Source organism: Salmo salar, chromosome 09, assembly GCF_965601325.2.
Source record: "Salmo salar chromosome 09, fSalSal1, whole genome shotgun sequence".
NCBI classification, from domain to species: Eukaryota; Metazoa; Chordata; class Actinopteri; order Salmoniformes; family Salmonidae; genus Salmo; species Salmo salar.
This window is the reverse complement of record NC_138299.1, coordinates 156483151-156554643: the sequence shown is the minus strand read 5'-3', so window position 1 is coordinate 156554643 and position 71493 is coordinate 156483151. Positions and strand designations below refer to the sequence as shown.

Below are 71493 nucleotides of genomic sequence, written 5' to 3'. Positions count from 1 at the left end.
CAATTATATGCATATCCTAGCTTCTGGGATAACAGGCAGTTTACTTTGGGCGCACTTTTCATCTGGACGTGAAAATCCTGCCCCCTATCCCTAAGAAGTTTTAAGTGGTACTTTAAAATATTTACACCATTGTCTGCAACCTGGTTCAGGTTATCAATCAACCTACCAGGGTAGTTACAAACAGAACAGGACTGAAATCATCAGCATGTATTAATCACAAATGTACTAATGCTGCATACATTTTCTTGAAAGCAGTATCCAAATTCATCGGATGTAGTGATCACATTATAGTAGCCATATCTAGGAAAACCAAAGTTCCAAAGGCTGGATCTAATATAGTGTATAAGAGGTCATACAACATGTTTTGTAGAGATTCCTACAGTATGTTGTTGATGAAAATCATATTTGTTGGTCTGTGGTGTGTAATGACAAGCAACCAGATGCTGCACTTGACACATTTATGAAATTGCTTATCCCAGTTACTAATAAGCATGCATTCATTATGAAAATAACTGTAAAAACTGTTAAATCCCTGTGGATTGTTGAGGAATGGAAATAGTGTATGGTTGAGATGGATGAGGCAAAAGAAATGTCTAATAAGTCTGGCTGAAAAACTGATTTGGCAAACATACTGCAATTTGAGAAATCATGTGACTAAACTGAATAAAAAGAAGACGGAACTACACTATGAAACAAAGAAACATGACTTAAAGAATGATAGTAAAAAGCTTTGGAGCACTTTAAATGACATTTTGGGCAAAAAGGCAGCTCCATCATTTATTGAATCAAATGGCTCGTTCGTCACAAAACCCACTGATATTGTGAAATACTTTAATGATTTTTCCATTGGCAAGATTAGCAAACTTAAGCAAGACATGCCAGCCATAACGGTAAAGTGAGTGCTGGAAGAGGTGAAAAAATGATTGTTGTCTATCAACAATGACAAGCTACCAGGGTCTGACGACAGATGGAAAATTACTGAGGATAATAGCGGATGATATTGCCACTCCTATTTGCCATATATTCAATTTAAGCCTACTAGAAAGTGTGTGTTCCCTCGGGGTTAGGGAAACAAAAGTCATTCTCCTAACTAAAAATAGTAAAGCCCCCTTAACTGGCTCAAATATCAACCAACCCTAAGTAAACATTTGGGAAAAATGTTGTTTGACCAGATACAATGCTATTTTACAGTTAACAAATTGACAACAGACTTTCAGCACGCTTATCAGGAAGGACGTTCAACAAGCACAGTACTTTTACAAAGGACTGAAGATTGGCTGAGAAAAATTGAAAATAAAAAGTTTGTGGGGACTGTTTTGTTAAACTTCAGTGAGGCTTTTGACATTATTGATCATAGTCTGCTGCTGGAAAAATGTATCTGTTATGGCTTTACACCCCCTGCTATATTGTTGATAAAGAGTTACCTGTCTAACAGAACACATAGGGTGTTCTTAATGGAAGCCAATCCAACATTTTTATTTCATTTATTTATTTAACCTTTATTTAACTAGTCAAGTCAGTTAAGAACAAATTCTTATTAACCTCTAGGGGCTAGGGGGCAGTATTTTCACGGCCGGATGAAAAACGTACCCAATTTAAACAGGTTACTACTCTGGCCCAGAAAATAGAATATGCATATTATTAGTAGATTTGGATAGAAAACACTCTAAAGTTTCTAAAACTGTTTGAATGGTGTCTCTAAGTATAACAGAACTCATATGGCAGGAAATGAAAATCTTGTGGCTGTACTATTTTCAAGTCATTGCCAATAAAACACACAGTGACAAAGGATTTATTTTGCACTTCCTATGGCTTCCACTAGATGTCAACAGTCTTTATAAAGTTGTTTGAATCGTCTATGATGAACAGAGATCGGATGAGAAGGAAGGGAAGTTGATGTCCCTGGGATGTCGTCACTTCAATTATTGCGCATTCATGCGCGTTCATGTGAGATGAGACCTTTTTCAAAACGTTTTTCAAGACACAGGAAAGGTCCGGTTGAAATATTACTGATGTTTCATGTTAAAAATGGCCCTAAAGATTGATGCTAAACAACGTTCATGTTTGAACGAACGTCAATAGATTTTTTTTTTTACTTCTCGTTGTGACTGAGTAGCCTACTGAACGCGCTAACAACACGGAACAACATGCAGGTATTTGGACATAAATTATGAACTTCATCGAAAAAAACAACATTTGTGTAGACCTGGAGTTCCTGGAAGTGCCTTCTGATGAAGATTATTAAAGGTAAGGGAATATTTCTAATGTTATTTATGATTTTAGATGATTCCAACATGGCGCTATCTGTATTGCATGGTGTATTTATCTGAGCAGAGTAGTCAGATTATTGCAAAGTGTCCTTTCCCAGTAAAGTTATTTTGAAATCTGTCAATGCGGTTGCATTCAGGAGATGTTAATCTATAATTCTTTGAATAACAGTTTAATACTTTAACCACGTTTTATAATGAGGATTTTTTGTAAATTCACTGGCAGTTTTGGGGGAGACACATTTTCTCAACGACACGCGCCGATGTAAAATGCTGTTTGTGGATATAAATATGAACTTGATAGAACAAAAAATGCATGTATTGTCTAACATAATGTCCTAGGAGTGTCATCTGATGAAGATTGTCAAAGGTTAGTGCATAATTTTAGCTGGTTTTGTGCTTTTGGAGACGCCTGTCCTTGAATTGAAAATGGATGTGTGTACTTTTTTGGCTATGTACTCTCCTAACATAATTTAACTGTCACAGTATCCACAGAAAATGGTGCCCCTCCTCGGCCGCGCGGCGCTCGGCGGTCGTCGTCGCCGGTCTACTAGCTGCCACCGATCTATGTTTCTGTGTTCGTTGTGTTTTGTCTGTCTAGGTCCGCACCTGTTTCCGTTTCTGTCATTAGTGGGGGGGGGGGGGGGTATTTAGTTTGTTCCTTTGGGGTTGTGTGTTGTGCGGGATTATTTGTTTGTCAGCGGGCAGTGGGGTTGTACGTTGTGTTTTTCTCCAGCGTTTTCATATTGGAGTATTGATTCTAGCCGGGCTGCGTATTTTTTCCTCTTCATTTGATTACCTGTTTCCCTTTTGGGGTTTTGTGTGATCCCTGTGCTTTTGATACACCTAGTGTGTTGGGTGTCAATAAACTTCGGCCTACCGGACAATCGTATCCTGCATTTGACTCTGCTCCTTCCTCCTGCCCTACATATCCGTGACACTAACTTTATGCTTTCGCCGTAAAGACTCTTTGAAATCGGACAATGTGGTTCGATTAAGGAGATTTTTTATCTTTCAAATGGTGTAAAATAGTTGATTGTTTGAGAAATTGAAATTATTCGATTTTTGCTGTTTTGAATTTCCTGCCATGCTAGCAATCCCGTCAGTGGGATTCTATCCCCAAGAGGTCCCTAACAGGTTTTAACAATGACGGCTTAGGAACAGTGGGTTAACTGCCTTGTTCAGGGGCAGAACGACAGCGTTATACCTTGTCAGCTCGGGGATTCAATCTAGCAGTCTAACAGTCTAGTCCTATTGGCATGCTGACTCTACACAGTATTTCCCCTACAGTCTAGTCCTCTTGGCACGTTGCCTCTCTTATTTTTTCTCTACAGTCTGGTCCTCTTGCCATGCTGGCTCTACAACAGTTTTACACTACATTGTAGTCTTCTTGGCATGCTGCCTCTCTTATATTTCCACTATGGTCTAGTCCTCTTGGCACGCTGCCTATGCAAATTATTTTGCCTACAGTAAAGTCCTCTTGGCGTACTGGCTCTACACAGTATACAAGTATATATAAGTATGAGTTTATAAGTTTTAGCACAGAGACAAGGCAAGAATGTCCTTCTATGGCATCAAATGGAACATACAATTTGACATACCAATTAGGACCTTTCTAAAAATACTTGAAGAAGTTATAGAACCTATTGCACTTTCTGGTTGTGAGGTCTGGGGTCCGCTCACCAATCAAGAATTCACAAAATAGGACAAAGACCAAATTGAGACTCTGCATGCAAAATTCTGCAAAATATCTTCAGTGTACAACATAAAACACCAAATAATGCATGAAGACAGAATTAGGCCGATACCCGCTAATTATCAAAGTCCAGAAAAGAGTTGTTAAATTCTACAACCACCTAAAAGGAAGCGATTCCCAAACCTTCCATAACAAAGCCATCACCTACAGGGAGTAGAACCTGGAGAAGAGTCCCCTAAGCAATCTGATCCTGGGGTTCTGTTCACAAACACAAACAGACCCCAGAGAGTCCCAGGAGAGCAACACAATTAGACCCAACTAAATCATGAGAAAAAAAATATTACTTGACACATTAGAAAGAATTAACAAAAAAAACTAAGCAAACTAGATTGCTATTTGGCACTAAACAGAGAGAACACAATGGCTGTCACGTCCTGGCCAGTATAAGGGTTAATTGGTATTGTAGTTTGGTCAGGACCTGGCAGAGGGTATTCGTTTTATGGTATTCGGGGTGGTGTGTTTGTTGTAGGGGATTTGATTTGTGTATTCCGGGGTTTTTGGGCAATGTTCCTTGTTATGTATGTCTATGATTGATCTAGCTGTTGTATATCTATGTGTGGTCAATTGGGGTTGGGACTCTCAATTGAAGGCAGGTGTTGTCCATTTGCCTTTGATTGAGAGTCCCATATATTAGGGTGTGTTTGTACGTGTCTTTTGTGGGAGATTGTTTTTTGCACTGCGTTTTTGGATAGCCTGCAAAACTGTTGCACTGTCGTTGTTTATCTTTTTTTTGTATAGTGTTCACGTTAGCGATTAATTAAATTCAAAGATGAACACGACATCCGCTGCATATTGGTCTACTTTGTCAGATGAGGACTTTTCTATTTCTTCTGAAGACGAAGACAACTGTGACAGAATCTTCCACCAAACCAAGACCAAGCAGCGGAGAGAGGAGCAGCACGCTCAGGATATGGACTATGGGGAAAGATGGACTTGGGAGGAGATTTTGGATGGGGCTGGACCTTGGCATCAGGCTGGGGAATACCGTCGCCCACGGGAAGAGATCGAGGAGGCGAAGGCTGAGAGGCGGCGGTTTGAAGCCATGGCGAGGAAGCCGGAGAGGCACCCCCAAGATTATTTTTTTGGGGGGGGCACACGGGCAGTTTGGCTAGGTCTAGCAGGAACCATAAGCCAGCTACCCGTGAGTACATGGTGGAGCGTAGGAGGTGGAGAACGCCGTGTTTCGCGGAGGTGCGCAATATCTCGCCTATACGCACGCACAGCCCAGTCCGCCCTGCACCAGCACCCCACTTGTGCAGGGCTACTAGTCTCATCCAGCCAGGACGGGCTGTGCAGGCGGTGCGATCACGGCCATCTGCGCGACTCCATGGCCCAGTCTTTCCGGTTCCTGCCTCTCGTGCGGACCCAGAGGTGCGTCAGCCCAGTAAGACTCGTCCTGTTCCCGCTCCCCGCACTAGCCTGGAGGTGCGTGTTCTCAGGCTGATAACCCCAGTACCAGCACCACGCACCAGGCTGACAGTGCGTTGGCCCGCCAATCAACAGTCACCAAAGCTGCCCGCCAGTCAACAGTCACCAGAGCTGCCCGCCAGTCAACAGTCACCAGAGCTGCCCGCCAGTCAACAGTCACCAGAGCTGCCCGCCAGTCAACAGTCACCAGAGCTGCCCGACTGCCTGGAACTGCCAGAGTGGCCCGACTGCCCGGAACTGCCAGAGTGGCCCGACTGCCCAGAACTGCCAGAGTGGCCCGACTGCCCGGAACTGCCAGAGTGGCCCGACTGCCCTCCGGGTCAGCCAGAGTGACCCGACTGCCCTCCGGGTCTGCCAGAGTGGCCCGACTGCCCTCCGGGTCTGCCAGAGTGGCCCGACTGCCCTCCGGGTCTGCCAGAGTGGCCCGACTGCCCTCCGGACCTGCCAGAGTGGCCCGACTGCCCTCCGGGTCTGCCAGAGTGGCCCGACTGCCCTCCGGGTCTGCCAGAGTGGCCCGACTGCCCTCCGGGTCTGCCAGAGTGGCCCGACTGTCCTCCGGGTCTGCCAGAGTGGCCCGACGGCCTGGAACGGCCAGAACTGGAGCCACCTCCAGATATAGGTGGGTTGGGGAGGGGGGGTGTAGCACAGTGCCGTCGTTGACGGCAGCCACCCTCCCTTCCCTCCCTTTAGTAGGGGGATTTTTTGTTGTTGTTGGGGTTGTTGTTTTTCTTAAGGTGCTTTCGGGGTTAGCACCTTTAGGGGGGGTACTGTCACGTCGTGGCCAGTATAAGGGTTAATTGGTATTGTAGTTTGGTCAGGACATGGCAGAGGGTATTTGTTTTATGTGGTTAGGGGTGGTGTGTTTGTTGTAGGGGATTTGATTTGTGTATTCCGGGGTTTTTGAGCACTGTTCCTTGTTATGTATGTCTATGATTGATCTAGCTGTTGTATATCTATGTGTGGTCAATTGGGGTTGGGACTCTCAATTGAAGGCAGGTGTTGTCCATTTGCCTTTGATTGAGAGTCCCATATATTAGGGTGTGTTTGTACGTGTCTTTTGTGGGAGATTGTTGTGTGCACTGCGTTTGTTTGAGCCTGCCACACTGTTGCTGTTGTGAGTATTGTTTATTGTTTTGTTTTTCTTCATGTGGATACCTTACCTGTTTTTATCAGGAATAAACATGAGTGTCCACAATCCCGCTGCATTTTGGTCCTCCTTTCCTCAACACAACGAAATACGTGACAATGGCAGAATGCCTGACCCCTGTGACTGACCCAAAATTAAGGAAAGCTTTGACTATCTACAGACTCAGTGAGCATAGCCTTGCTATTGAGAAAAGCCAGCAAAGGCAGACCTGGCACTCAAGAGAAGACAGGCTATGTGCACACTGTCCACAAAATGAGGTGGAAACTGAGCTGCACTTCCTAACCTCCTGCCAAATGTACGACCATATTAGAGACACATATTTCCCTCAGATTCCACAGACCCACAAAGAATACAAAAACAAGTCACATTTTGATATACAACAGTGTGCAATCATAGCAGCAATATTTGTGACCTGTGTACACAAGAAACGGGCAAGCAGTGAAGAACAAATACAATTGTAAATACAACCCATATTTATGTTAAGACATAATTTGACATTTGAAATGCCTCTACTATTTTGAAATTGTGAGTCTTATATTTACTGTTATTGTTTATTTCACTTTTGTTCATCCCTTTCACTTGCTTTGGCAAGTTTACATAATTTACATACACTTAGGTTGGAGTCATTAAAACTTGTTTTTCAACCACTCTACAAATGTCTTGTTAACAAACTATAGTTTTGGCAAGTCTGTTAGGACATCTACTTTGGGCATGACGCAAGTCATTTTTCCAACAATTGTTTACAGACAGACTATTTCACTGTATCACAATTCCAGTGGGTCAAAAGTGTACATACACTAAGTTGATGTAACGATCGTCTGAATGAACGCCAACAGTTCTGTTAGGTGCAAACCACACAACAGAAACAACTACCCATAAAAACCCAAAGGCAAACAGGCTGCCTAAGTATGGCTCCCAATCAGCGACAATGATGTACAGCTGTCCCTGATTGAGATCCACAACAGGCCAAAACAAAGAAATACAAAAACATAGAAAAAAGGACAAAGAAGGCCCACCCTAGTCACACCCTGGCCTAACCAAAATAGAGAATACAACCCTTTCTATGGCCAGGACGTGACAGTTGACTGTTCCTTCAATCAGCTTGGAAAATTCCAGGAAAATATGTTGTGGCTTTAGAAGCTTCTGATAGGCTAATTGACATCATTTGAGTCAATTGGAGGTGTACCTGTGGATGTATTTCAAGGCCTACCTAAGACCTCCACAAGTCTGGTTCATCCTTGGGAGCAATTTCCAAATGCCTGAAGGTACCACGTTCATCTGTACAAACAATAGTACGCAAGTATAAACACCATGGGACCACGCAGCCATCATACCGCTCAGGAAGGAGATGCGTTCTGTCTCCTAGAGATTAACGTACTTTGTTGCAAAAAGTGCAAATCAATCCCAGAACAACAGAAAAGGACCTTGTGAAGATGCTGGAGGAAACAGATATGAAAGTATCTATATCCACAGTAAAACGAGTCCTATATCGACATAACCTGAAAGGCCGCTCAGCAAGGAAGTAGCCACTGCTCCAAAACCACCATAAAAAAGCCAGACTACAGTTTGCAACTGCACATGGGGACAAAGATCGTTACCATCGTTATGTTTGAGGACAAAGGAGGAAGCTTGCAAGCCGAAGAACACCATCCCAACCATGAAGCATGGGGGTGGCAGCATCCTATTGTGGATCAACAGCAATGGACGTTGTGCAGATGCTGGAGAAAACTGGTACAAAAGTATCTATTCCGAAATAACCTGAAAGGCCGCTCAGCAAGGAAGAAGCCACTGCCCCAAAACCGCCATAAAAAAGCCAGACTACGATTTGCAACTGCACATGGGGACAAAGATCGTACTTTTTGGAGAAATGTCCTCTGGTCTGATGAAACAAAATAGAACAGTTTGGCCATAATGACCATCGTTATGTTTGGAGGAAAAAGGGGAACGCTTGCAAGCCGAAGAACACTATCCCAAATGTGAAGCACGGGGGTGGCAGCATCATGTTGTGGGGGTGCTTTGCTGTAGGAGGGATTGGTGCACTTCACAAAATAGATGGCATCATGAGGATGGAAAATTATGTGGATATATTGAAGCAACATCTCAAGACATCAGTCAGAAGTTAAAGCTTGGTCGTAAATGGGTCTTCCAAATGGACAATGACCCCAAGCATACTTCCAAAGTTGTGGCAAAATGGCCTAAGGACAACGAAGTCAAGGGATTGGAGTGGCCAACACAAAGCCCTGACCTCAATCTTATAGAATATTTGTGGGCAGAACTGAAAAAGTGTGTGCGAGCTAGGAGGCCTACAAATCTGACTCAGTTACACCAGCTCTGTCAGGAAGAATGGGCCAAAATTCACCCAACTTATTGTGGGAAGCTTGTGGAAGGTTACCCAAAACGTTTGACCCAAGTTAAACAATTTAAAGGCAATGCTACCAAATACTAATTGAGTGTATGTAAACTTCTGAACCACTGAGAATGTGATGAAAGAAATAAAAGCTGAAATAAATAATTCTCTCTACTATTATTCTGACATTTCACATTCTTAAAATGAAATGGTGATCCTAACTGACCAAAGGCAGGGAATTTTTACTAGGGTTAAATGTTATGAATTGTGAAAACCGAGTTTAAATGTAGTTGGCTAAGGTGTATGTAAACTTCCAACTTCAACTGTATGTTTCCCATGTTAATAAAGCCCCTTGAATTGAATTGAGAGAGAGACAGAGATAGAGATAGATAGTTTAACATGTATAATATATTGTTCTCTCCACAGGTAAGTTACTTTGCGACCTGTACCTGTCTGACAGATAAACTCTGATACCCCTCGTTCCAGCAGACTGTGCCCAATGACCTGTTCCAGGTGTGAAGAAATATGAGAAAGTTTTAGATATAAGTAGTGCAAAAGTAATGTGTTAAGTACACTTTAAGTATTCATGTATTGCTCAGTTGAATAAACTCTAGTTAAACAATCACCTCTATACAACGCAAATTGTTGAAAAAAATTATTCAAATTGAATTACAGTGCCAGATTACAATGATGTTAATAGTAAATGTCTCTCTGAACAAGTTGCTTTTGCTTCTATGAAAATGTGCACCATAATTTTTCTTATGCCATGCTCTCAGTCTAATCCTTCACTTTTTTTTATCTCATCCTAGATTTGGGGTTTAGTCCAGTTGGTGAGCCACTTCGGCTGGCGCTGGGTTGGCATCCTGGGCACCTCGGACGACTACAGTCGCTATGGCATCCAGGCCTTTACCAAGCAGCTGAAGGACCAGGGAGGCTGCCTGGCGTTCCACCTCACCATCCCCAATTCGCCCTCCCCAGCTGGGCTACGTGCCATGGCGGACACCCTGCAGAGCTCCAAGGCTCGCGTGGTGGTAGCCTTCGCTACAGAGGGCCAGCTGCTGGAGTTTCTCTCTGAGGTGAGTTCTCCTCTATAAAATATTCTGTCAAGTATTTACTTCATTTTGATTTATTTATCTTCCTTTCTTCAGGTTTTATTGTGCTAAATAAAACTATGTAGAAACTCTCTGAGAACGTGGATAAGCAACATACAATACCAACTGTTTAATTCCTCATCCTCAGCTGGCAGTGAGGAACGTTACAGGGTTCCAGTGGGTGGCCAGTGAGGCCTGGGTTACGGCCAGCCTGCTCACCTCCCCTCAGTTCCACCCACTGCTACAGGGCACCCTGGGCTTCTCCTTCCCAGGAGTCAGTATCCCTGGCCTGGGGGACTTCCTGCTGAAGGTCAGGCCCTCGCCCACACCGGGGTCTGAGTTCATCAATATGTTCTGGGAGGAACTGTTTGGCTGCAAGTTGGATTTTGGGGCGGACAGCGGCTCAAAGTGTCCTAGACTGACTGCTATGTGTACCGGTTCAGAAGATCTGAGTGTGACATTGAGTCAGGATCTCCTATGATGTGTGAGTGTGTGTGTGTGTGTGTGTGTGTGTGTGTGTGTGTGTGTGTGTGTGTGTGTGTGTGTGTGTGTGTGTGTGTGTGTGTGTGTGTGTGTGTGTGTGTACGGGTGTGTAAGTTAGTGTGATTATTTATGAATGTATTTCCAGTAATATTTAACAATCCTTATATGTTACTTGTTTTTACAACATGATCTCCTCCCCTTTCTCTTTGCTTATTTGAGCTCTTCTTGCCATAATATGTACTTGGTCTCTTACCAAACAGGCTATCTTCTGTATACCACCACTACCTTGTCACAACACAAACTATTGGCTCAAACACATTAAGAAGGAAAGAAATTCCACAAATTATATTTTAACAAGCCACACCTGTTAATTGAAATGCATTCCAGGTGACTACCTCATGAAGCTGGTTGAAAGAATACCAAGTGTGCAAAGCTGTCATCAAGGCAGAATAATCTAAAACCCAAAATATGATTTATTTAACACTTTTTTGGTTACAACATGAATCCAAATGTTATTTAATAGATTTGATGTGTTCACTATTATTATACAATGTAGTAAATAATAGAAATAAAGAAAACCCCTTGAATGAGTAGCTGTGTTCTAACGTTTGACAGGTGCTACAAGTAAAGACAACTTAGTGTTAAGTGTTACTCATAACCACAGCTCATAATGGTTGCTGCCCACTACAGTACCTGTTCTCCAGAGTGGTGCAGCGGTCTAAGGCCCTGCATATCAGTGCTAGAGGTGTCACTACAGACCCTGGCTCGATTCCGGGCTGCATCACAACCGGCCGTGATTGGGAGGCCTGTAGGGCGACGCACAATTTGCCCAGCGTCGTCCGTGTTAGGGTTCTGCTGGGGTGGTCTGTGATTGTAAATAAGAAATTGGTCTTAAATGACTTGTTAAATAAATAGAAATTGAAGTACTCTACATGGCACTAGAAACTATTTGGCTTCTTGAACAGTGTGTGTCTTAATTAACTGCTCTAGTAGGTGATGTAAGCATAAGAAGACTGACCATCACTGGTGAAGTGTTTGCAAAAATGTGGTTGGTTTATTTGTGATCTGTAATTAATAAAATGCAATGAATATAAAAAACAAGGTATCTAACAAATGTGGATTGACAGGCCAAGCAATCATTGACAAGACACCAATATATCTGAAAATGTTTATTATATTATACTATTATAATACATACTATGATGAATTACAATAGCAATTGAACACATGCACTTCAATGTTATATAAATTCATAAAGGAATAAAGCTTTTCTCCAACAACATGGAAGTGGTTCCACTCTGTAGGCTACTGCTAATCACATCATTTAGCAGGTCATATTAGATTTTAACACTCTAGATTTGAAAACCTCTCAAAACATTGGAATATCTAAAGTGACCCTGTTACATGTTACTAGTTACAATGTTACCAATGATTACCTGCTAAATTGTTGGTCATCTCTGTCAGAGTAGTCCTACTGAACTGTATAATAAACCTTATAACTGAACGTGACAATGTTTTCCCCCTCAATCATTTCTTAATAACGTATATCATTGGATGTCTTCTCCATAAGGTGTTTCTTGGTGTTCTTCTCCGGCCTGAACAGAATAATAAAGCATTTAGGAACAAATAATAGAAAGAACAACCCAAAGCTAGAGGTGATGATGGCAAAGATCTCCACAGCTACTGTGAACTTCCCAGGAGAGCTGACATAAGCTGGGATAAAGGTGATCCAGACAGCACAGAATATGAGCATGCTGAAGGTGATGAATTTGGCCTCATTGAAGTTATCAGGCAGCTTCCGAGCCAGAAAAGCCAGCACAAAGCACAAGAGAGACAGGAGTCCTATATAGCCCAACACAGCCCAGAATGCCCCTACAGAGCCTAAGTCACACTCGAGAAGGACCTTTTCCTTGTAGGTAGTGAGGTTTTTAATGGGGAAGGGAGGAGACAGGACCAACCACAGAGTGCATATCAAAGCCTGGACAAATGTGAAGGACACTACAGTCAATCTCTGCTGTGGAGGACCAAACCATTTCATGACATTACTGGCTGGAATCGTAGCCTTGAAGGCCATCAACACCACTAGTGTTTTCCCCAGAACACAAGAGATGCAGAGGACGAAGGTGATCCCAAACGCTGTGTGGCGCAGCATACAGGACCACTCAGAGGGCCGGCCAATGAAAGTAAGAGAACACAGAAAACACAGAGTCAAGGAGAAGAGCAGCAGGAAGCTCAGCTCAGAGTTGTTTGCCCTGACGATGGGCGAAGTTCGGTGGCGGTAGAAGACGGTTGCCGTGGCGATGGCCAGACAAGCCCCGCCCACAGAGCAGGCGGTCAGGATGATTCCGAGGACCTCGTGGAAGGACAGGAACTCCACAGGCTTAAGGATACAGCGGTCTCTCTCAGCGTTGGGCCAGTACTCCTCGGGACAGATCAGACAGTCTGAAGAATCTGACCAGGACAAAACAACAGACATCAAATGTTAATAATAATAGATTCAGGTTTTATTTATTTACAAATACATGTCCCACAATGCTGCACTTCGTCAGTTTACAATAAAGAATGTTGAATTAATGTGCAGCTTACATGAGATAATAAGAATAGGAACATGATTGACAGACACTACCTTTGTAGTGCTGGTAATATGAATATACCACTACTTAGTTAACCGTGATAGAAATTACTACATATTTTATGCCAACTATTCCTATTGTCCTACCTGTGTTATTACTGATCTCTCCCTCTGCACATTGGATACAGTCATAACAGCATACAGGCTTTCCTTTCTGTACAGCCTTACGAGTGCCTGGGGGACAGCTCTCACTGCACACTGACACAGGTACTTGTGTACTGTTCTTTACCCAGGTGATTTCCCTCTCCATGTCAAACCTCTGGTCAGGAGGCAGGGACGCATCATAGCGCCCCACTGTCACAAACTCCATCTTACCACTCTCCCCTATCTGCCAGTTGACCAGCTCATATGTGGGCACTGGGTCCCCGTTTGCATCGAAAGACACCTGGTACCCATTACGAGAGAAATTCACCCTCCTCAATCTCTCCAGGACCTGGGGTTTGGAAGGGCAAGGGAGCGAGAGAGGGGACGAGAGAGAAGGAGAGCGGGGAAGAGAGATGGAGATAAGGGAAGAGAGATGGAGAGATAGATGGAGAGAGGGGAAGAGAGACAGAGATCAGGGAAGAGAGAGATGGAGTGAGTAGAAGAGAGATGGAGAGAGAGAAACTGAACTTTCATTTACGTCGTATATTTCTCAAAGGTTTTGCTTCAAAACCAGCCGTAATATCCTTCATACATGTAGTCTAAATAAACATATCTATCAGGACATTATACTACAGACTTGTCATTCACCTGTGTTGGCTTCACATGGAGGTTTTTGTCACAGTTCACAGTGGAGTTTTCTCTCTCTTCACAAACAATGCTGTGGATGGCGTGTGCTATGGCGTAAACAGCTTTATACACCATGTTAGTGACACGCAGCTGAGATGTATCTGTGTAGGGGGTCTGTAGCTGCTGTATATCCTCACTGCCATCACACACCTTCTCCTCAACCCCAACACCTGTAGAGGTCCAGACAGACAGACAGACAGACAGACAGACAGACAGACAGACAGACAGACAGACAGACAGACAGACAGACAGACAGACAGACAGACAGACAGACAGACAGACAGACAGACAGACAGACAGACAGACAGACAGACAGACAGACAGACAGACAGACAGACAGACAGACAGACAGACAGATAGATAGATAGATAGATAGATAGATAGATAGATAGATAGATAGATAGATAGATAGATAGATAGATAGATAGATAGATAGATAGATAGATAGATAGATAGATAGATAGATAGATAGATAGATAGATAGATAGATAGATAGATAGATAGATAGATAGATAGATAGATAGATAGATAGATAGATAGATAGATAGATAGATAGATAGATACCTTTCCCCAGCCTACAGCCAAAGGCTCCCTCCCAGAACTCAGTGAGCAGGGGAGAGTTGGACACCTTCTGTGGGGAGAGGTCCAGGAGGAAGTCCCTGAGGCCGGGGATGACAGAGCGTTGGATGCCAAATCCGATGGCCCCGGCACACAGGCCGAAGCGCAGCATATCTGGGTCAGTGACCCAGGTCTCGCTCCCGATCCACTGGCGGGGCGGAGAGGGCAGGCGGTCCAACTCCATCAGCAGGATCCTCATGTCCCCAGTGGCTGCAAATGCAACCACCACCCGGGCTGTGGAGCTGGGGAACATGATTATATCATATGCTTAATATGCTGGTCATGAATGTCTCAGTGAAGTGAACATAAACAATAGTATTAATAAACACTTTTGACATGCTTAATATATGCAAAACATGTTAGTCTCACAGATCAGCTTTGGGAAAAGAGAGAAATTAATAACAATAATATTTTTTATAAATATAGTCTTGCATTTGTATGAATGAAAAGTTCACAAGTAATCATGGATCACCTGCGGATCACGTCGGCCACCCGTTGCACTCTGCTGAGTGGGTTGGTACGGTAGAAGGCTTCAGAATACTCCACACAGATGCCTTCCTCTTGTGCTGCCTGTAGGAAAGCCGCCATCCCGTTATTACCGTAGTCAGAGTCAGAACGGACCGCCCCAATCCAGGTCCAGCCGAAGTGCCTGATGAGGCGGGCCAGAGCGGCAGCCTGGAACTTATCACTGGGGATGGTTCTGAAGAAGGTTGGATACTGTTTCTTATCACTCAGACAAGCACAGCTGGCATAGTGGCTCACCTGGGTAAAAACAGACAGTCGAACACATTAAAAAGAACATCATGTCGGCCTAACAACTCTAATGTATTGGCTACTTCCTATTCTGCTTTCTTTCTTCAGCTATGTATTATGATGTTAGGGAGACATTAATAATAAGCTGATTTATTGTTTTTCATTTTACAAGAATGAAAAGGATACATATTTCTACACAAGACATTGGTCATTCTATTAATATTTAAAATAGTTTTATAAGACATACTGGTGCTGTGAAATACATGAGTAAAAGGTGTGAAACTAATCCCTGGTCTCCCATAACAACCTAGCCGATGAAAGATAGTCCTCAGATCATGTTGAAATGCATCCAGACATTTTCCAGACTCATATTCCTCAGTCTATGTTAAAATGCCTATAGAAGTTCTCCAGACTTTCTCCACATAATTTCACACGTAAATATTTATTCCTAAAAGAGAGGAGAATGCAGTTGGAATACAGGAAGTTAAAAGAAAATGTATTTCCTGAAAGAGAGGAGAATATATGATTTATTTCTACAGGAGTTTACCTGAGGAATGCCGAAAGGGCCGATGATGCGCAACATGCTGATGGTAGGCGTGGAGCCAGACTCCCCCACGATTGCTGTCACTGTAGCCAACCCCGAGCACTGTTCTCCGGTATCAGACATGGGATCCAGGCCGTTAGCCAGTTGGAAGGCCAATTTCACAGCCATGGGGACCGAGGAGCAGGAGTCGTGCACTTGATAACCGAGTGTGACACCCGGTAGAAGGTCTGAACTGTTGTTTATCTCCTCAACTGCGAAGACCATGGCGCGTGAGAAGCGCAACTCACGGGAATCCAAACTGTAAATAGAAGATAGGTGAATGATCACCTCTTGACTAAATGGTAAACTAGCCTATAGAATATCTGGTTATACAAGGGCAAACATCTTAATATCTAGTCTTATTTTACACACTGTCTACATGCCTACACTTTTGTTATCGGTAATTGAGGACATTGTAGGATAGCCTGCATTTGAAAATGTGACCCTTTGTAACAGTAGGCTTTACCTACTCTCTCAGATACAAACACACTTTTTATCTGTCTTAAAAACACTGTTAATCTGTCTTTAAAACACTGGTTATCTGTCTTTAAAACATTGTTTACCTGTCTTTAAACACACTGTTTCGCTGTCTTTAAAACACTGTTTATCTGTCTTTAAACACACTTTTTATCTGTCTTTAAAACACTTAATATGTATTTAAAACATTGTATATCAGTCTGTAAACACACTGTTTATCTGTCTTTAAAACACTTTTTATTTGTCTTTAAAACACTGTTAATCTATCTTTAAAACATTATTTATCTGTTTGTAAACACACTGTTTATCTGTCTTTAAAACACTGTTCCTCTGTCTTTAAAACACAATTTATCTGCCTCCCCACACAGTCACAGTCCTGTCCCCTGTTCCCTCTTGAGCTCACTGACCTCCCTGTGCACTGCAGGGGCTCAGGCAGGCTGGTGTAGCTGTGATCCACAGTGTGCATGTAGTAGTGCATGGAGAAAACACCCCCGATGACAAAGTCCCCGTCCTGGGAGAACGCCGGAGGACGAGGGGTGCCTTGGAGCCTGCATCTGACAGACTCCAGCCCAGAGGCAGAGGCAGACGAGAGCAAGGCAAGCCCACCAGCCACCACAGCTAGATGTAGTAGAACCAGACTACCAGCCAGACTTGGATCCAGAGCAGGAGCCGGAGAGAGCCTCATTCCCCTGATGTGTAGAAGGTATGGGGTAATACAGCGCCACACAGACCCACATAGGTCAGGTTACCTCTCTACTCTGGTTTAAATACCCACCGTACCTCTGTGGGGATTCCTCTGGGGGCCACACTGTGGGTATGGCCATGCCAAGGAGGGAGGGACCAGAGGCTCACCCAGTCTGGTCCTGCTTCTTTCAGCTATAGAGGGAAAATGCAGCAGCAACAGAACTACGTTGACTGAATTGGTTTAGATAGACATAAACATACAGTAAACACACAATAACCTTCTGGGTCTCTTATATTTCCTCTACAGTCTTGTCCTCTTGGCACGCTGGCTGTAAAGGAAGCTTGTTCTCAAGTGTCTGTCCTTTAATATCTGAGAGACATAAGAAAGATCAGAACGTATTATTACATTGTTTTTATTTTAACATGTGCTTAACCCCTTGTCCCCATACTATACAGTCGTGCCCAAAAGTTTAGAGAATATTCTCCAGAATGTTATGAAGAGTGATCACATGAATTGCAATTAATTGCAAAGTCCCTCTTTGCCATGCAAATGAACTGAATCCCCCAAAACATTTCACTGCATTTCAGCCCTGCCACAAAAGGACCAGATGACATCATGTCAGTGATTCTCTCGTTAACACAGGTGTGAGTGTTGACGAGGACAAGGCTGGAGGACGGTGGTGCTTGGAATCATTGTTCTTTCTCTGTTAACGATGGTTACCTGCAGGGAAACACATGCTGTCATCATTGCTTTGCACAAAAAGGGCTTCACAGACCAGGATATTGCTGCCAGTAAGAGCGCACCTAAACCAACCATTTATCGGATCATCAAGAACTTCAAGGAGAGCGGTTCAATTGTTGTGAAGAAGGCTTCAGGGTGCCCAAGAAAGTCCAGCAAGCGCCAGGACCATCTCCTAAAGTTGATTCAGCTGCGGGATTGGGGCACCACCAGTACAGAGCTTGGTCAGGAATGGCAGCAGGCAGGTGTGAGTGCATCTACATACGCACAGTGAGGCGAGGACTTTTGGAGGATGGACTGGTGTCAAGAAGGGCAGCAAAGAAGCCACTTCTCTCCAGGAAAAACATCAGGGACAGACTGATAGTCGGCAAAAGGTACAGGGATTGGACTGCTGAGGACTGGGATAAAGTATTTTTCTCTGATGAATCCCCTTTCCGATTGTTTGGTGCATCCGGAAAAAAACTTGTCCGGAGAAGACAAGGTGAGCGCTACCATCAGTCATGTGTCATGCCATCAGTAAAGCATCCTGAGACCCTTCATGTGTGGGATTGCTTCTCAGCCAAGGGAGTGGGCATGATGGAGCACCTTGCCATTAGGCAAAAGTGATAACTAAGTGGCTCAGGGAACAAAACATCGATATTTTGGGTCCATGGCCAGGAAACTCCCCAGACCTTAATTAATCCCATTGAAAACTTGTGGTCAATCCTCAAGAGGCGGGTTTTCAAACAAAAACCCACAAATTCTGACAAACTCCAAGCACTGATTATGCAAGAATGGGCTGCCAACAGTCAGGATGTGGCCCAAAAGTTAATTGACAGCATGCCAGGGCAGATTAAAGAGGTCTTGAAAAAGAAGTGTCACCGCTACAAATTTTGACTCTTTGCATCAACTTTATGTAATTGTCAATAAAAGCCTTTGACACTTATGAAATGCTTGTAATTATACTTCAGTATTCCATAGTAACATCTGACAAAAATATCTAAAGACACTGAAGCAGCAAACTTTGTGGAAATTAATATTTGTGTCATTCTCAAAACTTTTGGCCACGACTGTACATACTTCCATCATTTTTTATAACTGGTACCGGGGACATTCAGACGAGTATTGTAATGCCAGTGGGCTTCCTCGAGCAAAACAACCGACTAGTCTCACATTTGTTAGTGTGTAGCCCAAACGGTTTGGACGCTACAAAACAGGAGTTGGCAGATCGGCTGTACTGAATTCAGACGAGTCCCAAGAGCGTGTGGAGGTCATAGAGCAAATCAGAGAATACCATCGTGTTCGTGAGAGTCTCATCTTTCAATAGAGTTCGTAGGCAAACCGTTTGGATGGTACAGACGATTTTGTGAGAAGACGAATTTTCGGGATGTCTCATGGTCTGACAAACATCGCTCTAGCTCTTTCACCTTTCACCACAAATGCGGAAGTGTGAGATCTGCGGATTTGGTGGATGGAGACGCATCCAACGCAAAAAAATATCGCTATCTTAAACTAACAGATTTTTATGGAGATTTTTTTACTATGCTATTTGAATTTCTGTGGGTCTGCGGAAATCGACTCTAGGGGATTTTAAAGCCATTAATAGAATGTTAATGCTCAGTGGTGCTCAAATTAAGCAGTTTGTTACCATATATAGTCAGTCAACATAATTGCTGTGGTATTGCAATTTATTTATCTGGATGATTATGTGAGTTTCATTTGTTCATGATTATTCTGTGCTCTAATTTGGATATTTCTATTGAGGGTTTCATATTTTTGTTTCCCAAGTGTACCAATTACAGTAATTAGAGTCGCAACAATAACTCCAGATTAATAAATATACATTTTCTTTTTTCATCTTCCATGCAGAAAGATTCTACTCAACGGTTGTTGAGGTGGAAGATACAATTGTTAAACAAAGTTTCCAACATAATACTTACACTGACTTTACAAAACATTTGGAACACCTTCGAAATATTGAATTGCTGTAAGTGTGATGGTGATGCAATCACCATCACACTGCACACTGCCCTATCCCATCTGGACTAGAGGAATACCTATGTAAGAATGCTGTTCATTGACTACAGCTCAGCATTTAACACCATAGTACCTTCCAAACTCGTCACTAAGCTCAAGACCCTGGGTCTCGACCCCGTCCTGTGCAACTGCGTTCTGGACATTCTGACGGGCCGCCCCCAGGTGGTGAAGGTAGGAAACAACATCTCCACCCGGCTGATCCTCAACACTGGGGCCCCACAAGAGTGCATTCTCAGCCCTCTTCTGTACTCCCTGTTCACCCATGACTGCATGGCCATGCACGCTTCCAACTCAATCATCAAGATTGCAGACGACACTACAGTGGTATGCCTAGTTACCAGCAACGACGAGACAGCCTACAGGGAAGAGGTGAGGGCCCTCGGAGTGTGGTGTCAGGAAAATAACCTCTTAATCAACGTCAACAAAACAAAGGAGATGATCGTGGACTTCAGGAAACAGCAGAGGGAGCACCCCCCATCCACATTGACGGGACAGTAGTGGAGATGGCGGAAAATGTTATGTTCCTAGGCGTACACATCACGGACAAACTGAAATGGTCCACCCACAGAGACAGCGTGGTGAAGAAGGCGCAACAGTGCCTCTTCAACCTCAGGAGGCTGAAGAAATTTGGCTTGTCATCTAAAACACTTCACAAACTTTTACAGATGCACAATCGAGAGCATCCTGTCAGGCTGTATCACCGCCTGGTACGGCAATTGCACCACCCTCAACCGCAAGGCTCTCCAGAGGGTAGTGCGGTCTGCACAACGCATCATTGGGGGCAAACTACCTGCCCTCCACGAAACTTACAGCACCCGATGTCACAGGAAGGCCAAAAAGATCATCAACGACAACAACCACCCGAGCCACTGCCTGTTCACACTGCTATCGTCCAGAAGGCGAGGTCAGTACAGATGCATCAAAGCTGGGACCGAGAGGCTGAAAACAGCTTCTATCTCAAGGCCATCAGACTGTTAAACAGCCATCACTAACTTAGAGAGGCTGCTGCCAACAAACAGACTCAGATCTCTGGCCACTTAAATAAACTGACTTAATAAAGGTATCACTAGTCACTTTAAATACCGCCACTTTAATAATGTTTATATATCCTACATTACTCATCTCATATGTATATACTGTATTCTATACCATCTACTGCATCTTGCCTGTGCCGCAGGGCCATCGCTCATCGAAATATTTATATGTACATATTCTTATTCATCCCTTTACATTTGTGTGTATAAGGTAGTTGTTGTGAAAATGTTAGATTACTAGTTAGATTTTACTGCATAGTCGGAATTAGAAGCACAAGCATTTCGCTACACTTGCATTTACATCTGCAAACCATGTGTATGTGACCAATACAATTTGATTTGATTTGATTTGATTTGACATACACAATCCATGTCCCAATTTTCTCAAGGCTTAAAACTCCTCCCCTTCATCTACACTGATTGAACTGGATTTAACAAGTGACATAATTAACGGATCATATCTTTCACCCTGATTCACCTGGTCAATCTATCATGGAAAAAACATGCATTCTTAATGTGTTTTATACTCAGTGTATATTTTAGCCTATATGGGATATACTATACATGTTTTGTAACACAAAAGCATACAGTGCCTTCAGAAAGTATTCATACTACTTATTCCACATTGAGTTTTTTGTTACAACCTGAATTAAAACATGTTTTTTCTCACCCATCTACACACAAATCCCAACAATGAAAAAGTAAAAACATGTTTTTAGACATTTTAGCAAATTTATTGAAATTGAAATACAGACATCACCCCTGAGTGAATACTTTCTGAAGGTACTGTATACACTTTTTTGTTACATAAAATGTATAGTACATCTCAAATTATGTACAATATACACTGTGTATACAAAACATTAAGAATCACCTTTGGCAGCGATTACAGCTGTGAGTCTTTCTGGGTAAGTCTCTAAAAGCTTTACACAACTGGATTGTATAATATTTTCCCAGAAACATTTTTTTTAAATCTTCATGCTCTGTCAAGTCGGTTGTTGATTATTGCTAGACAGCCATTTTCAAGTCTTGGCATAGCATTTTAAAAGCTATGGCAAGGGATGGATAAAAAGTGTGACACCAATAAAGCCTACCCCTGCTGTAGGGGAAATACTGTGTTGAGCCAGAGTGCCAAGAGGACGAGACTGTAGGGAAAATAGTCATGAAATCTGTGTAGCCTACTAAGCTCAGCAAAAAAGAAACGTCCCTTTTTCAGGACCCTGTATTTCAAAGATAATTGGTAAAATTCCAAATAACTTCACAGATCTTCATTGTAAAGGGTTTAAACACTGTTTCCCATGCTAGTTCAATGAACCATAAATATTTAATGAACATGCTCCTGTGGAATGGTCGTTAAGACACGAACAGCTTGCAGATGGTAGGCAATTAATGTCACAGTTATGAAAACTTAGGACACTAAAGAGGCCTTTCTTCTGACTCTGAAAAACACCAAAAGAAAGATGCCCAGGGTCCCTGCTCATCTGCGTGAACGTGCCTTGGGCATGCTGCAAGGAGGCATGAGGACTGCAGATGTGGCCAGGGAAATAAATTGCAATATCCGTACTGTGAGCTGCCTAAGACAGAGCTACAGGGAGACAGGACGAACAGCTGATTGTCCTCACAGTGGCAGACCACGTGTAACAACACCTGCACAGGTCGGCACATCCGAACATCACACCTGCGGGACAGGTACAGGATGGCAGCAACAACTGCCCGAGTTACAACAGGAACGCACAATCCCTCCATCAGGGCTCAGACTGTCCGCAATAGGCTGATAGAGGCTTGACTGAGGGCTTGTAGGCCTGTTGTAAGGCTGGTCTTCACCAGACATCACCGGCAACAACATCGCCTATGGGCACAAACCCACCGTCGCTGGACCAGACACGACTGGCTAAAAGTGCTCTTCACAGACGAGTTGCGGTTTTGTCTCACCAGGGGTGATTGTTGGATTCGCGTTTATCGTCGAAGTAGTGAGTGTTGCACAGAGACCTGTACTCTGGAGCGGGATCAATTTCGAAGTGGAGGGTCTGTCATGGTCTGGGGCGGTGTGTCACAGCATCATCGGACTGAGTTTGTTGTCATTGCAGGCAATCTCAACGCTGTGCGTGGCCAGCGAAGAGCCCAGATTTCAATCCCTTTGACCACGTCTGGGACCTGTTGGATCGGAGGGTGAGGGCTAGGGCCAATCCCCCAAGAAATGTCCGGGAACTTGCAGGTGCCTTGGTGGAAGAGTGGGGTAACATCTCACAACAAGGATTGGCAAATCTGGTGCAGTCCATGAGGAGGAGATGCACTGTAGCACTTAATTTAGCTTATTTAGTGCTTTTTCCGGGTAGCCGGAAAGTAGAGCATTGCAGTAGTCCAACCTAGAAGTAACAAAAGCATGGTTTAATTTTTATGCATCATTTTTGGACAGAAAGTTTCTGATTTTTGCAATGTTACGTAGATGGAAAAAAGCTGTCCTTGAAACAGTCTTGATATGTTCTTCAAAAGAGAGATCAGGGTCCAGAGTAACGGCATGGTCCTTCACAGTTTTATTTGAGACGACTGTACAACCATCAAGATTAATTGTCAGATTCAACAGAAGATCTCTTTGTTTCTTGGGACCTAGAACAAGCATCCCTGTTTTGTCCGAGTTTAAAAGTAGAAAGTTTGCAGCCATCCACTTCCTTATGTCTGAAACACAGGCTTCTAGCGAGGGCAATTTTGGGGCTTCACCATGTTTCATTGAAATGTACAGCTGTGTGTCATCCGCATAGCAGTGAAATGTAACATTATGTTTTCAAATGACATCCCCAAGAGGTAAAATATATAGTGAAAACAATAGTGGTCCTAAAACGGAACCTTGAGGAACACCGAAATTTACAGTTGATTTGTCAGAGGACAAACCATTCACAGAGACAAACTGATATCTTTCCGATAGATAAGATCTAAACCAGGCCAGAACTTGTCCGTGTAGACCAATTTGGGTTTCCAATCTCTCCAAAAGTATGTGGTGATCGATGGTATCAAAGCAGCACTAAGATCTAGGAACAAGAGGACAGATGCAGAGCCTCGGTCTGACACCATTAAAAGGACATTTACCACATTCACAAGTGCAGTCTCAGTGCTGTGATGAGGTCTAAAACAAGACTGAAGTGTTTCGTATACATTGTTTGTCTTCAGGAAGGCAGTGAGTTGCTGCGCAACAGCTTTTTCTAAACATTTTGAGAGGAATGGAAGATTCGATATATGCCGATAGTTTTTTATATTTTCTGGGTAAAGGTTTGGCTTTTTCAAGAGAGGCTTTATTACTGCCACTTTTAGTGAGTTTGGTACACGTCCATTGGATAGAGAGCCGTTTATTATGTTCAACATAGGAGGGCCAAGCACAGGAAGCAGCTCTTTCAGTAGTTTAGTTGGAATAGGGTCCAGTATGCGGCTTGAAGGTTTAGAGGCCATGAATATTTTCATCATTGTGTCAAGAGATATAGTACTAAAACACTTTAGTGTCTCCCTTGATCCTAGGTCCTGGCAGAGTTGTGCAGACTCAGGACAGCGGAGCTTTGGAGGAATATGCAGATTTAAAGAGGAGTCCGTAATTTGCTTTCTAATGATCATGATCTTTTCCTCAAAGAAGTTCATTAATTTATTACTGCTGAAGTGAAAGCCATCATCTCTTGGGGAATGCTGCTTTTTAGTTAGCTTTGCGACAGTATCAAAAATTAATTTCGGATTGTTCTTATTTTCCTCAATTAAGTTGGAAAAATAGGATGATCGAGCAGCAGTGAGGGCTCATCGATACGGCACAGTAATGTATTTCCAAGCTAGTCGGAAGACTTCCAGTTTGGTGTGGCGCCATTTCCGTTCCAATTTTCTAGAAGCCTGCTTCAGAGCTTGTGTATTTTCTGTATACCAGGGAGCTAGTTTCTTATGACAAACGTTTTTAGTTTTTAAGGGTGCAACTGCATCTAGGGTATTGCACAAGGTTAAATTGGGTTCCTCAGTTAGGTGGTTAACTGATTTTTGTCCTCTGACCTCCTTGTGTAGGCAGAGGGAGTCTGGAAGGGCATCAAGGAATCTTTGGGTTGTCTGAGAATTTATAGCACGGCTTTTGATGCTCCTTGGTTGGGGTCTGAGCAGATTATTTGTTGCGATTGCAAACGTAATAAAATGGTGGTCCGATAGTCCAGGATTATGAGGAAAAATATTAAGATTCACAACATTTATTCCACGAGACAGAACTAGGTCCAGAGTATGCACTGAGTAGGTCCAGAGACATGTTGGACAAAACTGAGTCGATGATGGCTCCGAAAGCCTTTTGGACTGTGTCTGTGGACTTTTCCATGTGAATATTAAAGTCACCAAAAATTAGAATATTATCTGCTGTGACTTCAATGTCCGATAGGAATTCAGGGAACTCAGTGAGGAACGCTGTAAATGGCCCAGAAGGCCTGTAAACAGTAGCTATAAAAATTGATTGAGTAGGCTGCATAGATTTCATGACTAGACGCTCAAAAGACTAAAACGTCGTTGTTGTTTTTTTTGTAAATTGAAATTTGCTATCGTAAATGTTAGCAACACATCCGCCTTTGCGGGATGCACGGGGGATATGGTCACTAGTGTATCTAGGAGGTGAGGCCTCATTTAACACAGTAAAGTCATCAGGCTTAAGCCATGTTTCAGTCAGGCCAATCACATCAAGATTATGATCAGTGATTAGTTCATTGACTGTAACTGCCTTTGAAGTGAGGGATCTAACATTAAGTAGCCCTATTTTGAGCTGTGAGGTATCACGATCTCTTTCAATAATGGCAGGAATGGAGGAGGTCTTTATTCTAGTGAGATTGCTAAGGCGAACACTACCATGTTTAGTTTTGCCCAACCTAGGTCGAGGCACAGATACGGTCTCAATGGGGATAGCTGAGCTGACTATACTGACTGTGCTAGTGGTAGACTCCACTAAGCTGGCAGACTGGCTAACAGCCTGCTGCCTGGCCTGCACCCTATTTCTTTGTGGAGCTAGGGGAGTTAGAGCCCTGACTATGTTCGTAGATAAGATGCGAGCACCCCTCCAGCTAGGATGGGAGTCCGTCACTCCTCAACAGGCCAGGCTTGGTCCTGTTTGTGGGTGAGTCCCAGAAAGAAGGCCAATTATCTACAAATTCTATATTTTCAAATGACATAAAAACAGTTTTTAAACAGCGATTGAGTTGTGAGACTCTGCTGTAGAGCTCATCACTCCCCCTAACTGGGAGGGGGCCAGAGACAATTACTCGATGCCAACACATCTTTCTAACTGATTTACACGCTGAAGCTATGTTGCGCTTGGTGACCTCTGACTGTTTCATCCTAACATCGTTGGTGCCGACGTGGATAACAATATCTCTATACTCTCTAAACTCGCCAGTTTTAGCTTTAGCCAGCACCATCTTCAGATTAGACTTAACGTTGGTAGCCCTGCCCCCTGGACATGGACCTGCTGATTTCAACTCTCTCACTCTACCACACCTGCTGTCTCTAACGTTTGAACATCTTGGCCATGTACTGTTATAATCTCCACCTGGCAAAGTCAGAAGAGGACTGGCCTCCCCTCAGAGCATGGTTCCTCTCCAGGTTTATTTCTAGATTGTTGTGTAGAGCGAGCATGCCTAGAGGACTAGACTGCAGTGGAAATAAAAGAGAGCCAAATGGTTATCGTGTGTCTAGTGTATGTTTATGTCTATATAAACCATTACAGTCTAATTAGGGCTTACACTGGTGCATGCATATATATCTGAAAGAAGCAGGACCTGACTGAGTGAGCAGAGCAGCCTCTAACCCCTCCCTCCCTGGCATGGCCATACCCACAGTGTGGCCCCCAGAGGAATCTCCACAGAGGTACGGTGGGTATTTAAACCAGAGTAGAGAGGTAACCTGACTTATGTGGGTCTGTGTGGCGCTGTGCTACCCCATACCTTCTACACATCAGGGGAATGAGGCTCTCTCCGACTCCTGCTCTGGATCCAAGTCTGGCTGGTAGTCTGGTTCTACTACATCTAGCTGTGGTGGCTGGTGGGCTCGCCTTGCTCTCGTCTGCCTCTGCCTCTGGGCTGGAGTCTGTCAGATGCAGGCTCCAAGGCACCCCTCAGCCTCCGGCGTTCTCCCAGGACGGAGACTTTGTCATCGGGGGTGTTTTCTCCTTCCACTACTACATGCGCACTGTGGATCACAGCTACACCAGCCTGCCTGAGCCCCTGCAGTGCACAGGGAGGTCAGTGAGCACAAGAGGGAACAAGGGACAGGACTGTGGCTGTGTGGGTAGACAGATAAATTGTGTTTTAAAGACAGAGAAACAGTGTGTTTAAAGATCGGTAAACAGTGTGTTTAAAGACAGAGAGACAGTGTTAATGACAGAGAAACAATGTGTTTAAAGAAAGATAAACAGTGTTTTTAAAGACGATAAACAGTGTGTTTAAAGACAGAAAAGCAGTGTTATAAAGAGACAAACAGTGTTTTAATGACAGATTAACAGTGTTTTAAAGGCAGACAAACAGTATTTTAAAGACAGATAAACAGTGTTTTAAAGACAGGTAAACGTTGTTTTAAAGACAGATAAACAGTGCATGTAAAGACAGATTAACAGTGTTTTAATGACAGACAAACAGTGTTTTAAAGACAGATAAACAGTGTTTTAAAGAGACAGTGTGTGTAAAGACAGATAAACAGTGTTTTAAAGACAGGTAAACATTGTTTTAAAGACAGATAAACAGTGCGTGTAAAGACAGATAAATAGTGTGTTTAAAGACAGACAAACAATGTTTTAAAGACAGATTAACAGTGTTTTGAAGAATGACAAACAGTGTTTTAAAGACAGAAAAAGTGTTTTTAAGACAGATAAAAAGTGTGTTTGTGTCTGAGAGAGTAGGTAAAGCCTACTGTTACAAAGGATCACATTTTCAAATGTAGGCTATCCTACAATGTCCTCAATTACAGACAACAAAAGTGTAGGCGTATAGACGGTATGGAAAATAATACTAGATATTAGCCTGTTTGCCATGGTAACATTCTATAGGCTAGTTTATGATTCATCAGGAGGTGCTCACTGACCCATTTTCTATTTACAGCATGGATACCCGTGAGTTGCGCTTCTCGCGCGCCATGATCTTCGCAGTTGAGGAGATAAACAACAGTTCATATCTTCTACCGGGTGTCACGCTTGGTTATCAATTGTACGACTCCTGCTCCTCGGTCCCTTTCGCTGTGAAAGTGGCCTTCCAGCTGGCTAACGGCCTGGACCCCATGTTTGATACCGGAGAACAGTGCTCGGGGTCGTCTACAGTAACAGCTATCGTGGGCGAGTCTGCCTCCACGCCTACCATCAGCATGTTGCGCATCACCGGCCCTTTAGGCATTCCTCAGGTAAACTCCTGTGGAAAGAAATCATTCAGCTTCTTTTAAACTTACTGTATTCCTACTGTATATTCTCATCTCTTTCAGGAATGAGTTCAACTTTTAATTCACTGTATTCCTAGTGTATATTCTCCTCTCTTTCAGGAATGAGTTCAACTTTTAATTTACTGTATTCCAAGTGTATATTCTCCTCTCTTTCAGGAATGAGTTCAACTTTGAATTCACTGTATTCCAGCTGTATTCTCCTCTCTTTCAGGAATGTACATTTCTGAGTGAAATTACGTGGAGAAAGGCATTTGAACATAGACTGAGGAATATGAGTCTGGAGAACGTCTGGAGGCATTAAAACATGATCTGAGGACTATCTTTCATAGGCTAGGTTGTTATGGAGACCAGAGATTGGTGTCACACTTTTGTGTATCCTTTTCATTCTGGCCTAATGAAAAACAATGAATTGGCTTAGTTTTATTAATTTCTCCCTAACATCAAACTACATAGCTAAATAAAAAAAGCAGGACGTAGCCAATACATTAGAGTTGTTAAACCGACATGATGTTCTTTTTAATGTTTTCGACTGTCTGTTTTTACCTAGGTGAGCCACTCTTCCACCTGTGCTTGTCTGAGTGATAAGAAACAGTATCCAACCTTCTTCAGAACCATCCCCAGTGACCAGTTCCAGGCTGCCGCTCTGGCCCACCTCGTCAGGCACTTCGGCTGGACCTGGATTGGGGCGGTCCGTTCCGACTCTGACTACGGTAATAACGGTATGGCGGCTTTCCTACAGGCAGCACAAGAGGAAGGCATCTGTGTGGAGTATTCTGAAGCCTTCTACCGTACCAACCCACTCAGCAAAGTGCAACGGGTGGCCGACGTGATCCGCAGGTGATCCATGATTACTTGTGAACTTTTCATTCATACAAATGCAAGACTATATTTATAAAAAATACTATTGTTGTTAATTTCTCTCTTTTCCCAAAGCTGATCTGTGAGACCAACATGATTTGCATATCTTAAGCTTGTCAAAAGTCTTGATTAATACTAATGTTCATGTTCACTCCACGGAGACATTCCAATGAATGAGAAACATGACCAGCATATTAAGCATATGATATAATCATGTTCCCCAGCTCCACAGCCCGGGTGGTGGTTGCATTTGTTGCCATTGGGGACATGAGGATCCTGCTGAGGGAGTTGGAAAGCCTGCCCTCTCCGCCCCGCCAGTGGATCGGGAGCGAGTCCTGGGTCACTGACCCAGATATGCTGCGCTTCGGCCTGTGTGCCGGTGCCATCGGAATTGGCATCCAACGCTCTGTCATCCCCGGCCTCAGGAACTTCCTCCTGGACCTCTCCCCACAGAAGGTGTCCAACTCTCCCATTCTCACTGAGTTCTGGGAGGGAGGCTTTGGCTGTAGGCTGGGGAAAGGTATCTATCTATCTATCTATCTATCTATCTATCTATCTATCTATCTATCTATCTATCTATCTATCTATCTATCTATCTATCTATCTATCTATCTATCTATCTATCTATCTATCTATCTATCTATCTATCTATCTATCTATCTATCTATCTATCTATCTATCTATCTATCTATCTATCTATCTATCTATCTATCTATCTATCTATCTATCTATCTATCTATCTATCTATCTATCTATCTATCTATCTATCTATCATCCATCCATCCATCCATCCATCCGTCTGTCCGTCTGTCCGTCTTTCTGTCTGTCTGTAGGGACCTCCTCTACAGGTGTTGGGGTTGAGGAGAAGGTGTGTGATGGCAGTGAGGATATACAGCAGCTACAGACCCCCTACACAGATACATCTCAGCTGCGTATCACTAACATGGTGTATAAAGCTGTTTACGCCATAGCACACGCCATCCACAGCATTGTTTGTGAAAATAGAGAAAACTCCACTGTGAACTGTGACAAAAACCTTAATGTGAAGTCAACACAGGTAAATGACAAGTTTGTAGCATAATTTCCTGATAAATATGTTTATTTAGACGACATGTATGAAGGCCTATGAGTTCTCATTATACTTTACATTTTGTTCTGAAATAACACATCTGATAAATATGAGTTGAATTAATGTTCTGTTTCTCTCTCTCCCTCTCTCCATCTCTATTCCCTTCTCTCCATTTCTATCTCTCTTTCCATCTCTCTTCCCATCACTCATCTCTCTCTTCCCTTATCTCCATCTCTCTTCACCTCTCTCCTTCTCTCTCGTCCCCTCTCTCTCTCTCTCTCTCCCTTGCCCTTCCAAACCCCAGGTCCTGGAAAGATTGAAAAGGGTGAACTTCTCTCGTAATGGGTACCAGGTGTCTTTCGATGCCAACGGGGACCCAGTGGCCACCTATGAGCTGGTCAACTGGCAGATACGGGAGAGTGGGAAGATGGAGTATGTGACAGTGGGGCGCTATGATGCGTCCCTGCCTCCTGATCAGAGGCTTGACATCGAGAGTGAAATCACCTGGTTAAAGAACAGTACACAAGTACCTGTGTCAGTGTGCAGTGAGAGCTGTCCCCCAGGCACTCGTAAGGCTGTACAGAAAGGAAAGCCTGTATGCTGTTATGACTGTATCCAATGTGCAGAGGGAGAGATCAGTAATAACACAGGTAGGACAATAGGAATAGTTGGCATAAAATGTGTAGTAATTTCTATCACGGTTAACTAAGTAGTGGTTTATTCATATTACCAGCACTACAAAGGTAGTGTCTGTCAATCATGTTCCTGTTCTTATTATCTCATGTAAGCTGCACATTAATTCAACATTCTTTATAGTAAACTGACAAAGTGCAGCATTGTGGTACATGTATATGTAATTAAACAAAACCTGAATCTATTATTAGTAACATTTGATATATGTTGTTTTGTCCTGGTCAGATTCTTCAGACTGTATGATCTGTCCCGAGGAGTACTGGCCCAACGCTGAGAGAGACCGCTGTATCCTTAAGCCTGTGGAGTTCCTGTCCTTCCACGAGGTCCTCGGAATCATCCTGACCGCCTGCTCTGTGGGCGGGGCTTGTCTGGCCATCGCCACGGCAACCGTCTTCTACCGCCACCGAACTTCGGCCATCGTCAGGGCAAACAACTCTGAGCTGAGCTTCCTGCTTCTCTTCTCCTTGGCTCTGTGTTTTCTGTGTTCTCTTACTTTCATTGGCCGGCCCTCTGAATGGTCCTGTATGCTGCGCCACACAGCGTTTGGGATCACCTTCGTCCTCTGCATCTCTTGTGTTCTGGGGAAAACAATAGTGGTGTTGATGGCCTTCAGGGCTACGCTTCCAGGCAGTAATGTCATGAAATGGTTTGGTCCTCCACAGCAGAGAATGACTGTAGTGTCCTTCACGTTTGTCCAGGCTTTGATATGCACTCTGTGGTTGGTCCTGTCCCCTCCCTTCCCCATTAAAAACCTTACTACCTACAAGGAAAAGATCATTCTAGAGTGTAATGTGGGTTCAGCTATTGGTTTCTGGTCTGTGTTGGGCTATATAGGACTGCTGGCTCTCTTGTGCTTTGCGCTGGCTTTTCTGGCTAGGAAGCTGCCTGATAACTTCAATGAGGCCGAATTCATCACCTTCAGCATGCTCATATTCTGTGCAGTCTGGATCACCTTTATCCCAGCTTATGTCAGCTCTCCTGGGAAGTTCACTGTAGCTGTGGAGATATTTGCCATCATCACCTCTAGCTTTGGGTTGTTCTTTCTATTATTTGTTCCTAAATGCTTTATTATTCTGTTCAGGCCGGAGAAGAACACCAAGAAACACCTTATGGAGAAGACATCCAATGATATACGTTATTAAGAAATGATTGAGGGGAAAACATTGTAACGTTCAGTTATATGGTTTATTATACAGTTCAGTAGGACTACTCTGACAGAGATGACCAACAATTTAGCAGCTAATCATTGGTAACATTGTAACTAGTAACATGACACAGGTTCACTTTAGATATTCCAATGTAATGAGAGATTGTTCAAATCTAGAGTGTTAAAATCTAATTTGACCTGCTAAATTATGTGATTAGCAGTAGCCTACAGAGTGGAACCACTTCTATGTTGTTTGGAGAAAAGCTTTATTCCTATATGAATTGATATAACACTGAAGTGCATGTGTTCAATTGATATTGTAATTAATCAAATTATGTATTATAATAATATAATAAACATTTTCATACACATTTGAAGTCGGAAGTTTACATTCACTTAGGTTGGAGTAATTAAAACTCGTTTTTCAACCATTCCACACATTTCTTGTTAACAAATTATAGTTTTGGCAAGTCTGTTAGGACTTATACCTTGTGCATGACACAAGTAATTTTTCCAACAATTGTTTACAGTTGTTTCACTTATATTTCAGTTGTTCCACTTTTGTTTCACACTTCCAGTGGGTGAGAAGTTTACATACACTATGTTGACTGTGCTTGTTAAATAGCATGGAAAATTCCAGATAAAAATGTCATGTCTTTAGAAGCATCTGATAGGCTAAATGACATAATCTGAGTCAATTGGAGGTGTACCTGTGGATGTATTTCAAGGCCTACCTTCAAACTCAGTGCCTCTCTCCTTGACATCATGGTAAAATCAAATGAAATCAGCCAAAACCTCAGAAAAAAAATTGCAGACCTCCACAGTCTGATTCATCCTTGGGAGTGTATTAAGCCTGTGTGTAGCTGGTGTAGAGGTGTCAGGCGCAGGACAGCAGATATGAGTAATAAACATAATTTACTCAAAGAATCAATAATACAATGCAATAATCTAGCCCACAATAATGGACCGTATTACATACAAACAATCACTCACAAACAAACATGGGGGAACAGAGGGTTAAATAATGAACAAGTAATTGGGGGAATGAAACCAGGTGTGTAAGACAAGGACAAAACAAATGGAAAATGAAAAGTGGATTGGCGATGGCTTGAAGGCCGGTGATGTCAACTGCCGAACGCCGCCCGAACAAGGAGAATGACCGACTTCAGCGGAAGTCGTGACAGTACCCCCACTTGACGCGCGGCTCCTTCAGCGCGCCGACACCGACCTCGGGGACGACCCGGAGAACGAGGCACAGGGCGATCCGGATGGAGACGGTGGAACTCCCGCAGCAACGAAGGGTACAAGACGTCCTCCACCGGCAACCAGCATCTCTCCTCCAGACCGTACCCCTCCCACTCCACGAGGTACTGAAGGCCCCTCGCCCGACCCCTCGAGTCCAGGATGGCTCGAACAGCATACGCCGGGGCCCCCTCAATGTCCAGAGGGGGCGGAGGAACCTCCCGCACCTCAGACTCCTGGAGTGGACCAGCCACTACCGGCCTGAGGAGAGACACATGGAATGAGGAATTAATACGGTAATCTGGGGGAAGCTGTAACCTGTAGCATACCTCGTTCAGTCTCCTCAGGACTTTGAATGGCCCCACAAACCACGGTCCCAGCCACCACAGCTAGATGTAGTAGAACCAGACTACCAGCCAGACTTGGAGCCAGAGAGAGCCTCATTCCACTGATGAGTAGAAGGTATGGGGTAGCACAGCACCACACAGACCCACATAGGTTAGGTTACCTCTCTACTCTGGTTTAAATACCCACCGTAACTCTGTGGGTATTCCTCTGGGGGCCACGCTGTGGGTATGGCCATGCCAGGGTGGGAGGGACAAGAGGCTCACCCAGTCAGGTCCTGCTTCTTTCAGCTATAGAGGGAAAATGCAGCAGCATTAGAACTACGTTGACTGTATTGGTTTAGATAGACATAAACATACAGTAAACACACAATAACCATCTGGCTCTCTTATATTTCCTCTACAGTCTTGACCTTTTGGCACGCTGGCTGTAAAGGAAGCTTGTTCTCAAGTGTCTGTCCTGTCTGTCTGTCCTAAGAACGATCAGAATGTATTTTTACATTGTTTTTATTTTAGCATATGTTTAACCCCTTATATTTGGCAATAAACTGTCCCCATACTATACAGTCGTGGCCAAAAGTTTTGAGAATATTCTCCAGAATGTTATGAAGAGTGATCAGATGAATTGCAATTAATTGCAAAGTCCCTCTTTGCCATGCAAATTAACTGAATCCCCAAAAAACATTTCCACTGCATTTCAGCCCTGCCACAAAATTACCAACTGACATCATGTCAGTGATTCTCTCATTAACACAGGTGTGAGTGTTGACGAGGACATGGCTGGAGATCACTCAGTCATGCTGATTGAGTTCGAATAACAGAATGGAAGCTTCAAAAGGACGGTGGTGCTTGGAATCATTGTTCTTCCTCTGTCAACCATGGTTACCTGCAGGGAAACACGTGTCGTCATCATTGCTTTGCACAAAAAGGGCTTCAAAGCAAGGATATTGCTGCCAGTAAGATTGCAACTAAATCAACCATTTATCGGATCATCAAGAACTTCAAGGATAGCGGATCAATTGTTGTGAAGAAGGCTTCAGGGCGCCCAAGAAAGTCCAGCAAGCGCCAGAACCATCTCCTAAAGTTGATTCAGCTGCGGGATTGGGGCACCACCAGCACAGAGCTTGCTCAGGAATGGCAGCAGGCAGGTAGGTGTGAGTGCATCTGCACGCACAGTGAGGCGAGGACTTTTGGAGGCTGGCCTGGTGTCAAGAAGGGCAGCAAAGAAGCCACTTCTCTCCAGGAAAAACATCAGGGACAGACTGATATTCGGCAAAAGGTACAGGGATTGGACTGCTGAGGACTGGGGTAAAGTATTTTTTTTTGTCCAGAGAAGACAAGGTGAGCGCTACCATCAGTTCTGTGTCATGCCATCAGTAAAGCATCCTGAGACCATTCATGTATGGGGTTGCTTCTCAGCCAAGGGAGTGGGCTCACTCACAATTTTGCCTAAGAAGACAGGCATGAATAAAGAAGGTACCAACACATCCGCCAAGAGCAACTTCTCCCAACCATCCAGGAACAGTTTGGTGATGAACAATGCCTTTTCCAGCATGATGGAGCACCTTGCCATTAGGCAAAAGTGATAACTAAGTGGCTCGGGGAACAAAACATAGATATTTTAGGTCAATGGTCAGGAAACTCCCCAGACCTTAATCCCATTGAGAACTTGTGGTCAATCCTCAAGAGGCGGGTTTTCAAAAAACCCACAAATTCTGACAAACTCCAAGCATTGATTATGCAAGAATGGGCTGCCAACAGTTGACAGCATGCCAGGGCTGATTGCAGAGGTCTTGAAAAAGAAGGGTCACCACTACAAATTTTGACCTTTTGCATCAACTTCACGTAATTGTCAATAAAAGCCTTTGACACTTATGAAATGCTTGTATATATACTTCAGTATTCCAAAGTAACATCTGACAAAAATTTCTAAAGACACTGAAGCAGCAAACTTTGTGGAAATTAATATTTGTGTCATTCTCAAAACCTTTGGCCACGACTGTACATGCTTCTATCATTTTCCTATAACTGGTTCCGGGGACATTTACACAAGTATTGTAATGCCTATGGGCTTCCTCGAGCAAAACAACCGACTAGTCTCACATTTGTTAGTGTGTAGCCCAAACGGTTTGGACGCTACAAAACAGATGAATTCAGACGAGTCCCCAGACGAGTCCCAGTCCCATGAGAGTCTCATCTTTCAATAGAGTTCGTAGGCGAGCCATTTGGATGCTACAGACGATTTTGTGAGAAGACGAATTTTCAGGATGTCTCATGGTCCGACACACATCGCTCTAGCTCTGTCACCTTTCACCACAGATGCGGAAGTGTGACATCTGCGGATTTGGTGGATAGAGACACTTCCAATGCAAAAAAATATCGCTATCTTAAACTGACAGATTTTTATGGGGATATTTTACTATGCTATTTGAATTTCTATGGGTCTGCGGAAATAGACTCTAGGGGATTTTAAATCCATTTAACTTCTATGGGCTAGGTGGTACGTCACCGTTCCACTCTATTCAACAGCCAGTGGAAGAGCGTGGCGCGAAATACAAAACCTCAAAAATGCAATAATTACAATTTTTCAAACATGACTATTTTACACCATTTTAAAGACAAGACTCTCATTAATCTAACCACATTGTCCGATTTCAAAAAGGCTTTACAGCGAAAGCAAAACATTAGATTATGTTAGGAGAGTACATAGCCACAAATAATCAGACAGCCATTTTCCAAGCAAGCATATATGTCACATAAACCCAAAACACAGCTAAATGAAGCACTAACCTTTGATGATCTTCATCAGATGACACTCCTAGGACATTAAGTTAAACAATACATGCATGTTTTGTTCAATCAAGTTCATATTTATATCCAAAAACAGCTTTTTACATTGGCATGTGATGTTCAGAACATGCATTCCCACCCAAAACTTCCGGTGAATTTGCTAAATTACTCACCATAAACGTTGACAAAATACATAACAATTATTTTAAGAATTATAGATACAGAACTCCTTTATGCAATCGTTATGTCAGACTTTAAAATAGCTTTTCGGCGAAAGCACATTTTGCAATATTCCGAGTACATAGCTCAGCCATCACGGCTAGCTATTTTGACACCCACCAACTTCGGGGCTCACTAAACTCAGAATTAATATTAGAAAAATGGTATTACCTTTGCTGATCTTCATCAGAATGCACTCCCAGGACTGCTACTTCATCAACAAATGTTGTTTTTGTTCCAAATAATCCATAGTTATGTCCAAATACCTCCGTTTTGTTTGTGCGTTCAGGTCACTATCCAAAGGGTAACACGCGAGCGCATTTCGAGACCAAAAAAAATCTAAATGTTCCTTTACCGTACTTAGAAGCATGTCAAATGCTGTTTAAAATAAATGTTTATGGTATTTTTCTCGTAAAATAGCGATAATATTCCAACCGGACAATAGTGTTTTCATTCAAAGAGGAAAAGGAAAAACAGCATGGTCGCGGGACCGCGCATACCCAGTCTCTTAGTCACCAGGCAGACCACTGACAAACTGAGCTACCATACTCTGCCCAGAGACAGGAGACGCCTCAATCTGCTTTCTGAAGGCTTTAGAGAGCCAATGGAAGCCTTAGAAAGTGCAACGTAACCCCAGAGATACTGTAGTTTCGAAAGGGAATAGAAAGAAGAACTACAAATTGTCAGACAGGCCACTTCCTGCATGGAATCTTCTCAGGTTTTTGCCTGCCATATGAGTTCTGTTATACTCACAGACACCATTCAAACAGTTTTAAATCTACTAATAATATGCATATTCTCGTTTCTGGGAAAGAGCAGTAACCAGTTTAAATCGGGTACGTTTTTTATCCGGCTGTGAAAATACTGCCCCCTAGCCCAGACAGGTTAATAGAATGTTAATGCTCAGTGGTGCTCAAATTAAGCAGTGTGTTACCATGAATAGTCAGTCAACATAATTGCTGTGGTATTGCAATTGATTTTTCTGGATGATTATGTGAGTTTTATTTGTTCATGATTTTTCTGTGCTCTAATTTGGATATTTCTATTGAGGTTTTCATATTTTTCTATCCCAAGTGTACCAATTACAGTAATTAGAGTCGCAACAATAACTCCAGATTACTAAATATACATTTTTTTTTTCATCTTCCATGCAGCAAGATTCTACTCAAAGGTTGTTGAGGTGGAAGATACAATTGTTAAACAAAGTTTCCAACATAATACTTACACTGAGTTTACAAAACATTAGGAACCCCTTCAAAATATTGAATTGGAACCCCCCCCCTCCCTCACTTCAGCATCTATTCGTTATGGGAAATGGACTCTACAAGTTGTCAAAAGTGTTCCAGAGGGTTTCTGACTCTTGATGAATCCAATTGTTTTAAGTTGGCTGGATGTACTTTGGCTGGAGGACCATTCTTGATACACACAGGAAACTTTTGAGTGTGAAAATCCCAGCAGTGTTGCAGTTCTTGACACAAACCGGTGCACCTGGCACCTACCACCATAACCCATTCAAAGGCACTGAAATATCATTCACCCTCTGAATGGCACACACACCTAAACCCACTCCAATTTGCTTTCTTCCCCAATAGGTCCACTGATGATGCAATCACCATCACACTGCACACTGCACACTGCAGGATCGATTAGGAGGTGGAGGGTCTGTCATGGTCTGGGGCTGTGTGTCACAGCATCATCGGACTGAGCTTTTTGTCATTGCAGGCAATCTCAATGCTGTGCTTGGCCAGCGAAGAGCCCAGATCTCAATCCCATTGACCACGTCTGGGACCTGTTGGATCGGAGGGTGAGGGCTAGGGCCAATCCCCCAAGAAATGTCCGGGAACTTGTAGGTGCCTTGGTGGAAGAGTGGGGTAACATCTCACAACAAGGACTGGCAAATCTGGTGCAGTCCATGAGGAGGAGATGCACTGCAGAACATAATTTAGCTGGTGGCCACAACAGATACTGACTGTTACTTTTGATTTTGACCTACCCCCTTTGTTCAGGGACACATTATTCCATTTCTGTTTGTCACATGTCTGTGGAACTTGTTCATTTTATGTCTCAGTTGTTGAATCTTGATATGTTCAATCAAATATTTACACATGTTAAGTTTGCTGAAAATAAACGCAGTTGACAGTGAGAGGACGTTTCTTTTTTTGCTGAGTTTAATTCACTTTTTATAGCCACAGTTTGCATGCCTCTTGAGCCGTATACAGCATTCCTCACTGAGTTCCTTGAATTCCTATCAGACCTTGCAGTCATGGCAGATGATATTCTTATTTTTCGTGACTTTAATATTCACATGGAAAAGTCCACAGACACACTCCAAAAGGCTTTCAGAGCCATCATCGACTCAGTGGGCTTTGTCAAACATGTCTCCGGACCTACTCACTGCCACAGTCATACTCTGGACCTAGTTTTGTCTCGTAGAATACATTTTGTGGATCTTAATGTTTTTCCTCATAATCCTGGACTATCGGACCACCATTTTATTACGGTTGTAATCGCAACAAATAATCTGCTCAGACCCCAATCAAGGATCATCAAAAGCAGTACTACAAATTATTGGATGACCCAAAGATTCCTAGATGCCTTTCCAGACTCCCTCCACCTACACAAGGACGTCAGAGTACAACAATCTGTTAACCACCTAACGGAGGAACTTATTTTAACCTTACGTAATACCCTAGATTCAGTCGCACTCCTAAAAACAAAAAACATTTGTCACAATTATAAACTAGCTCCCTGGTTTACAGAAAATACCCGAGTCCTGAAGCAAGCTTCCAGAAAATTGGAATGAAAATGGCACTTCACCAAACTGGAAGTCTTCCGATTAGCTTGGTAAGACAGTACAGTGCAGAATCGAAGATCCCTCACTGCTGCTCGATCATCCTATTTTCCCACTTAATTGAGGAGAATAAGAACAATCCTAAATGTATTTTTGATACTGTCGCAAAGCTAACTAAAAAGCAGCATTCCCCAAGAGAGGATGGCTTTCACATCAGCAGTGATAAATTCATGAACTTCTTTGACGAAGAGATCATGATCATTAGATAGCAAGGTCTGAGCAACACTGACCTAGGATCAAGGGAGACACTTAATTTTTGAAAGATCTCTTGACACGTTGATGAAAATAGTAATGGCCTCTAAACCTTCAAGCTGCATACTGGACCCAATTCCAACTAAACTACTGAAAGAGCTGCTTCCTGTGCTTGGCCCTCCTATGTTGAACATAATAAACTGCTCCCTGTCCACCGGATGTGTACCAAACTCACTAAAAGTGGCAGAAATAAAGCCTCTTTTGAAAACCTTTTCACAGAAAATATAAAAAACTTTTGGCCTATATCAAAACTCCCGTTCCTCTCAAAAATGTTAGAAAAATCTGTTGCACAGCAACTCACTGCCTTCCTGAAGACAAACAATGCATAAAAAACACTTCAGTCTGATTTTAGACCCCATCATAACACTGAGACTGCATTCGTGAATATGGTAAATTACTTTTTGCTACTATCAGCATCTGTCCTCGTGCTCCTAGACCTTAGTGCTGCTTTTGATACCATCAATCACCACATTCTTTTGGAGAGATTTGAAACCCAAATTGGTCTACATGGACAAGTTCTGGCCTGGTTTCGATCTTATCTGTCAGAATGATATCAGTTTGTCTCTGTGGATGGTTTGTCCTCTGACAAATCAACTCTATTGTTTTCACTATATATTTTACATCTTGGTTAATTTTCACTGCTATGCGGACGATACAGAGCTGTACATTTCGATGAAACATGGTGGAGCCCCAAATTTGCCCTCCCTGGAAGCCTGTGTTTCAAACATAAGGAAGTGGATGGCGGCAAATGTTTTACTTTTTAACTCAGACAGAACATAAATGCTAGTTATAGGTCCCAAGAAACAAAAAGATCTTCTGTTGGATCTGACAATTGATCTTGATGTTTGTACAGTCGTCTCAAATAAAACTGTGAAGCTCCTTGGCGTAAATCTGGACCCTGATCTCTCTATTGACGAACATATCAAGACTGTTTCAAGGACAGCTTTTTTCCATAACATAACATTGCAAAAATCAGAAACTTTCTGTCCAAAAATGATGCAGAAAAATGTATCCATGCTTTTGTCACTTCTAGAATAGACTACTGCAATGCTCTACTTTCCGGCTACCCAGATAAAGCACTAAATAAACTTCAGTTACTCCAGTGCTAGCCTCTCTACACTGGCTTTCTGTTAAGACAAGGACTGATTTCAAGGTTTTACTGCTAACCTACAAAGCATTACATGACTTGCTCATATCTATCTTTCTGATTTGGTCCTGCCTTACATACCTACACATACGCTACGGTCACAAGACACAGGTCTCCTTATTGTCCCTAGAATTTCTAAGCAGGGCTTTCTCCAATAGAGCTCAATTTTTATGGAATGGTCTGCCTATCCATTTTGAGAGACGAAGACTCGGTCTCAACCTTTAAGGCGTTATTGAAGACTCATCTCTTCAGTATGTACCATGATTGAGTGTAGTCTGGCCCAGTGGTGTGAAGGTGAACGGAAAGATACTGGAGCGACGAACCGCCATTGCTGTCTCTGCCTAGCAGGTTCCCTTCTCTCAGGGATTCACAGGGATTCTCTGTCTCCAACCCTATTACCCTAAGTCACTGGCTTACTGGTGCTCTTCCATGCCGTCCCTAGGAGGGGTGCGTCACTTGAGTGGGTTGAGTCTCTGACGTGATCTTCCTGTCCGGGTTGGCGCCCCCCTCGGGTTTGTGCCATGGGGGAGATCTTCGTGGGCTATACTCTGTCTTGTCTCAGGGTAGTAAGTTGGTGGTTAAAGATATCTAGTGGTATGGAGGCTGTGCTTTGGCAGAGTTGGTGGGGTTATATCCTGCCTGATTGGCCCTGTCCAGGGGTATAGTCGGACAGGGCCACAGTATCTTCCGACCCCTCCTGTCTCAGCCTCCAGTAATTATGCTGTAATAGTTTGTGTCAGGGGGCTAGGTTCACTGCTATATCTGGAGTATTTCTCCTGTCTTATCCGGTGTCCTGTGTGAATTTAAGTATGCTCCCTCTAATTCTCTCTCTCTTTCTCTCTTTGTCTTTCTCTTCTCTCGGAGGACCTGAGCCCTGGGACCATGCCTCAGGACTACCTGGCCTGATGACTCCTTACTGTCCTCAGTCCACCTGGTCGTGCTGCTGTTCCAGTTTCAACTGAACCCTGACCTGTTCACCGGACGTGCTGCCTTGTCCCGGACCTGCTGTTATCAACTCTCTCACTCTACCACACCTGCTGTCTCTAACGTTTGAACATCTTGGCCATATACTCTTATAATCTCTACCTGGCACAGTCAGAAGAGGACTGGCGTACCCTCAGAGCCTGGTTCCTCTCCAGGTTTCTTTCTAGGTTCCTGTGTAGATCCAGCATGCCTAGAGGACTAGACTGCAGTGGAAATATAAGAGAGCCAGCATGCAAAGAGGACTAGACTGTTGGGGAAAAACTTTGTGGAGGCAGAGTGCCAAGGGCACTAGACTGTGGTGGAAATATAAAAGAGTAAACGTGCAAAGAGGATTAGACTATAGAGGAAATACTGTGTAGAGCCAGCGTGCCAAGGGGACTAGACTGTGGTGGAAATATAAGAGAGGAAACATACCAAGGGGAAAAGACTGAAGGGAAATACTGTGTAGAGTCAAAATGCCATTAGGACAAGTCTTTAGGAGAAATATAAGAGAGCCAGATGGTTATTGTGTGTCTACTGTATGTTTATGTCTATATAAACCATTACAGTCTAATTAGGGCTTACACTGGTGCATACAGTCTATATATCTGAAAGAAGCAGGACCTGACTGAGTGAGCAGAGCAGCCTCTAGCCCCTCCCTTCCTTGCACGGCCATACCCACAGTGTGGCCCCCAGAGGAATCCCCACAGAGGTACGGTGGGTATTTAACCCAGAGTAGAGAGGTAACCTGACCTATGTGGGTTTGTGTGGTGCTGTATTACGCCATCCCTTCTACACATCAGGGGAATGAGGCTCTCTCCGACTCCTGCTCTGGATCCAAGTCTGGCTGGTAGTCTGGTTCTACTACATCTAGCTGTGGTGGCTGGTGGGCTTGCCTTGCTCTCATCTGCCTCTGCCTCTGGGCTGGAGTCTGTCAGATGCAGGCTCCAAGGCACCCCTCGTCCTCCGGCGTTCTCCCAGCACGGGGACTTTGTCATCGGGGGTGTTTTCTCCATGCACTACAACATGCACACTGTGGATCACAGCTACACCAGCATGCCTGAGCCCCTGCAGTGCACAGGGAGGTCAGTGAACGCAAGAGAGAACAGGGGACAGGACTGTGGATGTGTGGGTAGACAGCTAAATTGTGTTTTAAAGACAGAGAAACAGTGTGTTTAAAGACAGATTAACAGTGTTTTTAAGACAGATAGTGTTTGAAAGAGACAAACAGTGTGTTTAAAGACAGATAAGCAGTGTTTTAAAGAGACAAACATTGTTTTAAAGACAGGTAAACAGTGTTTTAAAGACAGATAAACAGTCCGTTTAAAGACAGATTAACAGTGTGTTTAAAAACAGATAAGAAGTGTGTTTGTGTATGAGAGTGTAGTTAAAGCCTACTGTTACAATGGATCACATTTTCAAATGCAGGCTATCCTTCAATGTCCTCAATTACAGACAATAAAAGTGTAGGCATATGGGCGGTATGGAAAATAATACTAGATATTTGGCTGTTTGCATTTGTAACATTCTATAGGCTAGTTTATGATTCATCAGGAGGTGCTCACTAACCCATCTTCTATTTACAGTATGGATTCCCGTGAGTTGCGCTTCTCGCGCGCCCTGGTCTTCGCTGTTGAGGAGATTAACAACAGTTCATACCTTCTACCGGGTGTCACGCTTGGTTATCAAGTGCACGACTCCTGCTCCTCGGTCCCGATGGCCGTGAAAGTGGCCTTCCAGCTGGCTAACGGCATGGACCCCATGTTTGATACCGGAGAACAGTGCTCTGGTTCGGCTACAGTGACAGCTATTGTTGGCGAGTCTGCCTCGACGCCTACCATCAGCATGTTGCGCATCATCGGCCAATTCGGCATTCCTCAGGTAAACTCATATGGAAAGAAATCATTCAGCTTCTTTTAATTTACTGTATTCCTAGTGTATATTCTCCTCTCTTTCAGGAATGAGTTCAACTTTTAATTCCCTGTGTTCCAACTGTATTCTCCTCTCTTTCAGGAATATACATTTCTGTGTGAAATTATGTGGAGAAAGGCATTTGAACATAGACTGAGGAAAATGAGTCTGGAGAATGTCTGGAGGCATTTGAACATGATCTGAGGACTCTCTTTCATAGGCTACGTTGTTATGGGAGACCAGAGATTGGTGTCACACTTTTGTGTATCCTTTTCAACCTGGCCTAATGAAAAACAATGAATTGGCTTATTCTTATAATGTCTCCCTAACATCAAACTACATAGCTAAATTTAAAAAAGCAGGAAGTAGCCAATACATTAGAGTTGTTAGGCCGTTCTTAGGCTGTTCTTTCTAATGTTTTCGACTGTCTGTTTTTACCTAGGTGAGCCACTCTTCCACCTGTGCGTGTCTGAGTGATAAGAAACAGTATCCAACCTTCTTCAGAACCATCCCCAGTGACCAGTTCCAGGCTGCCGCTCTGGCCCACCTCATCAGGCACTTCGGCTGGACCTGGATTGGGGCGGTCCGTTCCGACTCTGACTACGGTAATAACGGGATGGCGGCTTTCCTACAGGCAGCACAAGAGGAAGGCATCTGTGTGGAGTATTCTGAAGCCTTCTCCCGTACCAACCCACTCAGCAGAGTGCAACGGGTGGCCGACGTGATCCGCAGGTGATCCATGATTACTTGTGAACTTCTCAGTCATACAAATGCAAGACTATATTTATAAAAAATACTATTGTTATTCATTTCTCTCTTTTCCCAAAGCTGATCTGTGAGACCAACATGATTTGCATATCTTAAGCTTGTCAAAAGTGTTGATTAATACTAATGTTCATGTTCACTTCACTGAGACATTCCAATGAATGACAAACATGACCAGCATATTAACAATATGATATAATCATGTTCCCCAGCTCCACAGCAAGGGTGGTGGTTGCATTCGTAGCCTCTGGGGACATGAGAATCCTGCTGGAGGAGATGGATCGCCTGCCCTCTCCGCCACGCCAGTGGATCGGGAGCGAGACCTGGGTCACTGACCCAGATATGCTGCGCTTCGGCCTGTGTGCTGGGGCCATCGGATTTGGCATCCAACGCTCTGTCATCCCCGGCCTCAGGGACTTCCTCCTGGACCTCTCCCCACAGAAGGTGTCCAATTCTCCCCTGCTCACTGAGTTCTGGGAGGGAGCCTTTGGCTGTAGACTGGGGATAGGTATCTATCTATCCATCCATCCATTCATCCATCCATCCATCCATTCATCTGTCTCTTTTTCTATATATATCTTTTTACATGTCTGTCTGTCTGTCTGTCTGTCTGTCTGTCTGTCTGTCTGTCTGTCTGTCTGTCTGTCTGTCTGTCTGTCTGTCTGTCTGTCTGTCTGTCTGTCTGTCTGTCTGTCTGTCTGTCTGTCTGTCTGTCTGTCTGTCTGTCTGTCTGTCTGTCTGTCTGTCTGTCTGTCTGTCTGTCTGTCTGTAGGGACCTCTACAGGTGTTGGGGTTGAGGAGAAGGTGTGTGATGGCAGTGAGGATATACAGCAGCTACAGGTTCCCTACACAGATACATCCCAGCTACGTGTCACTAACATGGTGTATAAAGCTGTTTACGCCATAGCACACGCCATCCACAGCATTGCTTGCGAAGAGAGAGAAAACTCCACTGTGAACTGTGACATAAACCTTCATGTGAAGCCAACACAGGTGAATGACAAGACGATTGTATAATGTCCTGATTGATATGTTTATTTAGACTACATGTATGAAGAACTAAGAGTTCTCATTATACATTATAAATTCTTCTGAAGTAACACGTGTGATAAATATGAGTTGAATTAATGTTCTGTTTCTCTCTCTCCATCTCTCTTCCCTTCTCTCCATTTCTGTCTTTCCATCTTTCTTCCCCTCTCTACATCTATCTCTCCATCTCTCTTCCCCCCACTCATCTCTCTCTTCCTTTATCTCCATCTCTCTTCACCTCTCTCCTTCTCTCTCGTCCCCTCTCTCTCTCTCTCCCTTCCCTTCCATCCCCCAGGTCCTGGAGAGATTGAGGAGGGTGAACTTCTCTCGTAATGGGTACCAGGTGTCTTTCGATGCCAACGGGGACCCAGTGGCCACCTATGAGCTGGTCAACTGGCAGAGACGGGAGAGTGGGAAGATGGAGTTTGTGACAGTGGGGCTCTATAATGCGTCCCTGCCTCCTGACCAGAGGCTTGACATCGAGAAGGAAATCACCTGGGTAAAGAACAGTACACAAATACCTGTGTCAGTGTGCAGTGAGAGCTGTCCCCCAGGCACTCGTAAGGCTGTACAGAAGGGAAAGCCTGTATGCTGTTATGACTGTATCCAATGTGCAGAGGGAGAGATCAGTAATAAAACAGGTAGGACAATAGGAATAGTTGGCTTAAAACGTGTAGTAATTTCTATCACGGTTTACTAAGAAGTGGTTTATTCATATTACCAGCACTACAAAGGTAGTGTCTGTCAATCACGATCCTATTCTTATTATCTCATGTAAGCTGCACATTAATTCAACATTCTTTATTGTAAACTGCCAAAGTGCAGCATTGTGGGACATGTATTTGTAAATAAATAAAACCTGAAACTATTATTATTAACATTTGATGTCTGTTGTTTTGTCCTGGTCAGATTCTTCAGACTGTCTGATCTGTCCCGAGGAGTACTGGCCCAACGCTGAGAGAGACCGCTGTATCCTTAAGCCTGTGGAGTTCCTGTCCTTCCACGAGGTCCTCGGAATCATCCTGACCGCCTGCTCTGTGGGCGGGTCTTGTCTGGCCATCGCCACGGCAACTGTCTTCTACCGCCACCGAACTTCAGCCATCGTCAGGGCAAACAACTCTGAGCTGAGCTTCCTGCTGCTCTTCTCCTTGGCTCTGTGTTTTCTGTGTTCTCTTACTTTCATTGGCCGGCCCTCTGAATGGTCCTGTATGCTGCGTCACACAGCGTTTGGGATCACCTTCGTCCTCTGCATCTCTTGTGTTCTGGGGAAAACAATAGTGGTGTTGATGGCCTTCAGGGCTACGCTTCCAGGCAGTAATGTCATGAAATGGTTTGGTCCTCCACAGCAGAGATTGACTGTAGTGTCCTTCACGTTTGTCCAGGCTTTGATATGCACTCTGTGGTTGGTCCTGTCCCCTCCCTTCCCCATTAAAAACCTCACTACCTACAAGGAAAAGATCATTCTAGAGTGTGATGTGGGTTCAGCTATTGGTTTCTGGGCTGTGTTGGGGTATATAGGACTCCTGTCTCTCTTATGCTTTGTGCTGGCTTTTCTGGCTAGGAAGCTGCCTGATAACTTCAATGAGGCCGAATTCATCACCTTCAGCATGCTCATATTCTGTGCAGTCTGGATCACCTTTATCCCAGCTTATGTCAGCTCTCCTGGGAAGTTCACTGTAGCTGTGGAGATCTTTGCCATCATCACCTCTAGCTTTGGGTTGTTCTTTCTATTATTTGTTCCTAAATGCTTTATTATTCTGTTCAGGCCGGAGAAGAACACTAAGAAACACCTTATGGTGAAGACATCCAATGATATACGTTATTAAGAAATGATTGAGGGGAAAAACATTGTAACGTTCAGTTATATGGTTTATTATACAGTTAGGTAGGACTAGTCTGACAGAGATGACCAACAATTTAGCAGCTAATCATTGGTAACATTGTAATTAGTAACATGACACAGGTTCACTTTAGATATTCCAATGTTATGAGACATTGTTCAAATCTACAGTTTTTAAATCTAATTTGACCTGCTAAATGATGTGATTAGCAGTAGCCTACAGAGTGGAACCACTTCCATGTTGTTTGGAGAAAAGCTTTAATCCTATGAATTGATATAACATTGACGTGTGTCATGACGTTGGCCTGTGGGTAAGGTTTATGACCCCCCCATAAATACCTTTCCCCCTTCCCCTCTCTTACTGACCCTACTGAAGGACTGCTGTCCTGTTAAATATAGAGAGTCTGGGAACATCAAACAAATGTGGAAAGGTACCACATATTTTGTTAATAAAACCAGTTGGAAATATGCTTGGGAACGTAATGAGTATGTATGTCAGTTCGGTTGTCATCTGAGACATTATGACTGACGACAGGACGACATAAACTGTATCTGAGAAAGTATACACCCTCTAGTTATCAGAGTCACATGGAATTGTTATGCAATTGAAATGTTTGATATTGAAAATGTTTGTTAGGAGATGAAATGTAATTTTAGCTTCCGAATGAGAGATTTGGGTTTTCATAAGGAAACTGCCCTGCTCGATCAGTGGCCCAACCCTGTGAAGAGACCAAGGGGTTATAAACGATGAAACACCTCCATCCCCCTCCCAACTATATAATCCTTTGACGAAAAGATAACCAGGTAGTTCCAGTACGAGAGGCCTGCAGCCTCTACGTTAGAAGGACACACATGTCAACTAAGCCAACCTCGGCGTGAGCTATGGTATGAACTGGTATGAACTTTGAGCTTATTCACTACAGAAGTGCTACTTCCTAGCCGTTGAGTTAGCAGAGGCCGCTGTAACGTGGGCTAGGAAAGTACGGACGACGGATCCAGTCTAACAGACGGACGAAGATACCACCACGTATCCAATTGACCACCAGAGACATTCTTCCGAGTAACAGGAAGATCTGTTGGCCAACCCGGCCAGCATCTACGACCAATCTACCGAAGCGCAGCTCAGAGTAAATATTTATTGCATTTTCCTTTTCCAAATGGGCGGTAATTTAGAATGCATAAGATAATGTATTTACGATAGCATAGCTGCTGTTTCTCTGTTCCTAAATCTTCCCGCTCTTTCATTCAAGCCCAACCCCCTTTCCTTTGTGTAACCAGCCGTCATATCTGTTCCGTCTACTGGGACGTTTTCTGTATGACGACATTGTATTCTGTAAGATTTGTAATTCTGTGTGATTAGTTAGGTATTTAGTAAATAAATAATTAAACCCAATTTTGTATTGCTGATTCAACTTGTTAGCCAGGATTCGTGAAGATAGCCAAGAACTTACAACTTTCATTATGAGACTGAAAATAAGACAAGGGTTAATATTGACTGCTATCGAGGTAAAATATTACTAAGTATTTTAAGAGTTTATTCGGAAGATAACAGCTCTATAAACGTTCTTCCGTGGTGCCCCGACTTTCTAGTTAATTAAATTTACATGATTAGCTTAATCAAGTAATATTAATTACAGAGAAATAATTTTATAAGTTAGCATGTCATATCACTTAATCCGGCATAGCCAAAGACACGACACGTGCATGTGTTCAATTGATATTGTAATTCATCATATTATGTATTATAATAATATAATAAACATTTTCATACACAGTTGAAGTCGGAAGTTTACATACACTTAGGGTAGAGTCAATAAAACTCGTTTTTCAACAACTCCACACATTTTTTTTAAAACAAATTATAATTTTGGCAAGTCTGTTAGGACATCTACTTTGTGCATGACACAAGTCTTTTTTCCAAAAATTGTTTACAGTTGTTTCACTTATAATTCACTGTTTCATACTTCCAGTGGTTGAGAAGTTTACATTCTCTAAGTTGACTGTGCCTTTAAATAGCTTGGAAATTTCCAGAAAAATATGTCATGGCTTTAGAAGCTTCTGATAGGCTAATTGACATAATTTGAGTCAATTGGAGGTGTACCTGTGGATTTATTTCAAGGCCTACCTTCAAACTAAGTGCCTCTCTGCTTGACATCATGGTAAAATCAAAAGAAACAGCCAAGACCTCAGAAAATAATTTGTAGACCTCCACAGTCTGGTTCATCCTTGGGAGAGTAATAAGCCTGTGTGTAGCTGGTGTAGAGGAGTCCGGCGCAATAACAAACCATATTACATACAAACAATCACTCACAAACAAACATGGGGGAACAGAGGGTTAAATAATGAACACGTAATTTTGGGGATGAAACCAAGTGTGTAAGACAAGGACAAAACAAATGGAAAATGAAAAGTGGATCGGCAATGACTAGAACAAGGAGAGGGACTGACTAAGGCAGAAGTCCTGACAGTACCCCCCCTTGACGCGCGGCTCCAGCAGAGTGCCGACACCGACCCCGGGGATGACCCGGAGGACGAGGCGCAGGGCGATCTGGATGGAGACGGTGGAACTCCCGCAGCAACGAAGGGTACAAGACGTTCTCCACCGGCACCCAGCATCTTTCCTCCGGACTGTACCTCACCCACTCCATGAGGTACTGAAGGCCCCTCACCCAACGCCTCGAGTCCAGGATGGCTCGAACAACATATGCCGGGGCCCCCTCGATGTCCAGAGGGGGCGGAGGAACATCCTGCACCTCACACTCCTGGAGTGGACCAGCCACCAGGGGACACATGAAACGAGGGAATAATGCAGTAATCTGGGGGAAGATGTAACCTGTAGCATACCTCGTTCCGTCTCCTCAGGACTTTGAATGTCCCCACAAACCGCGGGCCCAGCTTCCGGCAGGGCAGGCGGTGGGGCAGGTTTCGGGTCGAGAGCCAGACACTGTCCCCCTGTGCTAACACCGGGGCCTCACCGCGGTGGCGGTCGGCGCTCACCTTCTGCCGCCTCACGGCCCGTTATAGGTGCACATGAGCGGCATCCCAGGTCTCCTCCGAGCGCTTAAACCATTCATCCACGGCAGGAGCCTTGATCTGGCTGTGATGCCAAGGTGCCAGAACCGGCTGATACCCCAGTACGCACTGGAAGGAGTAGAGGTTAATGGAGGAGTGGCGGAGTGAGTTTTGGGCCATCTCTGCCCAGGGGATGAACACCGCCCACTCACCCGGCCGGTCCTGGCAATATGACTGCAGAAACCTACCCACATCCTGGTTTACTCTCTCCACCTGCCCGTTACTCTCGGGGTGAAAAATTGAGGTGAGGCTGACCGAGACCCCCAGACGTTCCATGAACGCCCTCCATATCCTGGACGTGAACTGGAGACCCCAATCTGAGACTTTGTTCTCAGGCATCCCGTAGTGTAGGAAGACATGAGTGAACAGGGCCTCCTAAGTCTGTAGGGCCGTAGGGAGACCGGGCAAAGGGAGGAGATGGCAGGACTTAGAAAACCGATCCACATCGACCAGGATCGTGGTGTTGCCCTGTGAGGGAGGAAGATCCGTCAGGAAGTCCACCGAAAGGTGCGACCACGGCCGTTGTGGAACGGGTAGGGTTTGTAACTTCCCTCTGGGCTGGTGCCTGGGAGCCTTGCACTGGGCGCACACAGAGCAGGAGGAAACAGAAACCCTCACGTCCTTGGCCAAGGTGGACCACCAGTACTTCCCACTAAGACAGCGTACCGTCCGACCGATGCCAGGATGACCAGAGGAGGGTGACGTGTGGGCCCAATAGATCAACCGGTCGCAGACAGCAGATGGAACGTACAGACGCCCAGCTGGACACTGGAGAGGAGTGGGCTCTGTACGTAACGCCCGCTCGATATCCGTGTCCAGCTCCCACACTACCGGCGCCACTAGGCAAGAGGCCGGGAGTATGGGAGTGTGATCCATTGACCGCTCCTCTGTGTCATACACCGGGGACAGTGCTTTTGCCTTAGCGTTCTGGGAACCTGGTCGGTAGGACAAGGTGAACACAAAATGAGTAAAAAACATGGCCCACCTTGCCTGGCGAGGGTTCAGTCTCCTCGCCACCAGGATGTACTCCATATTGCGGTGGTCAGTCCAGATGAGAAAAGGGTGTCTCGCCCCCTCAAGCCAATGTCTCCACGCCTTCAGAGCCTTGACGACAGCCAAAAGCTCCCGGTCCCCAACATCATAGTTTCGCTCGCCGGGCTGAACTTCTTCGAAAAGAAGGCACAGGGGCGGAGCGTCGGTGTGACAGCTTCGGTGAGAGAGCATGGCTCCTATCCCAGCCTCGGACGCGTCCACCTCCACTATGAACGCCAAAGAGGGATCTGGATGAGCCAGCACGGGAGCCGAGGTAAACAGAGCCCTCAGGTGACATTTACATTTTAGTCATTTAGCAGACACTCTTATCCAGAGCGACTTACATTAGAAATGCATACATTTCAATTCATTTCATACATTTTTTTTTTTATCTCGTACTGGCCCCCCGTGGGAATCGAACCCACAACCCTGGCGTTGCAAACACCATGCTCTACCAACTGAGCCACAGGGTGACCAAAAGCCCTGTCCGCCACAGCCAACCACTGCAATCGCACAGGTCCCCCTTCAGCAGTGAGGTAATGGGAGCTGCTACCTGACCAAAGCCCCGGATTAACCTCCGGGGCTTGGCAAACACTAGGAACCGCTCTACTTCCTTTACCGTGCTGGGAGTCGGCCAATTACGCACGGCTGAAACGCGGTCACTCTCCTTCTCCACCCCTGAAGTGGAAATGCGGTACCCTATGAAGGCGACGGACTGTTGGAAGAACAGACATTTCTCAGCCTTCACGTACAGGTCTTGCTTCAACAGTCGACCAAGCACCCTGCGCACCAGCGACACATGCTCGGCGCGTGTAGCGGAGTATATCAGAATGTCGTCGATATACACCACTACACCCTGCCGTGTAGGTCCCGGAAATTGTCGTCCACAAAGACCTGGATGACTGATGGAGCATTCATCAATTCGTAAGACATGACGAGGTACTCATAGTGCCCTGAGGTGGTACTAAATGCCGTCTTCCACTCGTCCCCCTCCCGTATGCACTCCTGAGATCCAATTTTGTGAAGAAGCGCGCCCCGTGCATTGACTCGATCGCACTGGCGATGAGAGGCAGCAGGTAGCTGTACCTCACCGTGATCGGATTGATACCCCGATAGTCAATACACGGGTGCAGACCTCCATCCTTCTTCTTCACAGAACATAAACTTGAGGAGGCAGGTGAAGTGGAGGGCTGAATGTATCCCTGCCGCAGGGATTCGGAGACATATGTTTCCATAGCCACCGTCACCTCCTGTGACAGAGGATACACGTGACTCCTGGGAAGTGCTGCGTCTACCAGGAGATTTATCGCACAATCCCCCCGTCGACAGGGTGGTAATTGAGTCGCCTTCGAGAGCCGAATCGGCATATTCTGAGGGGATGCGCAAGGTGGAGACCTGGTATGGACTTTCCACCGTAGTCGCACCGATGGAAACCCCTACACACCACCCTGAGCACTTTCGTGACCACCCCTTGATAGTCTTCTGTTGCCACGAAATAGTGGGGTCATGACAGGCCAACAAGGGTAGGCCCAGCACCACGGGAAATGCAGGAGAATTAATAAGGAAGGGACTGATTCTCTCCTTGTGACCCTCCTGCGTAACCATGTCTAGTGGAGCGGTGGCCTCCCTAATCAGCCCTGATCCTAATGGTCGACTATCTAGGGCGTGCACAGGGAAGGGCATAACCACAGGAACAAGGGGGATCCCTAAACTATGGGCAAATGAAGGGTCAATAAAATTCCCAGATGCGCCTGAATCTACGAGCGCCTTATGCTGGGAATGCAGGGAAAACTCAGGAAATGTAATAAACACATACATGTGAGCAACAGGGGGCTCTGGGTGAGCGTGGTTCCATCTCACCTGGGGTGACACGATAGTGCCCTGCCTGCTTCCTCGACTCTCTGAGGAACCCCCCCAGCACCGACCAGCAGTGTGCCCTCTGCGGCCACAGATGGTGTAGGGAATGGCCCCTCCTCCGGTCGCACTAAGCGCAGCATCTCCCAGCTCCATGGGCATCGGAGCGGAGCTGCTTGGAGATGGAACTGACAGGCCCCAATCCGGACGTCCGCGGGTAGCAAGGAGGTTGTCCAGCCGGATGGACAGGTCCACTAGCTGGTCCAACGTGAGGGTGGTGTCTAGGCAGGCCAGATCCCGACGGACGTCCTCGCTCAGACTGCACTGGTAGTGATCGATCAGGGCCCTGTCGTTCCATCCCGCGCTGGCGGCCAGGGTCCGGAAGTCCAAAGTGAAATCCTGTGCGCTCCTCGTCCCCTGACTCAGGTGGAACAAACGTTCACCTGCCGCTCGACCCTCAGGCGAGTGCTTGAAAGCTGCCCGAAAGCGGTGGGTGAACTCTGCATAATGGTCCAATGGCGCCGCATCTCCTTCACTCCATACGGCGTTGGCCCACTCCAGGGCTTTGCCTGAGAGGTAGGAGACGAGGGTGGACACGCTCTCACGTCCCGAAGGAGCCGGGTGGACGGTCGCAGGTAGTGTTCCAACTGGAGTAGGAACCCCTGGCATCCGGCAGCCGTCCCATCATACTCCCTCGGGAGCGCGAGCCGAATCCCACTGGGACCGGGTGAAGGAGGGGGGTCTGCTGTAGTGGGGCTGGTGGGGGCGCTTGAAGACCTCCTCCTCTCTCCTAACGATCTATCGTCTGCAACACTCGATCCATGGCGGTGCCCAGACGTTGCAAAAGGGTCGAGTGCTGCTGGACGCACTCCTCTACTGCCACAGAGAGGGTGTCTGCTCCTGCTGACTCCATTCAAGGAGAGTGATTCTTTAATGAGCCTGTGTGTAGCTGGTGTAGAGGAGTCAGGCGCAGGACAGCAGATATGAGTAATAAATGTAATTAAATCAAAGAATCAATAATACAATGCAATAATCTAGGGCACAATAACGGACCGTATTAAATACAAACAATCACTCACAAACAAACATGGGGGAACAGAGGGTTAAATAATGGACAAGTAAATGGGGGAATGAAACCAGGTGTGTAAGACAAGGACAAAACAAATGGAAAATAAAAAGTGGATCGGCGATGGCTAGAAGGCCGGTGACGTTGACCACCGAACGCCGCCCGAACAAGGAGAGGGACCGACTTCGGAAGTAGTAGTGACAGGGAGCAATTTCCAAACGCCTGAAGCAACCACGTTCATCTGTACAAACAATAAAACGCAAGTAAAAACACCATGGGACCACGCAGGCGTCATACAGCTCAGGAAGAAGACGCGTTCTGTCTCCTTGAGATTAACGTACTTTGGTGTGAAAAGTGCAAATCAATCCCAGAACAACAGCAAAGGACCTTGTGAAGATGCTGGAGGAAACAGGTACGAAAGTATCTTTTTCCACAGTAAAACGAGTCCTATATCGACATAACCTGAAAGGCCGCTCAGCAAGGAAGAAGCCACTGCTCCAAAACCACCATAGAAATGCCAGACTACGGTTTGCAACTGCACATGGGGACAAAGATCGTGACCATCTTTATGTTTGGAGGAAAAAGGAGGAGGCTTGCAAATCGAAGAACACCATCCCAACCGTGAAGCATGGGGTGGCAGAATCATGTTGTTGGGTTGCTTTGCTGCAGGAGGGACTGGTGCACTTCACAAAATAGATGGCATCATGAAGATGGAATATTATGTGGATATATTGAAGCAACATCTCAAGACATCAGTCAGGATGTTAAAGCTTGGTTGCAAATGGGTATTCCAAATGGACAGTGACCCCAAGCATACTTCCAAAGTTGTGGCAAAATGGCCTAAGGACAACAAAGTCAAGGTATTGGAGTGGCCATCACAAAGCCCTGACATCAATGCAATAGAACATTTGTAGGCAGAACTGAAAAAGTGTGTGCGAGCTAGGAGGCCGACAAACCTGATTCAGTAACACCAGCTCTGTCAGGAGGAATGGGCCAAAATTCACCCAACTTATTGTGGGAAGCTTGTGGAAGGCTACCCAAAACGTTCAACCCAAGTTAAACAATTTGAAGGTAATGCTACCAAATATTAATTGAGTGCATGTAAACTTCTGACCCACTGGGAATGTGATGAAAGAAATGAAAGCTGAAATAAGTCATTTTCTCTAGAACATTCTTAAAATAAAGTGGTGATCCTTAGTGACCTAAAACAGGGAATCTTTATTTGGATTAACACCTGTTGAGGACAGACGTTCTGCTAGCGGAACCCCCTAGCCAACATCCAATGGAACAGCACGGCGCAAAATACAAAACCTAAAAAATCTAATAATTTCAATTTCTCAAACATACGACTATTTTACACCATTTTAAAGATACACATTTCCTTAATCCAACCACATTGTCTGATTTCAAAAAGGCTTTACAGCGAAAGCAAAACATTAGATTGTGTTAGGAGAGTACATAAACAAAAGTAACAACACAGCCATTTTCCAAGCAAGGATATATTTCACAAAAACCCAAAACACAGCTAAATGAGGCACTAACCTTTGACGATCTTCATCAGATGACACTCCTAGGACATCATGTTACACAATACATGTATGTTTTGTTTGATAAAGTTCATATTTATATCCAAAAACAGCATTTTACATTGGCACATGATGTTCAGAAAATGTATTCCCACCATAAACCTCCGGTGAATTTACAAAAATACTCATCATAAACGTTGACAAAATATATAACAATTATTTTAAGAATTATAGGTACAGTAATCCTTTATGCAACCGCTGTGTCAGATTTTAAAATATCTTTACGGAGAAAGCACATTTTTTCAATATTCTGAGTACATAGCTCGCCATCACTGCAAGCTATACAGACACCCGCCAAGTTCGGTGTCACCTAAACTCAGAATTAGTATTATAAATATTCTCTTACTTTTGCTGATCTTCGTCAGAATGCAATCCCAGGACTGCCACTTCCACAAGAAATGTTGTTTTTGTTCGAAATAATCCATATTTATGTCCAAATACCTCTGTTTTGTTCGTGCGTACAGAGCACTATCCAAAGGCATAACGCGCGAGCGCAGTACCAGAGACGAAAAGTCAAAATGTTCCATTACGTTCTTAGAAGCATGTCAAATGCTGTTTAAAATCAATCTTTATGGTATTTTTAATGTAAAAATGTGCTAATATTCCAACCGGACAATATTAATTGAAGAAGAAAAAGAAGGAACGGCACGATCGCGGGATTGCGCATTGTCCCCAGGCAGTCCACTCAGTGACTGAGCTCCTATACTCTGCCCAGTGACAGGAGAATGCTGAAATAACTTTCTGAAGGCTTTTGACAGCCAATGGAAGCCTTAGGAAGTGCAACGTGACCCCACAGACACTTTAGTTTCGATAGAGATTCAAAAGAAGAACTACAATTCTCAGACTTTCCACTTCCTGGTTGGATTGTTCTCAGGTTTTTGCCTGCCATATGAGTTCTGTTATACTCACAGACACCATTCAAACAGTTTTAGAAACATCAGAGTGTTTTCTATCCAAATATACTAATTATATGCATATTCTAGTTTCTGGGCAAGAGTAGTAACCAGTTTAATTTGGGTACGTTTTTCATCCGGCCGTGAAAATACGGCCCCCTATCCAAAACAGGTTTTAAATGTCAGGAATTTTGAAAAACTGAGTTTAAATGTATTTGGCTAAGGTGAATGTAAACTTCATACTTCACCTGTAAGTGAGGCAACGTGCACAGAGGACTATACTGTAGGGTAAATATAAGAGAGGAAGCATACCAAGAGGACTAGACTTTAGAATAAATTCTGGTACTGCCAGCATGCCGAGAGGACTAGACTGTTGGGGAAATACTGAATAGAGCCAGCTTGCAAAGAGGACTAGATTGTAGGTTAAATAGACTGTCGCAGAATTACTGTGAAGAGACAGCGTGCCTGGAGGACTAGACTATAGAGGAAATATAAGTGAGGCAAAGTGCCAAATGAACTAGACAGTGGGTTAAATACTGTGCAGAGCCAGCGTGCCAAGAGGCCTAGACTGTTGGGTAAATACTGTGTAGAGCCAGCGTACCAAGAGGACTAGACTGTAGAGGAAATATAAGTGAGGCAAAGTGCCAAATGAACTAGACAGTGGGGTAAATACTGTCAGAGCCAGCGTGCCAAGAGGACTAGACAGTAAGGGAAATATTAGAGAGGCTAATGGTTATTGTGTGTCTAATGTATGTTTATGTCTATCTAAACCATTACAGTCTACGTAGTTCTGATTCTGGTGCATAAACTCTCTATAGCTGAAAGAAGAAGGACCTGACTGGGTGAGCAGAGCAGCCTCTAACCCCTCCCTTCCTGGCATGGCCATACCCACAGTGTGGCCCCCAGAGGAATCCCCACAGAGGTACGGTGGGTATTTAACCCAGAGTAGAGAGGTAACCTAACCTATGTGGGTCTGTCTGGCGCTGTGCTACCCCATACCTTCTACACATCAGGGGAATGAGGCTCTCTCTGGCTCCTGCTCTGGATCCAAGTCTGGCTGGTTGTCTGGTTCTACTACATCTAGCTGTGATGGCTGGTGGGCTTGCCTTGCTCACATCTGCCTCTATCTCTACCTCTGCTTCTGGGCTGGAGTCTGTCAGATGCAGGCTCCAAGGCACCCCTCGTCCTCCGGTGTTCTCCCAGGACGGGAACTTTGTCATCGGGGGTGTCTTCTCCATCCATTACTACATGCACACTATGGATCACAGCTACACCAGCATGCCTGAGCCCCTGCAGTGCACAGGGAGGTCAGTGAGCGCAAGAGGGAGCAGGGGACAGGACTGTGGCTGTGTGGGTAGACAGATAAATTGTGTTTTAAAGACAGAGAAACAATGTGTTTAAAGACCGATAAACAGTAAGTTTAAAGACAGAGAGACAGTGTGTTAATGACAGAGAAACAATGTGTTTAAAGAAAGATAAACAATGTGTTTAAAGAAGATAATCAGTGTTTTAAAGACAGATAAACAGTGTTTTAAAGACAGATAAACAGTGTTTTAAAGACAGTTAAACAATGTTTTAAAGACAGATAAACAGTGCTTTTAAAGACAGATTAACAGTGTGTTTGTAGACATAAAAAGTGTGTTTGTGTCTTAGATAATAGGGAAAGACTACTGTTACAAAGGATCACATTTTCAATTGTAGGCTATCCTACAATGTCCTCAATTACAGACAACAAAAGTGTAGGCATATAGACGGTGTGGAAAATAATACTAGATATTAGGCTGTTTGCCATGGTAACATTCTATAAGCTAGTTTATGATTCGTCAGGAGGTGCTCACTAACCCATCTTCTATTTACAGTATGGATTCCCGTGAGTTGCGTTTCTCGCGCGCCATGATCTTCGCAGTTGAGGAGATAAACAACAGTTCATACCTGCTACCGGGTGTCACACTTGGTTATCAAGTGCACGACTCCTGCAACTCGGTCCCTATGGCCGTGAAAGTGGCCTTCCAGCTGGCTAATGGCCTGGACCCCATGTTTGATACCGGAGAACAGTGCTCGGGGTCGGCTACAGTGACAGCTATCATTGGCGAGTCTGCCTCCACGCCTACCATCAGCATGTTGCGCATCATCGGCCCTTTAGGCATTCCTCAGGTAAACTCCTGTGGAAAGAAATCATTCAGCTTCTTTTAATTCCCTGTATTCCAACTGTATTCTCCTCTATTTCAGGAATATACATTTCTGTGTGAAATTATGTGTAGAGAGGTATTTGAACATAGACTGAGGAATATGAGTCTGGAGAACGTCTGGGGGCATTAAAACATGATATGAGGACTATCTTTCATAGGCTAGGTTGTTATGGGAGACCAGAGATTGGTGTCACACTTTTGTGTATCCTATTCATTCTGGCCTAATGAAAAACAATGAATTGGCTTATTATTATTCATGTCTCCCTAACATCAAACTACATAGCTAAATAAAACAAGCAGGAAGTAGCCAATACATTAGAGTTGTTAGGCCGACATGATGTTCTTTTTAATGTGTTCGACTGTCTGTTTTTACCCAGGTGAGCCACTCTTCCACCTGTGCTTGTCTGAGTGATAAGAAACAGTATCCAACCTTCTTCAGAACCATCCCCAGTGACCAGTTCCAGGCTGCCGCTCTGGCCCACCTCATCAGGCACTTCGGCTGGACCTGGATTGGGGCGGTCCGTTCCGACTCTGACTACGGTAATAACGGTATGGCGGCTTTCCTACAGGCAGCACAAGAGGAAGGCATCTGTGTGGAATATTCTGAAGCCTTCTCCCTTACCAACCCACTCAGCAGAGTGCAACGGGTGGCCGACGTGATCCGCAGGTGATCCATGATTACTTGTGAACTTTTCATTCACACAAATGCAAGACTATATTAAAACAAAACTATTGTTGTTAATTTCTCTCTTTTCCCAAAGCTGATCTGTGAGACCAACATGATTTGCATATCTTAAGCTTGTCAAAGTGTTGATTAATACTAATGTTCATGTTCACTTCACTGAGACATTCCATTGAATGACAACCATGACCAGCATATTAAACATATGATATAATCATGTTCCGCAGCTCCACAGCCTGGGTGGTGGTTGCATTCGTATCCTCTTGGGACATGAGAATCCTCCTGAGGGAGATGGACCGCCTGCCCTCTCCGCCCCGCCAGTGGATCGGGAGCGAGTCCTGGGTCACTGAGCCAGATATGCTGCGCTTCGGCCTGTGTGCCGGGGCCATCGGATTTGGCATCAAACGCTCTGTCATCCCCGGCCTAAGGGACTTCCTCCTGGACCTCTCCCCACAGAAGGTGTCCAACTCTCCCATGCTCACTGAGTTCTGGGAGGGAGCCTTTGGCTGTAGGCTGGGGAAAGGTATCTATCTATCTATCTATCTATCTATCCATCCATTCATCATCCGTAAGTCTGTCTGTCTGTCTGTCTATCTGTCTATCTGTCTATCTGTCTGTAGGGACCTCCTCAACAGGTGTTGGTGTTGAGGAGAAGGTGTGTGATGGCAGTGAGGATATACAGCAGCTACAGGTTCCCTACACAGATACATCTCAGCTACGTGTCACTAACATGGTGTATAAAGCTGTTTATGCCATAGCACACGCCATCCACAGCATTGTTTGTGAAGAGAGAGAAAACTCCACTGTGAACTGTGACAAAAACCTTCATGTGAAGCAAACACAGGTGAATGACAAGTCTATAGTATAATTTCCTGATAAATATGTTTATTTAGACGACATGTATGAAGGCCTAAGAGTTCTCGTTACACTTTACAACTTCTTCTAAAGTAACACATTTGATAAATATGAGTTGAATTAATGTTCTGTTTCTCTCTCTCCCTCTCTCCATCTCTCTTCCCTTCTCTCCATTTCTCTTTCCATCTTTCTTCCCTTCTCTCCATCTCTCATCTCTCTCTTCCCCTCTCTCCATTAATCTCTCCATCTCTCATCCCCTCACTTCTCTCTCTCCATCTCTCATCCCCTCACTCATCTCTCTCTTCCCTTATCTCCATCTCTCTTCACCTCTCTCCTTCTCTCTCGTCCCCTCTCTCTCTCCCTTGCCCTTCCAACCCCCAGGTCCTGGAGAGATTGAGGAGGGTGAACTTCTCTCGTAATGGGTACCAGGTGTCTTTCGATGCCAACGGGGACCCAGTGGCCACCTATGAGCTGGTCAACTGGCAGAGACGGGAGAGTGGGAAGATGAAGTTTGTGACAGTGGGGCGCTATGATGCGTCCCTGGCTCCTGACCAGAGGCTTGACATCGAGAAGGAAATCACCTGGGTAAAGAACAGTACACAAGTACCTGTGTCAGTTTGCAGTGAGAGCTGTCCCCCAGGCACTCGTAAGGCTATACGGAAAGGAAAGCCTGTATGCTGTTATGACTGTATCCAATGTGGAGAGGGAGAGATCAGTAATAACACAGGTAGGACAATAGGAATAGTTGGCATAAAATGTGTAGTTATTTCTATCACGGTTTACTAAATAGTGGTTTTTTCATACTAACAACACTACAAAGGTAGTGTCTGTAAATCATATTCCTGTTCTTATTATCTCATGTAAGCTGCACATTAATTCAACATTCTTTATAGTAAACTGACAAACTGCAGCATTGTGGGACATGAATTTGTAAATAAATAAAACCTGAATCTATTATTATTACCATTTAATGTCTGTTGTTTTGTCCTGGTCAGATTCATCAGACTGTCTGATCTGTCCCGAGGAGTACTGGCCCAACGCTGAGAGAGACCGCTGTATCCTTAAGCCTGTGGAGTTCCTGTCCTTCCACGAGGTCCTCGGAATCATCCTGACCGCCTGCTCTGTGGGCGGGGCTTGTCTGGCCATCGCTACGGCAACCATCTTCTACCGCCACCGGACTTCAGCAATCGTCAGGGCCAACAACTCTGAGCTGAGCTTCCTGCTTCTCTTCTCCTTGACTCTGTGTTTTCTGTGTTCTCTTACCTTCATTGGCCGGCCCTCTGAATGGTCCTGTATGCTGCGTCACACAGCGTTTGGGATCACCTTCGTCCTCTGCATCTCTTGTGTTCTGGGGAAAACAATAGTGGTGTTGATGGCCTTCAGGGCTACGCTTCCAGGCAGTAATGTCATGAAATGGTTTGGCCCTCCACAGCAGAGATTGACTGTAGTGTCCTTCACGTTTGTCCAGGCTTTGATATGCACTCTGTGGTTGGTCCTGTCCCCTCCATTCCCCATTAAAAACCTCACTACCTACAAGGAAAAGATCATTCTTGAGTGTGATGTGGGTTCAGCTATTGGCTTCTGGGCTGTGTTGGGCTATATTGGACTCCTGGCTCTCTTGTGCTTTGTGCTGGCTTTTCTGGCTCGAAAGCTGCCTGATAACTTCAATGAGGCCAAATTCATCACCTTCAGCATGCTCATATTCTGTGCAGTCTGGATCACCTTTATCCCAGCTTATGTCAGCTCTCCTGGGAAGTTCACTGTAGCTGTGGAGATCTTTGCCATCATCACCTCTAGCTTTTGGTTGTTCTTTCTATTATTTGTTCCTAAATGCTTTATTATTCTGTTCAGGCCGGAGAAGAACACCAAGAAACACCTTATGGAGAAGACATCCAATGATATACGTTATTAAGAAATGATTGAGGGGAAAAAACATTGTAACGTTCAGTTATATGGTGTATTATACAGTTAGGTAGGACTACTCTGAAAGAGTTGACCACCAATTTAGCATCTAATCATTGGTAACATTGTAACTAGTAACTTCACACAGGTTCACTTTAGATATTCCAATGTTAAGAGAGATTGTTCAAGTCTAGAGTGTTTAAATCTAATTTGACCTGCTAAATGATGTGATTAGCAGTAGCCTACAGAGTGGAACCACTTCTATGTTGTTTGGAGAAAAGCTTTATTCCTATATGAATTTATATAACATTGATGTGCATGTGTTCAGTTGATATTGTAATTCATCATATTATGTATTATAATAACGTAATAAACATTTTCATACACAGTTGAAGTCGGAAGTTTACATACAATTAGGTTGGAGTGATTAATTAAGTTTCACATTGGAATAAATACGTGGAACTCAATATCCACTGCACCTTGGTCCCGTTCTTAATACAACCCTGACAAGTACGCAAGTATAAACACCATGGGACCACGCAGGCATCATACCGCTCAGGAAGAAGATGCGTTCTGTCTCCTAGAGATTAACGTACTTTGGTTCGAAAAGTGCAAATCAATCCCAGTACAACAGCAAAGGACCTTGTGAAGATGCTGGAGGAAACAGGTACGAAAGTATTTATATCCACATTAAAACGAGTCCTATATCGACATAACCTGAAAGGCCGCTCAGCAAGGAAGAAGCTACTGCTCCAAAACCGCCATAAAAATGGCAGACTATGGTTTGCAACTGCACATGGGGACAAAGTGACCATCGTTATGTTTGGAGGAAAAAGAGGCTTGCAAGTGAAAAGAACACCATCCCAACCGTGAAGCAAGGGGGTGGCAGCATCATGTTGTGGAGTTGCTTTCTGCAGGAGGGACTGGTGCACTTCACAAAATAGATGGCATCATGAGGAGAGAAAACAATGTTGATATATTGAAGCAACATCTCAAGACATCAGTCAGGAAGTTAAAGCTTGGTTGCAAATGGGTCTTCCAAATGGACAGTGACCCCAGGCATACTTCCAAAGTTGTGACAAAAATGGCCTAAGGACAACAAAGTCAAAGTATTGGAGTGGCCATCACAAAGCCCTGACCTCAATGCAATAGAAAATTTGTAGACAGAACTGAAAAAGTGTGAACGAGCGAGGAGGCCGACAAACCTCACTCAGTTACACCAGCTCTGTCAGGAGGAATGGGCCAAAATTCACCCAACTTATTGTGGGAAGCTTGTGGAAGGCTACTGTTACGTGAATTAAGTTATCAATGTTCTTAACCTGTTATGGCTAGGGGGCAGTATTTTCACGGCTGGATAAAAAACATACCCGATTTAATCTGGTTACCACTCCTACCCAGTAACTAGAATATGCATATACTTATTACATATGGATAGAAAACACTCCAAAGTTTCTAAAACTGTTTGAATGGTGTCTGTGAGTATAACAGAACTCATTTGGCAGGCAAAAACCTGACAAGGTTTCAGGCAGGAAGTGGACTGTCTGACAAGGTGTCGTTATTCTTGTCTCTGTTTATTGAAGAGTGAGGATCTTAGCTGTCCCGTGACACTTCCTACGGCTGCCATAGGGTCTCTGAAGGCGGTAAAAATCTGAATCGTGGCTTTGCAGGCTCTGGATGAAAAAAAGTAGCGCGTTTGGGTAGTGGCTGGTTACAGTACTGTGAGACTCAAGCTCGTGCCCGCGTCGACCGAAAGCTTTGTTTACTTTCCTCAGTTTAGCTAAAATGAGATTCCTGGTCGGAATATTATCGCTTTTTTACGAGAAAAATGGCATAAAAATGGATTTTAAACAGCGGTTGACATGCTTCGAAGTACGGTAATGGAATATTTAGATTTTTTTTGTCACGAATTGCGCCATGCGCACGACCCTGATTTACCATTTCAGATACCATACCATTTGTATCTATAATTCTTAAAATAATTGTTATGCTTTTTGTGAACGTTTATCGTGAGTAATTTAGTAAAATGTTAGCGAATTCCCCGGAAGTTTGCGGGGGGTATGCTAGTTCTGAACGTCACTTGCTAATGTAAAAAGCTGGTTTTTGATATAAATATGAACTTGTATTGAACAAAACATGCATGTATTGTATAACATAATGTCCTAGGGTTGTCATCTGATGAAGATCATCAAAGGTTAGTGTTGCATTTAGCTGTCTTCTAGGTTTTTGTGACATTATATGCTAGCTTGAAAAATGGGTGTCTGATTATTTCTGGCTTGGTACTCTGCTGACATAATCTAATATTTTGCTTTCGTTGTAAAGCCTTTTTGAAATCGGACAGTGTGGTTAGATAAAGGAGAGTCTTATCTTTAAAATGCTGTGAAATAGTCATATGTTTGAAAAATGGAAGTTTTTGTATTTTAGAGGAGTTTGTATTTCGCGCCACGCCCATCATTGGATAATGGAGCAGGTGTTCCGCTAGTTGAACGTCTAGATGTAAGAGGTTAACCTCTCTGGGCTAGGCGGGACGAATTCGTCCCACCTACGTAACAGCCACTTGCAGCCTGTGGCGCGATTTTCAAAACCTTAAAAATCCTATTACTTCAATTTCTCAAACATGTGACTATTTTACAGCTATTTAAAGACAAGACTCTTGTTAATCTAACCACACTGTCCGATTTCAAAAAGGCTTTACAACGAAAGCAAAACATTAGATTATGTCAGCAGAGTACCAAGCCAGAAATAATCAAACACCCAATTTTCAAGCTAGCATATAATGTCACCAAAACCCAGAAGACAGCTAAATGCAGCACTAACCTTTGATGATCTTCATCAGATGACACACCTAGGACATTATGTTATACAATACATGCATGTTTTGTTCAATCATGTTCATATTTATATCAAAAAATAGCTTTTTACATTAGCATGTGACGTTCAGAACTAGCATACCCCCCACAAACTTCCGGGGAATTTACTAACAATTTACTAAATTACTCACGATAAACGTTCACAGCATAACAATTATTTTAAGAATTATAGATACAGAACTCCTCTATGCACTCGATATGTCCGATTTTAAAATAGCTTTTTGGTGAAAGCACATTTTGCAATATTCTAAGTACATAGCCCAGCCATCACGGGCTAGCTATTTAGACACCCGGCAAGTTTAGCCTTCACCAAAATCAGATTTACTATTATAAAAGTTTGATTACCTTTTGTTGTCTTCGTCAGAATGCACTCCCAGGACTTCTACTTCAATAACAAATGTTGGTTTGGTCCAAAATAATCCATCGTTATATCCGAATAGCGGCGTTTTGTTCGTGCGTCCCAGACACTATCCAAAATGGTAAATCAGGGTTGCGCGCATGGCGCAATTCGTGACAAAAAAATTCTAAATATTCCATTACCGTACTTCGAAGCATGTCAACCGCTGTTTAAAATCAATTTTTATGCAATTTATCTCGTAAAAAAGCGATAATATTCCGACCGGGAATCTCCTTTTCGGCAAACAGAGGAAAAATCACAAAGACGGGGGCGGCCAGGGCACGCGCCTAAGCCCACAGTCCCTTGATCGGCCACTTGAGAAAGGCGATAATGTGTTTCAGCCTGGGGCTGGGATGACGACATTCAGGTTTTTCCCGGGCTCTGACCGCCCATGGAAGACATAGGAAGTGTCACGTTAGAGCAGAGATCCTTTGTAAAAGATAGAGATGGCAAAGAAGTTCAAGAAATGGTCAGACAGGCCACTTCCTGTAAAGGAATCTCTCAGGTTTTGACCTGCCATTTGAGTTCTGTTATACTCACAGACACCATTCAAACAGTTTTAGAAACTTTGGAGTGTTTTCTATCCAAAGCCAATAATTATATGCATATTCTAGTTACTGGGCAGGAGTAGTAACCAGATTAAATCGGGTAAGTTTTTTATCCAGCCGTGAAAATACTGCCCCCTAGCCATAACAGGTTAAAGCCTTCACCTATTTGATTCATAGCTTTGTATTCATCTGGAACATCCCCGAGGATGGAAATAGCATCCATCTGGACAAAGCTACTCCCATCCTGGTCAAAACTCCTCCTTTGCCTACTTTAGCCTCCTATAACTGGCCTCTGATGACTAACACGAACTGGTTGGACCAATAACCCCGGGGCGCAAGTTCCTAACCACCCTTTTGGTAATTTCTGTCGTATGTGTCCTTTGCTGGTACTAGCCCACCCTACATCAGTTATAGGTGCTGTGAGGTTAAGAATGTTCTCCTGTACTTCTAAACCTAAGTCAGTCACATTAACCTGTTGGGGCTAGGGGGCAGAATTTTCAAGGCCGGATAAAAAATGTACCCGATTTAAACTGGTTACTACTCTTGCCCAGAAATGAGAATATGCATATAATTAGTAGATTTGGATAGAAAACACTCTAGAGTTTGTAAAACTGTTTGAATGGTGTTTGTGAGTATAACAGAACTCATATGGCAGGGAAAAACCTGAGAAGATTCCAGGCAGGAAGTGGCCTGTCTGACAATTTGTAGTCCTTCTGTTGCATCTCTATCGAAATTACAGCATCTGTGCTGTTACGTGACACTTACTAAGGCTTCCATTGGCTCTCTAAAGCCCTCAGAAAGCGGATTGACGCGTCTCCTGTCTCTGGGCAAAGTAGAGCAGCAGAGTTTGTAAGTGGCCTGCCTGGGGACAGTGAAACTGGAGATGAGCTTTCACGAGACTTCACCATTTTTTTCTTTCTCACTTTGAATGAATAGTCCGGTTGGAATATTATTGCTATTTTATGAGAAAAATAGCATAAAAATTTATTTTACACAGCGTTTGACATGCTTCTAAGTACGGTAATGGAATATTTTGAAATTCTTTGTCACGAAATGTGCTCGCGCGTTACCCTTTGGATAGTGACCTGAACGCACGAACAAAACGGAGGTATTTGGATATAATAATGGATTATTTGGAACCAAAACAACATTTGTTGTTGAAGTAGAAGTCCTGGGAGTGCATTCTGACGAAGAACAGCAAAGGTAATCCAATTTTTCTAATAGTAATTCTGAGTTTAGGTTGTCCCAAACTTGGTGGGTGTCAAATTAGCTAGCCATGATGGCTGAGCTATGTACTCAGAATATTGCAAAATGTGCTTCACCGAAAAGCTATTTTAAAATCTGACACCGCGATTGCATAAGGGAGTTCTGAATCTATAATTCTCAAAATAATTGTTATGTATTTTGTCAACGTTTATCATGAGTAATTTTGTAAATTCACCGGAAGTTTGCTGGGAATGCATGTTCTGAACATCACACACCAATGTAAAAAGCTGTTTTTGGATATAAATATGAACTTGATTGAACAAAACATACATGTATTGTATAACATAATGTCCTAGGAGAGTCATCTGATGAAGATCATCAAAGGTTAGTGCTGCAGTTAGCTGTGTTTTGGGTTTTTGTGACATATTTGCTTGCTTGGGAAATGGCTGTGTGGTTATTTGTGTCTATGTACTCTCCTAACATAATCTAATGTTTTGCTTTCGCTGTAAAGCCTTTTTGAAATCGGACAATGTGGTTAGATTAATGAGAGTCTTATCTTTAAAATGGTGTAAAATAGTCATATGTTTGAAATATTGAAATTATTGCATTTTTGAGGTTTTATATTTCGTGCCACGCTCTTCCGAGAGAACCGTTAGGTTAGAAGCACAATTCGACCTCAGGAACGTTCTTGAGGTCTTCCAATCTGTGCAAGCCTAACCTTGACTGTGTGGCATTAACACTTAACAGTTAAAATAAGGCATTTAACCTGTTAGGGCTAGGGGGCAGTATTGACACGGCCGGATAAAAAACGTACCCGATTTAATCTGGTTACTACTCCTGCCCAGTAACTAGAATATGCATATAATTATTGGCTTTGGATAGAAAACACCCTAAAGTTTCTAAAACTGTTTGAATGGTGTCTGTGAGTATAACAGAACTCATATGGCAGGCCAAAAACCTGAGAAGATTCCATGCAGGAAGTGGCCTGTCTGACAAGTTGTTGTTTATCTTGGCTCTTTTTATTGAAGTCTGAGGATCTTTGCTATAACGTGACACTTCCTACGGCTCCCATAGGCTCTCAGAGCCCGGGAAAAAGCTGAACGATATCGAGGCAGCCTCTGGCTGAAACACACTATCGCGTTTGGCAAGTGGCCGATCAGAGTACTATGGGCTTAGGCGCGTGCCCGAGTCGACCCCATGCTTTATTTTCTTTCGTCTGTTTACCTAAACGCAGATTCCCGGTCGGAAAATTATCGCTTTTTTATGAGAAAAATGGCATAAAAATTTATTTTAAACAGCGGTTGACATGCTTCGAAGTACGGTAATGGAATATTTAGAAATTTTTTGTCACGAATTGCGCCATGCTCGTCACCCTTATTTACCCTTTCGGATAGTGTCTTGAACGCACGAACAAAACGCCGCTATTTGGATATAACAATGGATTATTTGGGACCAAACCAACATTTGTTTTTGAAGTAGAAGTCCTGGGAGTGCATTCTGACGAAGACAGCAAAGTTAATAACATTTTTCTTATAGTAAATCTGACTTTGGTGAGTGCTAAACTTGCTGGGTGTCTAAATAGCTAGCCCTGTGATGCCGGGCTATCTACTGAGAATATTGCAAAATGTGCTTTCACCGAAAAGCTATTTTAAAATCGTACATATCGAGTGCATAGAGGAGTTCTGTATCTATAATTCTTAAAATAATTGTTATGCTTTTTGTGAACGTTTATCGTGAGTAATTTAGTAAATTCACCGGCAGTGTTCGGTGGGAATGCTAGTCACATGCTAGTCACATGCTAATGTAAAAAGCTGTTTTTTGATATAAATATGAACTTGATTGAACAAAACATGCATGTATTGTATAACATAATGTCCTAGGGTTGTCATCTGATGAAGATCATCAAAGGTTAGTGCTGCATTTAGCTGTGGTTTGGGTTTATGTGACATTATATGCTCGCTTTGAAAATGGGTATCTGATTATTTCTGGCTGGGTACTCTGCTGACATAATCTAATGTTTTGCTTTCGTTGTAAAGCCTTTTTGAAATCGGACAGTGTGGTTAGATTAACGAGAGTCTTGTCTTTAAAATGGTGTAAAAAAGTCATACGTTTGAGAAATTGAAGTAATAGCATTTCTAAGGTATTTGAATAACGCGCCACGGGACTCCACTGGCTGTTGAGTAGGTGGGACAATTTCGTCACACATACCCGAGAGAGGTTAAAATGTAATATTGTCATTCTAAGATTTATAGATTAACATCTCTTGAAAGCACCTGTAATGCCAGATTTAAAAATAACTTTACTGGGTAATCACACTTTGCGATAAAAACGGGGTGCGATACTCAGAAAAATAGGCTACCGTTACAGGTCAGCGCCATCTTGGAACAATCGCATATCAAATCTACTCTTGTATAATATTGTCAATAATCCCTTACCTTTGATTATCTTCATCAGAAGGCACTTCCAGGAATCCCAGGTCCACAACAAATGTATTTTCGTTCGAAAAAGTTAATCCTTTATGTCCCAATAGCTTGTTGTTGTTAGCGCGTTCTGAAGGCTGCTCCAAAAGTACCGTCGGCCGCGGGACTTCTCTCTCAACAAAATGCATTTTTTTTTTTATTTAAGTTCGTTCAAATATGTCAAACGTTGTATAACATAAATCTTTAGGTCCTTTTTCAACCAGAGCTCCAATAAGATTCAAGGGGGACGGTTGCATTGCCTTTCTAAACGTTTCGAAAGGGGAAGGTAGCCAGGGGCGCCGGCGTCATAATGGTGATGGCCCTCTCCATGTGACCACTTTCCACAGACACTCATTCTGTCAGTTTTCACAGTAGGAGACTCAAACCACTTTGTAAAGACTGGGGACATCTAGTGGAAGCAATAGGAAGTGCTCAATGAACCATAGCTCACGGTGTGATTTATAGGCAAAGTGATGAAGCGTCCCACCTAGCCCATAGAGATTAAATCTCACAGTTTGCAATGACTTCACTCCCCATAGGAATACATTGCCTATTCCACTTAATTCAACCTGAAACCTATGTGGGTTATGAATGCCTTATGAACCTGTCTTCGATCAGGCCACTATGAGGTCTACCTGTGTCGATTCTAAGCTTCCTGGAGCAACCGGAAGTGGTTAAAAACACCCTAAAGGTGTTTTTCTGTAACCTGCCTGCAGATTGTGAAAATCACTGCATTCAACCCTATGTAGATCAGTCAATTCTTAACGTAAAGACTTTAAACTCAGGATTCTGTAAGAGCATTCCCCAATCAGGATATGTGTTTACTTATAGCTTCCTGTGCCAACCGGAAGTGCCTTAAATATGGGTCACAGTGGCTGTTTCGAAGGGTTAAAAAAGTCAGATCATTTCAAAACTTCATATGTGTGACTAGGTAACCCTCATGAACTGTAAATCAGTCATTTATCCCATCAGATTTGCAAAAAACTAACACACACACACACACTCATAGTGGCAGTGTGGGGCTAAGAGATATACAGTGCCTGCAATAGTTACCTTCGTGCGAACAATCAAAGAACCGGCAGACCTAGAGCTCTGAAACTTTAGAAACCTGTTCTAGAGCTCAAGTCAATATTGCATGGTGAGTTATGTGGCTCTAGACGGTTCTCAGACTGAGAAACAGCCTCGTATGTTTGCAATATGTTCAATTCATTTTGACATCACGAAAATGGCGACATTTAGAAATGTTCCAGAGTCACAAGACTAGGTGCATTGAAACCGCCTCGGCCCATAGAGACGGACCCCAACGTTTCTGTCCGATAGCTCATTCAAGAACCCCGTAGCAATGCCCGGAATAAGTGGATTTTCAGCACCAATTAAGGTCACTGCTCGGGCACCGAATGACCTATCAAGCCGAAACTTGGGATTCGGGGTCGCCTCACATAGACCTAGATATAATGTCAGAGCTGGACCCACAGCTAGAACGTAACTATGGGTTTTATGTTTTTTTATGGTTTAAACTGAAG

General features: G+C 43.8%; 4 protein-coding genes across 4 annotated transcripts; 3 read left to right on the top strand and 1 right to left on the bottom strand.

Moving 5' to 3' along the window:
- Positions 1-11791: 11791 nt before the first annotated feature.
- On the bottom strand, positions 11792-17177 carry LOC106592085 (extracellular calcium-sensing receptor). Its single transcript, XM_082955551.1, has 8 exons — positions 17134-17177; positions 16761-17042; positions 15841-16135; positions 15013-15302; positions 14487-14782; positions 13884-14092; positions 13239-13584; positions 11792-12970 (listed from the first exon to the last, which is right to left on the bottom strand). The coding sequence occupies exons 1-8, from the start codon at positions 17175-17177 to the stop codon at positions 12054-12056; spliced, it is 2679 nt and encodes an 892-aa protein (XP_082811677.1). The 3' UTR covers positions 11792-12053.
- A 10735-nt stretch (positions 17178-27912) lies between these two features.
- Positions 27913-32367, top strand: LOC106613264 (extracellular calcium-sensing receptor-like). Its single transcript, XM_082956477.1, has 6 exons — positions 27913-28206; positions 28790-29079; positions 29325-29620; positions 29949-30099; positions 30422-30819; positions 31088-32367. Exons 1-6 carry the CDS (start codon positions 27913-27915, stop codon positions 32002-32004), a joined length of 2346 nt encoding a protein of 781 aa, XP_082812603.1. The 3' UTR covers positions 32005-32367.
- Positions 32368-42624: 10257 nt separating this feature from the next.
- On the top strand, positions 42625-48663 carry LOC106613259 (extracellular calcium-sensing receptor). Its single transcript, XM_082955550.1, has 7 exons — positions 42625-42902; positions 43404-43698; positions 44171-44460; positions 44706-45001; positions 45266-45486; positions 45818-46163; positions 46432-48663. Exons 1-7 carry the CDS (start codon positions 42625-42627, stop codon positions 47346-47348), a joined length of 2643 nt encoding a protein of 880 aa, XP_082811676.1. The 3' UTR covers positions 47349-48663.
- A 10062-nt stretch (positions 48664-58725) lies between these two features.
- On the top strand, positions 58726-62768 carry LOC106613269 (extracellular calcium-sensing receptor). The gene is made up of 6 exons (XM_082955588.1): positions 58726-59019; positions 59432-59721; positions 59964-60259; positions 60372-60541; positions 60973-61318; positions 61587-62768. The coding sequence occupies exons 1-6, from the start codon at positions 58726-58728 to the stop codon at positions 62501-62503; spliced, it is 2313 nt and encodes a 770-aa protein (XP_082811714.1). The 3' UTR covers positions 62504-62768.
- Positions 62769-71493: the final 8725 nt, after the last annotated feature.

Excerpts from the sequence above, each read along its gene's own strand:
- LOC106592085 (XM_082955551.1), bottom strand. The coding sequence starts at position 17,177 with ATGGCCATACCCACAGTGTGGCCCCCAGAGGAATCCCCACAGAG. Across the intron at positions 15,303-15,840 it reads GCCCTTTCGGCATTCCTCAG|GTGAGCCACTATGCCAGCTG; the intron begins GTAAACTCCTGT and ends GTTTTTACCCAG. Across the intron at positions 14,783-15,012 it reads GTGGCCGACGTGATCCGCAG|CTCCACAGCCCGGGTGGTGG; the intron begins GTGATCCATGAT and ends CATGTTCCCCAG.
- LOC106613264 (XM_082956477.1), top strand. The coding sequence starts at position 27,913 with ATGGATACCCGTGAGTTGCGCTTCTCGCGCGCCATGATCTTCGCAGTT. Across the intron at positions 29,080-29,324 it reads GTGGCCGACGTGATCCGCAG|CTCCACAGCCCGGGTGGTGG; the intron begins GTGATCCATGAT and ends CATGTTCCCCAG. Across the intron at positions 30,100-30,421 it reads ATCCACAGCATTGTTTGTGA|CTCTCTCGTCCCCTCTCTCT; the intron begins AAATAGAGAAAA and ends ACCTCTCTCCTT.
- LOC106613259 (XM_082955550.1), top strand. The coding sequence starts at position 42,625 with ATGAGGCTCTCTCCGACTCCTGCTCTGGATCCAAGTCTGGCTGGTAGT. Across the intron at positions 45,002-45,265 it reads TGGCTGTAGACTGGGGATAG|GGACCTCTACAGGTGTTGGG; the intron begins GTATCTATCTAT and ends GTCTGTCTGTAG. Across the intron at positions 45,487-45,817 it reads TTCATGTGAAGCCAACACAG|GTCCTGGAGAGATTGAGGAG; the intron begins GTGAATGACAAG and ends TCCATCCCCCAG.
- LOC106613269 (XM_082955588.1), top strand. The coding sequence starts at position 58,726 with ATGGATTCCCGTGAGTTGCGTTTCTCGCGCGCCATGATCTTCGCAGTT. Across the intron at positions 59,020-59,431 it reads GCCCTTTAGGCATTCCTCAG|GTGAGCCACTCTTCCACCTG; the intron begins GTAAACTCCTGT and ends GTTTTTACCCAG. Across the intron at positions 60,542-60,972 it reads AAGAGAGAGAAAACTCCACT|GTCCTGGAGAGATTGAGGAG; the intron begins GTGAACTGTGAC and ends TCCAACCCCCAG.